Source organism: Caloenas nicobarica, chromosome 8, assembly GCF_036013445.1.
Source record: "Caloenas nicobarica isolate bCalNic1 chromosome 8, bCalNic1.hap1, whole genome shotgun sequence".
NCBI lineage: Eukaryota > Metazoa > Chordata > Aves > Columbiformes > Columbidae > Caloenas > Caloenas nicobarica.
Window position 1 is genome coordinate 2,392,194 of NC_088252.1, and position 68,281 is coordinate 2,460,474.

The window sequence follows — 68,281 nt, forward strand, 5'->3', positions numbered from 1 at the left end:
ATCAGCTGCCACCCCAACAGTAACAGGATAAATGAGCAACAGACCCAAGAAGAGCTTGACCAAAGGGCTTGTCCAGGTGCTGCCATACAGCAAACTGGGTGAAATTATCCATTGCTGAAAAGTTCAGAGCTGAAAAGTGGAAAGAATATGCTTCTTACGTGAACTAAGGTATAATAATCCCGCAAAATCCACGTCTCCTGAAGACCGACAGCTCAGGTCTGTCACAGAGTGCCCGGAAGAGGAATTGGGGTGCCCGTAGCTGCCGCAGGTTCTCCTGGGGGCAAACACACAAGTCCGGCTCCTGTTTGGCTTTGCCCATACATGAAGGATGTCTCCTCCTGACCACGGCCACCCGCTTGTGCCGCGGGACGGGGAGCAGCCGCGCGGGCAGCGCCGGACGGCAGCCGTGCCGGGGAGCGGCCACCGCTGCCCACGAGCTCCGCGCGGGGGAAACTGGGTGAACCGGTGAGGCCGTTGCCATCCAACACGCGGTGAGCGTCCATCAGGTGTTTGGAGGAGGCAGCACCAGGTGCCCAGGTGGCAGCATTTCCATGACTTTGGGCCAGAGGGGTTTCTGCCTCTACTCAGTCACCTGTTTTCCTGACGCTTATGGGAATTTGATGTTTTGGAGCTGTATCTCCCCAGCCAACAAAAAAAGGTCTTTAAAAGTAGGCACCATTCAGAAGTTGCAGGGCAGGGAGCTGACAGACGGAGCATGGTGGTTGGAGCTTTGTTTCCTTTGGAAACCAGACTAAAAATACCCCATTCCTGGCTGACAGCTCTGTCACAGCCAGCGGCGTGCAGGGGGAATGCAGGGCAGCTCCTCCACAGCCTGGCTCTTGGCTGATCCGTGCAGCCGTGCACACCGGATTTCAGCTGAAGAATCACGGGTCTTTCAAAGACCCTTACCCACTGCTTGCTCAAGCAGGAGCCAAAGCTCTGATACTCAGCTCCTGATTTTTGCACTAAGAAACTCCAGGTGATGCTGGTTTTGGTGGTGATGCCATTGTGGCAGCTTTGGAGCTGCTGGAAGATCCGTCAGATGCCCACAGAGCTGCAATTCTCAGCTCCCTTCCAACTCCTCTGTTGCTTGTCCCATCCTGCTTTTCACCATATAATGCCTCAGGCTGCACCTGCATGCTTCAAATTACAATCACCTTGCTGATCCTGTCCATTTTTGTCTCTTTCATGATGAAGGTATGAGTTCATCTTGAAATGCTCAGATACGTGGGCATGCTTTAAGCCAGCGAGCCTTTGCTGCCTGCAGGTGTGCAGCCTAGGACACGTTTCAACAGTGCTGCAAACTGTCAGCAGTTTTAAAGAAAACTGAAATTGTTAGGCCAGATCTTGTCAGATCCTCTCACCTGGTGGAGGAAGTCTGCTTACTTTATTGGGGAACTAAGAGCAGTCATGGAAAGCAGGTCTAGTTTCACATGTGCTCTTAGTCTCGCACTAGACACAAGACAAGCTTCTAAAGGACACGTACCTGACTCCTGCCTCTGGTATAGATTTAAGAAGAAAAGCTCATGCATGCTGGGGAGGAGAAGTCCAAAACCTCAAGGTAAGGAACTAAACTCCAAATTGCAGTTAAGCGATCTAATATAGTGGGCTGGCTTTTCTCAAGCAGCGAGAATATACTGTTCCCATTGACTTTGCAAGACTTAGGACATGAGACATCACCTTAGGGGAAAAAGAAAGTCAGGCTGTACATAGGACATAGGAGGCCCTCACAGGTTCAAAAGTTTGGCTGTGATTTTTGTAATGTCTCCCAAAAGCTGATGTGGATGCAGGGTCAGACGTGATGATGTTACTGCTGCTTCTTCCTTCCCTAGTGATGGGTGGAAGAGGCAACGCTGAGTTTGGCTGAATGGTTTGCTGAATAAAAGAACAAAAGCTCTATTTTGCAGGAGTGCTGGACACGGTGGTAGCTCCCCAAACAAGCTGCTAGGCTGGTACAAAGCATGGCATCACCAAAATGTTACCGCACCTACAAGCATTGAGGACTGTTGCGTTCATCAGCCCAAGAGCTTCGAGTCTGGTGGCTCCCAGAGGCTTCCCCAGCACACACAGCAGGACTCGTGGATCTCCTTCGCAAGACCCCCACGATGAACACCCTCCGTGCTTCAAGGACGAAGACACGCAAGAGCTCCTGGTTGTGCACACAGTTCAAGGAACGGAATCAGAGCCAGCTGACAGACCTGCGGGGCTTTCACCCAAAAATGGAGCGGAAAGGGCTGGTCATCTGAAGAGGAGGGAATAATGCAGGAGCTGCTCTGGACGGGGGCCGGGTGACACCTGGGACAGGTCAAAGCCCAAAAGGAGCAGCAAGCTGTTCTCTTGTGTCGGTACATTTAGAGGAGCAACCAGGCTGTATCTGGCAGAGTGACAAAGCTCCTTCTTTAATGACTCATTTTGGAAGAACAGCTTCAGTAAGCAACAATTTTGCACTTTGCTGTGATTTCAGAGGGTGTGAACTAACAAAAAAAAAAATCAAAAAAAAAAAAAATCAAAGGAATGAATTGAGCCCAACTGAGAACCGAAGTCACTTGGCTATGGGCTTAGCCTTATGCTGTGAGCCAGGAGAAGACCCAAACCGGGAGAGTGCTGCCAGTCTGGCTGGGCCAAAAGACGGGGTCACGGCGGCACCGGGAGAGGCTGACCCAGAAAAGGTGATGCTGTGAGTGAAAACGGGCAGTACGAGTTTCACAGGAGTTCAGTAGTGAACCTCAGACCAGGCTGGGAGGGAGCCCACGTTTGGGGTACCAAGGTGGAGAAGTAGAAATGTCCCTTGTTTCCAATCTTCCGTTTAGGGACAGCAAGCTCAGCAAGGGAAAGGCAGTCGCCGTGCCTGTGAAGTGCTGGTAATCAGGTTTCATTATCTGAGTGAAGCCACAAGAGCTCCGGAGCAGGTCCTCGTGGGCTTTTAGCACTTCTGCAAGAGCGTGAAGTGTACGCACTGCATGTGATTGCCCGTGCTTACCTTCCACCTCTGTTGGGAACATCCCCAGCATCGCCACCTTATTTTCTGGTGCTGTAAAAAGCATCCATTCAGCGATCACCGACATCAAAAGGAGGAAAGCCAGCCGTGGAAAGCTGTGGCATTCCCATTTGCTTTCAAAGAAACACCACTTTCTTTCCACTTCCACCTTGAAAGCAGACGAGTTTGAAGCCCAGGAGGGTACCACCGGCCTACCCACCGGCTTTTTGCTTTTTGTTTGCTCCCTCCATACAGGGCTTTTCTTTCTCAGCTTTCTCTGAGCAGCTTAGGAGTTGAAGACGAGCTTCAGGAGGAGTAGCTGAGGCTGCAGCCTGGGCTGTTGCTGCCCTCTCCTGGGTCTGACACAGCCAAGAAGCCAGGAGCTGATTTTTTTGTTCGTTTTTAAAGAGATTACTGCAAGCCTGGGTGCAGGTCACCCTCGGCAGGTCCCCCTGGCAGGGGAAGGCATGGGGGCAGCAGCTGGGGACCAGTTCTCGGCGGGTGCCAGGCCCAGGGATGCTGCCCGGGTTGGTTTGCCTGGCTGTGCCATCCGAGGATCTTCTTTCACCGGATCCCCTCGCGACTCCTGGCACAGTCCACGGCAGGAAGATGGATGCCCGGCTTGGCTAGCCCTGGCACGATTAATGGCTACACTAGCCCAATACTGTGGGAGCTCATGGTTTCCGGCTACCCGTTCTCTCCAGGATGCTTTTATTTATATTAAACTAAAAAGCCTTCAAAATCAGGTGCTACGGCTGTATGCCAGACAAGCCCGCGTCTGGCAGAGTGACCCTTCTGTGGTCACTTGCCCTGGCTTCATCGCCAGCCGAAACGAAACCTCCCGCTCACACCCTGGCTTGCCCCACGGTGGGTCTACCTCACTGAGGACATGGCCGGAGGGCTGGGCACCCACGGCTGCAAGAGGAACCTCAGCCCAGCTGCAACGAGGAGGGGACACCCCCGGTCCCACCCCAAGCCTTGGGGAAGCTTCTTGTCGGTGCTTCTCCAAAAGAGGGGCTGAGGAATGATGGAGCCTCCCCCGTGGCACGGAGAGCGTTTAATGCAGCAGTTGGCTGGTGGTTTCAGAAGGTACTTAGTGGCTTTATTACAGTATTATTGCCTTGTGAGTGGCTGGAAACTCAGCGCTGGAGGACTCAGACACTCCAAGGTACCTGTGTAGCTCCTGCTTTCTTTTCGAGAGGAGAAGGTGGTTTCATAGAATCACAGATGGTTTGGGGTGAAGGGACGTCCCCAGTGCCCCCCCTGCCATGAGCAGGGACATCTGCACCAGCTCAGGTTGCTCAGAGCCCCGTCCAGCCTGGCCTGGGGTGTCTCCAGGGATGGTTCATCCACCACCTCTCTGGCCAACCTGGGCCAGGCTCTCACCACCCTCAGGGCCAACAATTCCTTCCCCATGTCCAGCTTGAATCTCCCTCCTTTAATTTAAAACCATCACCCCTTGTCCTATCACAACAGGCCCTGCTCAAAAGTCCGTCCCCATCTTTCTTATGGGCCCCTTTTAAGTTGGAAAGGCCACAAGAAGGTCTCCCCGGAGCTGCTCTTCTCCATCTGAACACCCACCTCTCCCAGCCTGTCCTCCCCGCAGAGCTGTTCCAGCCTCGGGTCATTCCTGTGTCCCGTGCTGAGGGCTCCAGGGCTGGACGCTGCCCGGCAGAGGGGTCTCACCAGAGCGGGGCAGAGGGGCAGAATCCCCTCCCTTCAGTGTCTCCCTCTACCCGCAGCCTGCCCTGGAATGGGACACTTGGAGTCAATGATCTGGACAAACATCTCCCATGAAAGTCAGCCCACCTGCAGCCTGAACCAGAATAAAGCCCCAGGACCAAGGCTGGAGCTGATGTCCTCCCTGCCACGCAAGCGCTCCGGCCGGCGCGCGCAAACGCCATCACACCGTGGGTACCAAAGACCTTTCCTGCTGTGCCACCACATGGTGCTCCAGGGCCACACAAGGCCATGGTGGCCGGGAGCAGGAGATGGACACCCACGCGGTGGTGCCAGACTGGTGGGAAGGGACCTGGGTGACAGCACGGTGCCCGGTGCGTGGATGAGCCTCGCTTTTAATTACTCACCAGACCAGGTTGGTTTTTTTGTTTATTTGATTTTTTTTTTTTTTTTTCTGGAGCTCACCCATATTGAAGTCAGCTTTGCACAAGCAGCCACTCAGGTATTTAAAAGCCAGATTAACCCACTTGAGAAAAAAAACCAAGGGTTTGAAGAGCTGGGGAAGAGAGGATCTGCTGCGCTGTGAGCGGCCCCCCCGGCCAGGCCAGCCCGCAGCAGCGGCAAAGCCCAGGCGTGAGGCCACCATGGGGACAAGGGGACATCTGTCCTGCCGGCTGCCGTAAGAACAAGCTGAGGGGGCAGTAATTCTTCCCACAAATGCTCTTCCAGTCAGGGATGGAGAACTTCACCATGGGCTATTATATATGAAGCCCCTGAGCTACAAATCTTGCCCCAGACGGAAGTGTTAAACTATTTATATACTCCTGTATAAGAGCTGCTGCAGACCTTTGGCTGTCGCTATTGCTTTTTGAACGTTTTCCAGTCCAGCTATATCCTTCGGAGATAGGGAGAGCAGAAACGCATTCAGTGAATTATGGATGTGTAGAGAGCCATAATGATGCTCTCCCTTTTACAGGGTCCTCTTTTTCCAAATGCTTTTTAACATGAGTCTCTCCTTTGAACAGCTTTTGGACTGTCAGGTAAAACCATGCTTTTATTCCAAGGAGGTAATAGCTTGGTGCACATTATAAGACTGTAAAGAGAAGAAAACATGAAAAACGCATTTATCCCCATTCAGTACTAGCTGCCGTTTTATTATCTGCTCCCACAGGGTCTCAGATTATTGTTCACCCTCAATCACCAATAGTCTTGCTGCCCCATGACCTGAGCAGGAGGCGGAAGCTGCGATCTGGAGGGTTGTAACGCCAGGGTTTCGCCCAGGCTGGATGGCTGAATCCTCCCCCAAAAGCTGCTTTGTCCTTCCCATTGCCTCTGTTCACTCTTCGCCCCCTCTGCAGCAGCCAGAGCAGAGGAGGGGACCGAGGTGGCTGGTCCTGGGGAGGGAGCAGTGGTGGCCCTGGCCTTTCCTGGTCCTGGAGGCAGCAGCGGTGGCCGTGGCGATGCTCCCCGGCCCGTGTCCCCATCCTGCTGCACATGCGAGTGTGGCTGATGCGGCTTGTCGGCGTGCCCTGGAGCAGCGGTTGATGGGGCATGAGGTGTGCACGGAGCGGGGAAGCTTTTCCACCCGCGTGCCCTCCGCCTCCCCTCCTCCTGGCAAATGCCAGCCCAGTCTCCGGGCTGCCTGGGAGCGCTTGTCCCCATCCCCAGGGGCTGCAGGCAGGACATTGAGCAGCAGTGGCTTGTCCCTCACCCTCGGGATGGGGGCCAGTGGGACCGCACACCCACAGCAGCTCCATTCCCTCTGAATGAGCAGAAGCCTCCTGCGTGCAGCACAGGGAGGTGCGATGCGCAGCCGGATCGAACGAGGAGCAAATTCTTGATGCCCTGAGTATTTAAAAGCTGGTGCGGTATCAAACCCTCTGGGATGTGATCCCTTTTGTCCTGCACCGATGGGGTGGAACAGAACAGTGTCTCTTTTCCCCTCCTCACCCCTCGGCAAGAGCAGTGCGTGCGATGCTCTTGGGCCCCCCCAGCCCTGCCTGCAGCGGGATTTGCAGGGCCGGTTGTGTTGCGGTGTGACAAACTGCCTGACGAAGGCTTTGAGAAGCTTTGCCTTATCTGCTCATCCTCGCCGTCCACAACCGGTCCCGCGCTCTCGCCACGCCGCCGGACCGAGGTCCCGCCGCGCCGGGCCATCTGCTGCCGGCAGCGCTGCCGGTGGCCCCGTGTTCCCCCTGCTTTGTCCCGAAAACCAGGACTCAGTCTGCTGTGATCCCCAGTGGTGCGGGATTACTGGGCACTGGCATCTGTAGCTGGGATTGCCAGCAGGAATTTGTGCCTCCCCTCTTGTTTAACTTGATTTTCGTGCTCTTAGGCAGAAGACAAAGCTTCGTAGAAAATAAGCCATGAGCCAGCACTGGGCCCTTGTGGCCAGGAAGGCCAATGGGACCTGGGGGGGATTAGAAGGGGGGTGGTCAGTAGGTCAGAGAGGTTCTCCTGCCCCTCTGCTCTGCCCTGATGAGACCTCATCTGGAATATTGTGTCCAGTTCTGGGCCCCTCAGTTCCAGAAGGACAGGGAACTGCTGGAGAGAGTCCAGCGCAGCCACGAAGATGCTGAAGGGAGTGGAGCATCTCCCGTGTGAGGAAAGGCTGAGGAGCTGGGGCTCTGGAGCTGGAGAAGAGGAGACTGAGGGGTGACTCGTTCATGGGGATCAATATGGAAAGGGGGAGTGTCAGGAGGATGGAGCCAGGCTCTTCTCGGTGACAACCAACAGTAAGACAAGGGGTAATGGGTCCAAGCTGGAACACAAGAGGTTCCACTTAAATTTGAGAAGAAACTTCTTCTCAGTGAGGGTGACGGAACACTGGAACAGGCTGCCCGGGGGGTTGTGGATTCTCCTTCTCTGGAGACATTCAAAACCCGCCTGGACGCCTTCCTGTGTAATCTCACCTAGGTGTTCCTGCTCTGGCAGGGGGATTGGACTAGATGATCTTTCGAGGTCCCTTCCAATCCCTAACATTCTGTGATTCTGTGAAATAAAAATGGAGTAGGGTTGGGAGGCTGGCATGAGCTAGAGGTGTGTGCCCAAGCTGGGGGGGTTTCATCATACCAAAAGTCCATTGTGGGTGCAGGGTGCAGACCCCAGCACAGCCCTGTGGCTCCTTCCCACCTGAATATCTACCTGAGCATCACCAAGAGGCTTGCTTGCCAAACCACAGAGACTTGGTGCCACGGAGAACAGATGCCTTCAGGGGCTGAGCAGCTGATTTAAGCCCTGGAAGGCTTCGGGCAGGGTGAATTGGTTTTGCTTGGCGTTTGGGGGACTGCTTTGCCCTGCCTGGGCTGTGAGACAGCCACACTTCTCTGCTCAGCCTTGTGCTTGAGGTATGATGGGGAAGAGCAGCTCAAGGAGCTGATAGCAGCATGGCTGGTGGCCAGGCCTGGATTGAGGTGAGGTGTATAAAGAACGCTAAGGACCATACATCTCTCCACAGCCACATCTAGGGATGGAGTTTGGCTGGGTTGGGAGCACAGCCTGCAAGAGAAGAGCCATCGCTCCATTGCTGTCTCCAGCGTGGGGACAGGGAAGGGCACCCCAGCTTGCCCCACTTTGGCCAACTAAAATAGAGGCTAACCTGAGCAGACTGTTTGAGGGTGTCAGAGCTTTTCTCCAGCCCATCGGGGGAAACACAGACCCTTCGACTGAGTCACATTCTCACAGAGCAGCACTTGCCCTCCACCTCCCTCCTGCAGCCTTTTGCTCCATAGGGATTTTTCCCAGCCTAGAAATGGGTGCAGTAATTGCTGGAGGACCATTGCCAGGAGTTCCTAGAAGGGCTTTCGGCACCCTGCACCACTTCTGCCCCCACAAGCACATCCAGAGGCTCCCCCACAGCACCCACGGGGCAGGCAGAAGAGCCCTGGGCAGGCAGGGAGGAACAGAAAGCAAGATCCTTTATTGTACACAGTACAGAACGTAATGCAGCTTTGCAGGAGATACATAGCCCTGCTGGAGTAGATTATTTCAAATCAGTCCTCAGATTAACTCCTTCTGCACTGTAGACCTGCCACACTGAGCAACTATTGAAAATTCCAGCCCCAAGGTGGGTTCCCGCAACCAAACACTCCCCGTGGGTACAGGCCACTGCAGACCCCACACGGAGAACAACCCAGTCTACCCAGAGTTAATCTTCATACTTCCCCCCCCCCCCCAAAAAAAAGAATGAATCAGTCAAAAAAAAAAAAAAAATTCCAACCAAAGCTAACTAAGGAAGAGAAAAAAAATTTCCTATACAGCATTTACAACAAAATCATGTAGCCAGTGGGGGGGGATAGGCAGGTGCGGATATATGTGCGGTAGAGGAGTGTTAGGAGGCGCAGCGGGGACGGGGGAGCTGGAGGGAAGCAGGGTACCCAGAAAGGGGGGTGAGGGACCCTAGCGTCCCTGCCCGCCGTTGCCCCCCAGCCCAGCTCCACAGCTGTGCCGAGCAGGGGCAGTGCAGCCCTGGCTCCCCGGGGAAACGAGGGCTTGAGCGGTGAAATGGAGTGGACCAGATACTTCTGCAGCCATCCTGGTAAGCCAGGGTACCGAGGGCTCCCTGCTGCAAACGTGCCATCAGGAAAGCCAGGAGGGTGGCCCCAGGGGCTCCGGGAAGAGCAGCCAGACTGCTAAAAAGTTTTGCCTTAAAATACAAAAAAAAAAAAATCTACAAAAATCAGTTTAAAAACTTTTTTTCCCCCCCGCTAAAACATAAAAAAAAAAAAAAAATAGGGTGTTAGTGTTGGTGTCAGGGTCTTCTCCCCTGAAATGCAACCCATGGCACATAGCCGGAGCTAGGGAGGAGAGGGGCACAGGGACGACCTGGTAGGGCTGGGAAACCATTGCATCAGGTTATATCATGAGGGTGAGGAGGGTCAGTTGGGGAAGGCGGCAGAAGGCTCCAGGGGGTTGGGGTAGGATGCCGCATCCATCAGCTCCGGGGTGCTGGCCCCCCCGCATCCCTCCTCTGTGCAAATCAAAGCCCTTTCCACCACACAAGGCAGCTACGCAGATCACGCTCGATGCAAAGCAGATTGTCGTGACAAGTGGCCCAGTCCCGGGGCGCTGCCGGAGCCCTTGCGGTGCTGGCGAGGAACGGGGCCCGGGGCAGAGACTGCGGCTTCAGCTCCCATCACCCCAACCCAGCGCGCCGGTGCTTGGCAGGAGGTGCCAGCCACGGGCAGTCCTATGCACTAGCCCTTGGACAGTAAAGGATGGGAATTCAGCGGTGACACACACAGGGCAGTTGAGATTCCTCCAATTTGTGTGTGCGTGCATGCCGGGTTTCTGTTGTTGGTGGTTTGTTTTTTTTTTTTTTTTTTCCTCCTTACGAACAGCACAAAATATTCTTTAGAAAACGGGATTTGCCCCAAGTGGATGTGCTAGTGCCGGTGGCCCTGCCAGCCGGGTCAGTAGGCAAAGGCCTCGGCGTAGGGCAGGCTGCCGCAGGGCTCCATCTCCAGCAGGAACGCCGGGCTGTCCTCGAAGTGCGTCAGCGGCACCGTCTCCTCCTCGGGCACCGGGCAGTCGGGCTCCGTCTTCAGGAACGGGCGCTGGTTGTCGGGGTAGGCCATGGAGAAGAGGGCGTCGGGGTCGCAGACAAACTTATAGACGTACCGCTCGCCAGCCACCTGCAAGGAGGAAGAAGCATGAGAGGTGCCCTGCGCCATCCCCCCGGGGAATAACCACCCCAGTACAGCCGACACCGGACCCAGCCCCACTCCTGCTGTGCCCTGGGTTGCTGGCGTGATGGTCCCAGCCTCCAGCCACCCCCTCGGCAGGGTGGTCACTCACCTTCTGCATGATGCCCTTCTCGTAGTAGTAGCGCAGGGAGCGGCTGAGCTTGTCGTAGTTCATGGCTGGCCGGTTCTTCTGGATGCCCCAGCGCCGCGCTACCTGCGGGGAGAAAGGCAGCGGCTGCGAAAGGTCCAGCCACGGCTTGGACACGGGTCCTCAAAGAAAAAAAAAAAAAAAAATAAAATCGCCACCAAAATACAGGGCAGCAGCTTGCTTCTGGGGGCTCGGGCAGCACCGCAGTCGCAGAGAAGTTCCCCGCCTGCTCCGAGCACCGGCTGCCACAACGCTGCCGCTGCCAAACCGGGGGCCGAATCAAAAGACGTTTGATTAGGGGAACCTGCCAAAAAAGCGGCTTCAAAAAAACCACAATTTCCACGCACGGCGTAAGAGATATTATGGGTAATTACCCACAACGCGCAGCTCGGAGCTACAGCTGCTTTCAATTACTGCCCAAACAGCTTCTTCCTCTGTGTCACCCTCCTGCGGAGCCGCACGGCTCCGGCACAGCCCCATGCCAGCACGGAGCCGCCGCGGCGGCGCGGGGAGAGGCGGCGGAGGGGTCCGGGAGGGCGCCGTGGCTGAGCACCCCGGCGACAGCACAGCGGCGGTGCCACCGCAGACGGTGACCGCCAGGAGCGGAGCACACGCCGTGAGGCAGCAGAGGAGGTTAAGGGCAAATCTGCACCGCTCTTAGCGCAGACGGGCGGCCGGCGTTTCCCTCTCGCCCTCAAAAGCTGCCCGGGGAGTAAGTCTTACACCCAGTGCGAGCGTCACCTGCTGTGTTGCATGGGAAGGATCCGGCCTCCCCCGCTCCCCCGGGCTCTCCCCACGGCCCAGCCCTGGCTCTGCCACGCCGGGCACTGCGGTGGGACACCCCCCGTACCTCCTCGGGCTCGATCAGCTTGAACTCCATGCCCCGGCCGGTCCAGGCGATGAAGTGGGCATTGGCGGGGTCGTCCAGGAGGGTGACCAGGAACTGCCAGAGCTGCAGGGACCCGCGGCGCTGGTAGGGAGGGCCCTCGCGGTACAGGGTGGGCTCCTGCTTCACTTTACCTGCCCGCACCGAGACACGGCTGGTTAAACACCCCGGTTCTGCCCCTTATCCCAGGCTGTGCCAGCCGGGAGGGGACAAGGACGGTGACACCAGGTGACCCTGCGCAGGAGCAGGCCACAGGGTCAGAGAGGGGAGAGGCACGGGGGAACGGGGACAGGGCACAGCGGTGGTGCCAAGCAGCCGCGCGGGACGATGCTCAGCAGCTCTCAGGACCATCGTCTCAGCAGAGCGCGGCCTGTAAAGCTGGCAAGCGCGGTCCCTGGCCGTGAAACTCCCTCCCGCCAGCCCTGGTCACCTCCCAGCCCTCTTCTTACCCTCCAGCCTCTCCGGTACCACGCACGTGTCATCGAAATACAATCGTGTGTCCTTTTCATAAGAAAATCCTAGGGGAAAAGACCCTCAGTGAGCACAGGGCTCCTCCATCAGCCTGGCCAGACCCCCAAAAATCCCGTGGCTTGGCCCAGTCCGGCACCAAGCCCCCATCCCCGCGCTGGCAGCAGCCCCATCCCCAGCTTTTTGGGTGGCATCGCACCGGTTTGCGGGCTGAGCACCGCACAGCTCTGTCCCTCCCCTCCTTCCCCCCGGGGGGCTGGGGGAACCAAAACCCTCTCAGCAGCTCTGCGTCGTGCGTCATCCCAGATCATGCAGCGGTGCCGGTGCTGCTCGCACGTGGGCTCTCGTGGGCTGCCCACAGGGGCATTTTTGGGGTGCCCCAGCGGCTCTGCCAGCTGCGAGGGGGGGGTCTGCCTGCCCCGAGGGACGGACGAGATGGGACACCTGTGAGCAGGAGGGGGCTGGGGGCTCACTCACCGTCATGGCTGCTGGGGAACGGCCCCCGCAGGTAGGAGGACTGGCAGTTAGGCACTTCTGCAAGGGAGACGAAGGTGGGATTAAGGACACGCGTCCCGTGGGTCCCGCCCAGGGCTCAGCAGCATCTTTCCCCCTCCCTGAGGGCATGCCGTGGCCAAGCCAGGGCAACTCGCCCCCCAGGCCCACCCTGGGTCACTGCACCCACCCCCAACGTTTGGGGGAAAACCAGTATGATTTGGGCACTGGGAGCAAGGTCTAGATGAGCTCAGGTTTTCCCCATGTTACTGGGGCCCTGCGGGAACGGAGGCATTGTCGTGCTTCCCCTGCCATCTGCTCAGCCGTGCCACCCTCCATCCCGAGGTCAGGGTATTTTTAGGTCCTAAGGCGATTAAGAGGATTTTTTCCGTGATGCTGGTGGGGTCCAGCAGCCAGAAATCACAGCTGGCCCCAGGCCAGGGCTGCGGTGGGACCCAACGGGTGCTGTGGGGCACCCCAGCCTGTGGCCATGGCACAGACCACGCCACGTGGCATCTGCTCTATCCCCCGTGCTTTGGAAAGAAAAGAAAAGTCGGGGGGGGGGGGGAAAAAAAAAGGAAGAGATCGTCTACTGCTGCAGGTGGAGGGTGGTGTCACCCCGGGGAGAAACAGCCCGGGGCTCAGCCCTGTGGCCACCCTGCTGCCCATGGCAGAGATGGCTCCGCTCCCCCGGCTGCCGCTGGTGTAACCAGTGCCCCCCGAGCACCCTGCTGCCCCCCAACCCGCACCCACCTGAGTCGATGCAGTAGTCCCGGGGCTCCTGCTTGATGCCCATGGGGGGCTGGAAGCTGTGGCCGGGGGGGCCGGGCAGGCCGTGGCCGCTGTGCTCGTAGAGCGGGTCGTGGTACTCCTGCTTGAATCCCTGAGGGGGGCGAGGGCCGGGGGGGCCCAGCGGCTCCGACAGCTGCCGCTGGTAGACGGGGCGGCTGTCCCCCGCGACCCCCGGCTGCGGCGGGAAGGGGTGGCAGGGCTCCGACAGCTGCCTCTGAAACCTGGAGGCAGAGGGACGCGGCGTTACCGAGGGGTGGGCGTCAGCCCCAGGGTGGGACCCCGTGCCAGCTCGGTGCCCTCGGCCCGGGGCGCTCCCAGGGTGGTTTGGGTGGCCTTGTGTCCCACCTGCAGCGGGCTGGGACGGTTCCTCGGGAGCACAGCCACCATGAGGGCTCGTCCCGTGTGCCTATTATGTTTACAGGGTAATTGTTTCCCACATGGGGATCCGGGGGGGGGTGCTGGGGAGCCCTGGCCCCCTCTCTCCCCCCTGCTGAGGGAGCAAGACAGAGCGTGGGCTGTTGCTGGAAAGCACCGTGCACCGCGGTGATGGAGCAGGGATATCTGGATAAGAGTGGGAAAAGGAAGCAAAAAGGCACCCCACAACAGGAACACCTCTGTAAGGCGGTAACCCACCTGGAGTGGGGGGCAGAGCTGCGGGGCCTGGGGGATGCTGCGCTCAGGCCGGCGCTTACGCAAAACCAAATCCACCCCACAGCTCCAGCCCGCTGCTAATCCGCCTGCACGGCTGGGATTAAACCTTGAACTCCAGGGCAGGGTGCACTATTTTTGGCTCCGGAGCGCTGCCACCACCAGCTCGAGCCCCAGCGTGGTCTCTCCTGACCGCGGCGTGTAAGGGACCATCTCAAGGGGGTGCTGCCGCATCCCCTCGCCCTCCAGCACCTTGAAAGGCGATCTCTGATCCGGGCGCCCGGCTCCTCTCTGCCGGCCGTGCGCCATTTGGCTTTGTAACCGGAGCCCTGCCAGCTGCCGGGCTGGGATTACTCCATTTCCGAGCTGTGTCCCTCTGCCCTTCCTGCATGAAACCCAAGCCCCGCGCTGGCACGGCGCTTCCCGCGGGGTCCAGGCCAGCCCCCCGCATAGCTTGGAGGTCGCCCAGAGCCAAGCCCCGCTTTGCTGGGCAGAGATGCTCGCCCGCTGCGGGCACGGCCCAAGGGTTCCGTGGCCCCACTGCGTGGCATTTGCTGGGCTGCCACATGCAGCCGTGTCCACGGGGGACATGCTGCCACGGGTGACACGGCAGCCATCAAAGCCAAGGGCATCCAGGAGGCCACAAGCAAAGCCGGAGGTTGACTGTGACCTGCGCCATGTCACCGACGGCACGAGCAAAGGCAAGGGAGGGGACTGGCAAAGCCTCCGGGGACGCAGGGGTGACGTGGCATGAAGCCACAGCTTGAACACGAAGCGGGGAGCAGAGTCTTTCCCTCCGCAGCCCCAACATCCCAGGGATGCCACGCGATGCGCGGGGGAGCTGAGGACCAGCCCCCAGCCCCGTGGGGCTCAGCTCGGCCGGCAGAGCCACAGCGCGGGGAGGGAGGAGAGCGGGAGCGCTGACTCAGCACCAGCACCCGCTGCCGCAGGGATGGATGCAGGCGGCAGCCCCTGCCTCCCTCACCGTTCCCCAGGGGGACGTGAAGGGGCTGCCTGGTGTCCCCAGGGCCGGGAGCAGCAGGTCCCTGTTCACGGGGAGAACGAACCAGGAGATCTCAGGGGAAAGCGGCAAGTTGTGCCGTGCTGCTTTCCACAGGCCCCTATGCAGCAACACCTAGCCCACAGTCGGTGACCACGGCAAGGGGACGGGCATCCCCCTTCCCTTCCCTTGGAGGCCACTGATCTACCTCGAGGGGACCAAAAGTCCCCAGACGCACCCGTGCGATGGCAGCGCTCGCTTGGGCGGGGGCGGCCTTACCTGTGCTCTGCGGGATACTGGTTCTCGGACATCATCTTTGGCATGTGCATGGGCGGGTGCGGCGGCCGCGGCACGGCGAAGGTCTGCGGCCTCTGCTCCTGCAGCGGGGCCGGGGCCGCCCCGTGGGCAGCTGCCTGCACGGCCGGGGCTGGCGGTAGCAGGGCCGAGCCCTGGTGCGCGGGGGACACCGGCGTGGCGGGCGGCGTTAATGGCTTGAACCCGGCGGGGGGCTTCCTGTCATAGGCACTGCAGAGGGAACAGGGGCAGGGGCTGACGGCCACGCCAACCAGGACACCTCCGCAGGGCACACAGTGACAAGCGAGTCCCCGCGCTGTCACCCCAGGAGGCTGCAGGCAGCGGCTGCCCCCGCGATACCTACCAGCAGTTGTAGAGGCACTTGTCCCCATAGCCAGCACAGAGAGCCTGCTCGTGGCTGCAGGATGACAGCTCCGAGGAAGGGCTGTGCAGCTCCCGCTTGATCTTGGCCAGAGGTGGGGCGTGCAGGACCACTGCAGCGAGAGATGAGGATACGGGCTCACCCGTGCGGGACAAGGTGACGGGGGATGTCACCCCGGGCAGCACCTGCTGGGGTGCTCTTTGGGAATCGGGTGCCAAATCAACCCCGCAGGAGCAACAGGCAACCAAACCACAGAATCATAGAATAATTTTGGTTGGAAGAGACCCACGAGATCATTGAGTCCAACCATAACCCAGCCCTGGCACTGCCCCATGTCCCTGAGAACCTCATGTCCGTCTGTCCAACCCCTCCAGGGATGGTGACTCCAGCACTGCCCTGGGCAGCCTGTTCCAATGCCCCACAGCCCTTTGGGGAAGAAATTGTTCCCCAGATCCAACCTCAACCTCCCCTGGCGCAACTTGAGGCCGCTTCCTCTGGTCCTATCGCTTGCTATGGCAGGACAGTGCCCCAGCAGACCCTGACGTGCCGGTGGAGTGAGCCAGGGTGGCAAGGCTGACTTCTGCGGGGGAAAACCAGAGCTCCCAGGGCTGGGACAGTCCCCTCCAGCCCAGGACATCGCTCTCAGAGGGGGAAACGTTCCCCCACGGGATCTGGGGGGGGGTACAGCACACAGCGAGAGGCGCAAAGCAAAGGCTGCCAGAGGGGAACGGGCAAGCTCAGGAGTCAGGACGCAGCTCAGTGGGATTCACCTTCCCCCAGCCAAGGGGACCCAGTCCCGAGGTCCCACAACTGTATGAGTTCAAGTGGCAAACGTCCCATTAAACCCAAATCCTTCCCGGGTCCCCCAAGCCCGCTCGCTATATATAATTTTAAACCGAGTAACATACGCTTAAGCTAATTAATTTCTAAAAGCAGGCACTCCAGGAAAGGGAAAGCGCCTCAGAGATCTTTACCTAAATAGTGCCTGCAGAGGAGAGCCAAGACTAATCGGAAGTGGAGTATTAGCTTCATGCAATGTCTAAACACAGCCCAGCTACAGTGGAGAGGAGCAAATAGCTCCAGAACAACTGGTCACAGCTTGCCAGGTAATTAGCTGCTCCCCTAATTTGTCAAAACCTTTAAAGAGCTGCTGACTCCCCCCGCAACGGCCCAGCACAGCTGGTACCAAGGGCATAAAACCCCCCGCAACCAAGGAGGATTTGAAACATGAAGCCCAGCGCTGAGCCAGCACAGCCCCCCGCACGCCTTCCACCCGCTCCCCAGCCGGATTTACCCCCCTCCTCCGTACCCCCCCCCCCCCAAGCAAGCTTTTGCCGCTCTCAGCATTTCCAGCCTTAACGGGGGGCCGGCACGGCGGCGGCAGAGCCCGGGCTCCCCGTGAGCCCCGGGAAAGCCAAGGGGAACGGGTTTTGGAAGGGCTCCAGCTGCCTATCGCAGGCATGTTTCTCCCTAACAAGCTCCGTGTTGTCGGAGCTGGTTGTTTTTCCGTCAGCCGTACAATGGGGTCTGGTTATTCATTGAAAAAAAAAAAAAAAAGTCTCTGAGCAGGCACCACCCTCCATTCACAAACAATTTGGAGCGCTCCATTCATGCGGCCAGGGGAAAAAAAAAAAAAAAAAAAAGAAAAAGAAAAATAAAAGAAAAATTTCCCCAGAGCTTTCCTTTTAGCATTGCCGTTCAAGAAAGCCTTAAGATCCTAACAGAGACCAGCTGGCCGAGCCTGGACTTTGTGCAACATTTGAATTCCTTACACAAACACGGCGGGGCCGGCCGGCGCTGCTCGGCAAGACGCCCTTGCCGCCAAGCTCACGGCTGGTCGGGGCAGCGAGGCCGGAGTGCCTGGCAGTGGGAGGCTCGGGGGGCACGCAGGCTGGTGGCGTGGCTTTTCTGGGGGGAAAGGAGCTGGTTTTGGGTCCCCAGCAGCCACGCAGGAGGCAGGGAAGGCAGCAGGAGGGTTTCCCAGGGAAGGGGCTGCCCTGCCCAAACAGCGCGGTGGGTGCACGAGCGCTTTGAACCTTTCTGGTCCTGCGCTCGGCGCTATAATTAAAAGCTAAAAAAAATTATAAAAATAGGTAGAGGGAGCAGCTTAACTACAGACGGGGCCAGAGATCAAACGTCGGCACACCCGCACCGGGCCTGAGCCACAGGAGTGGCGAGAGCACCCATGGGTGCCTGGCAGCCCCTCGCTGGGGGCAGGAGGAGGCTGGGCAAGGGGACCGGCCACACGCGCCACTGCTGTGCCCAGCCGGCAAGGTGGCACTGGCGTCCCCCACAAGCCACGCTGGAGATGCCCCAAACATCAACCTCCGGCCAAGAGGTCTCCCGTGGGAAAGGTGCCACCCCAAAGCTGTTTGGGGCTGTGAATTGCCACTGAACCCCTCGGTGGGGGACAGGGCATGTTGTTCCCAACCATCAGCGCAATTGGACGTCTAAGAGACCAGGCGCCAGGACCAAAAGCTCGCTGGTTTTTTGCTGCTCGCACCCACTGCCCGAGCCATGGGGAAGGCGGCCAAACCACCGTTTCCAGCCCAGCCACCGGCTGGGGACCTTGGCACCTGCTCAAGCCGTCACCTGGGAGCCGAGCTCCCCGCCTGCCCCTCCATCCCCAGCGTTACAGGACGCACCCAAGGTCACGCCAGGAGAGGAGCCAGAAATAGAAGCCAGGCTCCTGCTTTCCTTTGTTTAAACAACCCTTCCTCAAAAACAAACCTCCTGCTTTCATTCTGGTGTGTAAGAAACCCTGCTCCGTGCCCTGCCCGTGGCTTCAGCCACGTGCCACCCGCGCAGGGCGCCCAAGGTCCCTGGGGGAGCAAACCCCTGCAAATGGCAAAGCCTCTCACAGTGCTCGATCCCCCAGCACGACCTCATCGCTCCTCAATTATTTAACAATCGGATCGAGATAACACATCGTACATATACCCTGCTCGCCAGGATCGTGCTGCCAGAAAACCCGCCCAGACCCTTGGCCAAGGCTGCGGCACGGTGAGCTCTGCAGAGTCACCCCGGAAGGATCTGCCACTTCTCTGGTTTGCTAAAAAGCACCAAACCCGGCCCCTGGCTGCTCGGGTGCCAAGAACAACACATCCCTCTTGCAGAGGAGCCCTGCTTTCCCCAGCCCCACGGCGGGATTTCCTCCAGCTGCTGTGGGGTGAGGGTTTTTTTAGCAAGGCAAGAACGATGCTGCGGTCCAGAGTGTGTCCGAGACTCAACGTGGCCCACGTGGCAGCATTCCCCACAGCAACAGCGTCAAAACTAAGCCTGGTTTGTCCCTTTTTGCTGCTCCGCCGAGGAAGCTTGGCCCCAGGGATGCCACGGCCACGGAGCAGGAGATGGAGCTGCTTTGCTCAAGGTAAAAGAGAGCAGCAGCTTCCTCAGGGAAAACGCACAGAGCAACACAACTGCAGAAACAGAGTCCAATGCATATCCGCAAACATCTGTACGGGCTGGGGAAATCTCTCCCTTCCCCTGGAAACTATGGGGCGCTGAGCCCCACTGTGACCCCAGCCTGGGAAAGGAGCACATCCCTGCTGGATGCAGGGGGAGGCTGCACCAGATTCACCCCTCTTTTTCTTTCTACACCACACACAGTTCAAAACCAGAGCAAAACGAGAGGATGGGCCCGCAAAGCTGTAAGTTAGAGACTTTTCCCTCTTTAAATGCTCTCCAGTGCTGGTGTGGAAGAGCTGGGCTCCCCATCGCCTCCACCCCGGTCCGAGTCCCATCCCGGCTGGCACAGCCCCTTGTGCAGCAGCGAGGGACACCTTTGCTTTGCCTCCCCGGGAAAGTTAAGGAAGGTTATCACAGCAGCAATATCTCCTTTCAAGTGACAAAGTCATTTTAACGTTGGGTCTACAGAGGCCGAGCAGGCCAGGAGAACATTTTAAGTCTCAACAAAATGCCTTTTTCCCCCCCCCCCCGCCTCCCACCTTCCTTTCACTGCATCACCCAGAAAAGTTTGTCTCTTCTCTCTGAATTCTTCAGGTTACAAGGAAACAAGAGACTGCCAAAAGGCACTGGAAACAGCTTCAGCTCTAAGAGCCACCCTCCCACGCACGCTGCAGTTTCTACCGCTCCGAGCAAGAGCTGCCGGGCTGCGCTAGGATGTCAACAGCCAGTTGCATTTCTGACTCTGGGCTCGCCTTTTATCTCAAGGGAGACAAGGAAAAAAAGAGCATCTGAAACTCGGGCTGTCTGGAAGAGTTTAATGGCAAGCTTCCCACTCAGAAGTAATCAAAGAGCAATAATTAACATGCGTTTACTGTAGGAGAAGATACCCTGCTGCATGCTGTGACAAAGCTGGAATGAAAAAATCTGTTCGACTGCAGGCTAAATTTGATTTCCTTTAAGTTCTGGAGCTGGCTGGCTCAGCAGCAAAACTCAGCCACCAACACCAAGCTACCACTTCTGTTTGCCAGGTAACGACCCAAAACATCCTGATCCCCCCCGCCTTCCCCTCCAACCCAGCCTCAGCGCCCGAGCACCACCCGCCGTTCCACAGCCCCTGCCCTCGCCGCCAACCCGTTCCAGCAACAAACCGCGGCTCCGAACCAACTCTCGCTCTTATGCAATTCAAGAGGGACGGCATTTTCACTGGCCTCCTTTGAAACACGCTCGCTTGCCAGTGATTAACGCTGCTTAAAGCGGCTCAAGTTTCACCGCTCCGGTCCGCTCTTGCCAGCAGCGCTGGGCCAGGGCTGTAAAAAGCTCCAGAAACTGCAGAGATTGTGGCTAAGCAAGGAGCCCAGCACGGGCTCTCGCATCCACTTGAAAAGTAAAAGGAGCGTTTATAAGCAAATCAACACTACTATGAACAAGCAGCAAGTCTCAGAGGAGCCCAGAGATCAGTTAGAGACGTTTCCGTGCGTTTGGCTATCATTTTCCATATTTACAAAAGACAGGACATTGCAAGTTTCATCTCAATGAACCCAAACCACAAGTGCTTTCTCCCAAAAGTCCGTGATTTCATGATTTCAGCCCCAGCAACAACAGCCTTCCCAAGGAAACAGCTCCAAACCCAGCACGAGGTTTTGCACAGGCACCCAAACATTTCCCCCTCTAGAGAACGAAAAGCCAGAACAATCACTTACAGTTGTCAGACTGGAAATCTGGGACAAATTGTTCATCATCGGGGACCTGAGCTAAAAAAAAAAAAAAAAGAAAAGAAAAAAAAAGAAAAAAAAAAGGTGTTTTATGCTGTTTTCAGTTCTCAAAAAAATGCTCAAGGAGAGATTTTACATAGCAAAAGGTGGAGGTGAAGACTTGCCTTCAGCTAGCCAGGCCTCTTGGAGCTGGCTGAGATCCTGGAAGAGCTCTGGAACAGAGTGAAAAACTTATGCACCCCACAGAAGAACCAATACAACTGCCATTATTCGCAGGCTTATTTCTAACCCGCCCAACGCCAGGAGAGCCGTCTCCCAGGGCTGCAGCGAGCGCACGGCCACCCGGGCCAGCCCTGCCTACCTTCCGAGTCGTGGGCCAGGTCAGTCTCCAAAAATTTCCTTTTCCTATCGGACCCCGGCCGGCCTCGGCCCTCCTCTGTGCAGGACTTCTGCAGCGAGCAGGGAGAGCAGCCCGTGAGGGTGGCAGCCCCCGGGGGCGAGGGGTGCACCCAAGGGCGCGGGGTGCCCAAGCAGAGCTAGGGCACAGGGAAAACTTACCCCGGGGCCCATGAAGGGAACCTGCTGGTCATAGAAGCCGTCCATGGTGCGGGGGAGGCGGGCAGTGCCCCCGGCCCGCTCAGCATCGACGCCGGCCCGGGAAGTGGGGGTGGGGGGGGCCGCCCGGGCTCCGGCAGGTGCGCGGCTGGGGAGGGGGGGGGGGTGGAAGAGAGGACGGCGGGGGAGACTCAGGCCCTGGCTGGTGCCGCCCCCGGGGCTGCTTCGATCGGGGTGCGCTTCCCCGGGGAGCCGGTCCCCGTTCCTGCCGTGGCGGGTCGCAGCCCCCCGGCTCGTGATGTCACTCGATTTCTATAGAAACGGCCGTGACATCACGCACCGGGAGCCCGGGAGGAGGGAGCCCCGGAGGAGGGAGCCCCGGCCGCTTCGCTTCGCCTCGCCTCGCCTCGCCTCGCCCAGCCCTGCGGCCGCCTCCCGCCGCCTCCCGCCGCCCCGGCCGGTGCTCGGCGCTGCAGGGCCGCGCCGCAGCCAAACCCGTTCCCACGCCGCCCCGCGCAGCCCCATTCATAAACTCCGCCCCCCCCCCCGCTCCTCCCCTCCCCTCCTCCTCCTCCTCCTCCCCCGCGCGCGCGCGCTCGCGCGCGCCCCCCGCCATTCACACCGCGCGGCCCGCGCCATTCATAAACACCGCCCCCGCCCCTGACCGCTCCGCTCCGCTCCGTCAGGCCCCGCGTACCCGGCCGGGGCGCCGCGAACTCGGACCTGGACTGGGGCTCGGCCGCAGCGGGGCCGGGGAAGGCGGCGGCCCCGCCGCTGCTGCTGCTGCTGCTGCTGCTGCTCGCCCGGGGACCGCGCTCCTCTCTGCGCCGGCCCCGCCGCCCCGAACCAGCGGCCTCCGCTGCGCCCCGCCCCGCCCCGCGCCGCTTGTTTACCCTCCGCGCCGGCCAATGGGACGCCTCCGCTCGGCCGCCCGCGCCTTCTGATTGGCTGCAGCGCCGCTAGGCGCCCGCCCGCGCGCCGCTCCGCCGAGCACCATTGAGGCCGTTGGGTGGGAGGGGGCGGTGACAGCCAATGGGCGCAGCGGGATTTGCATGGCTCTGCGGAGAACGTTTTTCATTCATAAAAAAATAGAAGGGGGAAGAGGCTGGCGGGTGGGGCTGGGGCAGCTCAGGGTTTAAAGGCGCCGCGGCATTATCCGGGGTGGGAGGGGGGGTCTGTGCGGGGGTAACGGGCGATTTTGGGGGGTTGGTGGGACATCCCAGGCGGCCGGATCCCGGGGGATGGAGCCCAAAAACCTACCACCCAGCAAGCTCGGCAGATGGAATGGACCTTGGGCCTCACATGCTATGGAGTTCCCTCCGCACACACCATGGGGTCCCTTCTGCTTTCTCCAGCAATGGCTTCGCACGAGCAGGACGGTGTCACACGGGTCCCGCTGCAGACCTGGGGCTAATCCCGGCCAGAGTGCTGGTTTTGGCAGCCTGTCCCCCGCAGGGACCCTGCAGGCAGGTTTCTCTTTTGGAAGGGCTCTTTGGAGGAGGCGATAGAGAAAACGGTTCCCATTTTCAGGGGCTTTGTGGCTGTCCTGGCCACGGATCCCCCTGAGCGGGTTTGTGGACACAAGCCCTTGCAGGGCTGCAAATGGCTCAGAGGATTGGGAATGGGTTTAGGACAGAGCCATGCTGCCGGGGGCCTGCCGGGGGCCCCACCGCCGCACTGCTCTGCCAAGTGCCTCAGTTTCCCCATCTGTAATGGACGGTGGTGAGACCCTCCATGGAGACCTGCCAGTGGCTGCTCATGGAGGATGAAGCAGTTTGCACAGGATAAATGGACTGTGTAGAGGCCTTGCTGGGAAAATCTTGCTGGAGAGGGGAAAAAGGAGGGGTAGTGCTCAGTTAAATGCTGCTCTGCTCAGCTTGGGAAGGAGAGGAGTCCTCTGCTTGGATACTGGGAAGATGCCCAGGGGTTAGGAAAACTGGGTTGTCCTCAGCATTTTGAAATACTCTGCCTCTGGTCATGGGCTTGCCAGTGTCCTGGGAGAGCTGCCCAGCGTGTCTCTGGGCTTCTAGTGGGAATTTCTCTGCTGATGTTGGGGTATTAATGAGCTTCCAGAGTCCCCCAGAGCCACGACTGTCCCCCAAGGCCACCACCATCCGCCAGGGATGATGCTGGTAATAGCAGGTAGCTCATCTCCCATTGTGTCCTGGGTGAAATAGGGGGGAGGCTGCCACGATACACCGCCCACTGGGCGGGGGGAGCATGCAGAGGGTACAGGGTGTCCTTGCCTCCCGGAGAACACTCCTGGGGGGCTCTGCAGGCACTGGCATCTCACTTCCCCTCTGCATGCAGGCAACCGGGATTAAATCACTGCTGGTAAAATTAGCAGATGACACACGGGCAGGCAGGTGGCAAAACCTGGGCTGGGGAGCAAGGCGGGCTGCTGGGGACGAGCCGGGCCATCACAGAGCTGGGCATAACTGGTGACCCAAGGTGGCCGTGGCCCCAGCACTGGCCAGGGGCTGCTCAGCGCCCCTGGGGCCTTATGCTACCAGCCGGCACAGCGACAGGCAATGAGGGCCAAGCGCAGCCGTGGGGTGGGCAGGTGGTGGCTGCAGGGGGACCCTGGAGAGCCAGGGCTGGAGGGGGGATGGTGACCAGCACCTGCTAAATTTAGAGCCTGCTCAGGAAAAAAAAAAAAAAGAAAAGAATAATGGTAGGCTCCAAATTTAGCTGGTTGCAGGTCCTGTTGAGTGCTGCTCCATTGTGCTGCACTGACAACATCCCTTCAGCCCCGGCGCCCTGAATCGTGCACCTCCCGTCGGAGTCCCCAAAGGTGGGGATTGCCTGAGAATTGGGGATCCCTGGTGCACTCCAGGACCAGCCAAGTATTTCATCACCATCTTTATTTGAGGCAAGCCCACAGCAGCCCGGGTGTACACGGCAACACGCGCTATGCTACGGACATTGCCATATCCATGCAGGCAACCACGGCGACACACACGGCGGGGAGTGGGGCTGGAGCTGGCACTGGGCTGGGGATCCCTTGGGGATGGGATTCCCCAGCTTTTGGGGGTCCCCCAGCACAGTGCTGGCTCAGCAGGATGCTTGGGCACCCACACTGGTGCCGCAGCAGGAGAGGGTGTTTGGGGGCTCCCGCTCCATCCCGCAGCCCTTGGTGGACAAATGAGCTGAAGCAGGAGACAGCAAGGGGGACGAGGGGTGTCAGAGCCTTGAGTGCCCCTTGGCTGCACGGTGTATTCCTCCTGGGAGCTGGGGACAGCCGGGCCGGTGTCCCAGCCCCTGCGGGTCCCCTCCTGGGCTGGAGACCTTTGCACCATTGGACTGAGGAGGTCATTATCTGCCAGGCCCGTTGAACCGTGGCTTGGGCACTGCAGGAGCAGATGGAAGCTGTGCCCCCCGGGGGAGGTGGCAGGGACCGTCTCACTGATCATCAGAAGGGCATGTCTCTGTTGGAGCCCATCAACCTTGGAGCCCCGTGCTGGTCTGTCATGGTCCGCTGGCCCAGGCTGGTGGCTCTGCAGGACGTGTCTGTGTGCTCCCCACTGGCTTGGAGCTCCAACAAGTGCTCCTCAACCCCGGCATGCTGCCGGACCCATCGCTGTGGGTACAGGCACAGTGCCCAATTGCTTCCCCCGGCTCCGCCACCACCGATGGCAAAGCACAGCAGAGCCCCATGTGCTGCTCTTTGCTTGGAGCCCAGCAAACCGTGACCAGGTCTGTGGGGAAAACTGCTGCTGACTCCACACAGGTGCTTCCTAATCAGAGCCTCAGGATAAAACTCCAGGTGGAGGCTGAGCAGGCAGGGAAATGGAGCCAAACCTGCTGCTGACCTTGCACGTTGTCATCCCACAGTCCAAACCCAGCACCTGCCTGCCAGCAAAGCTCGGGAGATGGTTGAAGTTTTTCTTTCACCCTCCCCAAGTGCAGGAGCTGTGAGGCACAACACCCGTCTGTGGCACCCAGCGGTTATTATGCTTCGCTCCCCTACGCTTTCACCTGGCTACTCATTAACAGCCGCCCGCGGTGATGAGGAGGAGGAGGGTGGAGTTACATACGGTGGGTGCCCGTGTGCGCAGGTCGCGGCTCTGGTGAGCTGCGGTGACCTGTGCGCCCTCTGGTCGGGCGCCTGAGGGGGTCTGGTGGGCTGGGCTCCCCTGGGGCACCGCTGCCTCCTCCCGTGTTGCAGGGCCCTACAGCCCTTGCCAGAGCCGGCCCAGACCTACAGCTTGGCTGGGTGCACAACAGCACTGTCCCTGCCTGGGGAGGGTGACAAACAGCTCACTGTTCACTCTGAAACATAATGACAGCAGCACTCTCTGCACCGCCAGGGTGATGCTCTTGAATGGGGCCCTATAGCATGAGGAGGGACCGGGTACTGCGTCACCGGGGAGGACAGGGTGGCTTGTCCCAGATGGGGGTCCCTGCTCTGTGGCAGGGGCAAAGCGGGGACAAGCAGTGGTTTTCCTGCCTGCAGCAACATCCGTGGAGCACACGCTGCTCCCAGCTCGCTCCCAGCGACACAGGGGAGGTGCCTGGGAGCGGGGGCTCATTCGGGAGCTGGATGTGCCCCCACGCAGGGCCACGGCAGGAGGCAGCAGGCGCCTGCAGAAGCAACCAGCGGCCCTTTCCGTGCGCCGCTCCTGCCAAGTCCCAGCCCTGGGGAGCGCCATGGAGCAGGGAACACATCCAGCCCCCCGCCTCCTCCAGGCAGTCGGCCGTTTTCTGGTCCCCATCTCATCCCAAGGTGAAGCTGCGTCCCACGGTCTGTCCCCTTACGCCTCGTTGGGGACACATGGGTGAGGCCGTCCAAACCTGCCCCTGCATCCCAGCCAGGCTCCGGCGGTCAGCTGGGCGAGGAGAAAAGGAGCAGCCAGGCGGCAGCGCTGGCAGCAGCGTCTGCAAAGCTCCTGGGCTTTGGGGTGGGCTGGAGGGAGACGTGGCCGTCAGCTCCCCCCGCTCCCCGCAGCCATCCGGGGGCATCAGAGGCAGCGTCAGTCATCGCAGGGAGAGCATCGGGCTGGTGAAGCACAGCAGGAGACGTGTAAAAAGGTGAGGGGGACACTTCCAAGTGAAAAGAGCTTCTGGACATCTGTCCCCAGGGTCCCCAGCCCCTGGCACAGTCTGGCAGGCTTTAGGAAAGTCCACGTGGATGGAGGTGCCGTGGTCAGGCGGGGGGACAGCCAGCAGAGAAGGGAGGTGGCGTTCGTGTCCAACCCGGGCTCAAAAAAAGAAGGTGACCCCCAAAGTCCCCCCGAAGTTTGCTAAATAAATACATAAATATGAATAAGAAGCCCGGAGCTGTGGCACAGGGGTTTCCCAGGGTCGGCAGCTCCCTGCTAAAATCTCTTTTTTATCTGTTTCCACATCAAAACACAGTCTCCTCCTGTCCACCCCACGCGTGTCCTCGCGGCCGAGGCACCACATGTCCCCAGCCCGTCCCACACCTCGTGGCTCCCCGGGCCGGCAATGTCTTTGCATCTGCTTCAAACCCAGCCAGCAGCGCTGGCCGCAGGCACGGCAGAGAGCATCTCCTCTGTGCTACGAAAATAAATAACTTCTCCAAGGTGCAAGGGATTGGTGGACAAAAAGCCAGTGCAACAAAACATCGAGTGTCCTTCAAGAGGTTTAAAAATAAATAAGTGAAGCTTGGCGTTTTCTCAGGAGCACGTTTGTTTGCAGCATTGCCGAGGCGGGTGGGGGGGAATTATTTAAATAAAGGGAAAAAAACCCCAACAGTTCTAGCTCTGCTCCAGCGAATGGTTCCCCACGTGTCAGCCTGCCTTTGCCCAACGCTTCCATCCCGGCTGGAGAAGATGCTTGCGGTGGTTGGGAAGGAGCCTCTAAGACCTTCCCAGGACAAATCATCCTCGCCGGGCTTGGGGGGTGTTTTTTTCTCCCCACTGAGGGATTTGGGGACCCCCTGCAGAAGGACGGGACGCCGGGTGCCTCTGGGCTCCTTGCACGCTGCTTAATCTCGAGTTCGGTTTCTCCTCTTCAGGAAAAAGAAGCTGCTCTTCTGCGGGGGGCCCAGCAGCATTGGCACTTGGCTTTTATGTGTAATTCTGACCTAAAAAGAAGTGAAAACCCCAGCTCAGCAAGGAGCTGCTGGGCTCTGAGCCCTCCCGGGCATTCCCCAGCCTGGAAGCAACCCGAGCAAGCTGGGGGCAGCCCAGCCCTGGGCAAGGAGCTGCCTCCCTGCAGACCAGGGTGTTAAATGCTGTGCTGCATGGGAGGAACAGCTCCGCAAGCCCATCCGAGCAGAGCTCTGGGCAAGCTGCCTGCCAGCTGGTGGGGGACCCCACTGCAGCCCCCCCAGAAAGGATGCTGCTGCACCCACCCGCCCGACAAAATATGAGCGTGTCCCTGTCCCCACGGCCCCTGCCCGCCCCGCTGCAGAGCTGTCCCCTCCCTGGGGACTCACGGTGCAGGCCGGCTGCATCCAGGGCTCCCCGTCCACCTGCATGGGCAGCAGCTTGGAAGTCCTGCAAGGCACAAAGAGAGGGGGCGCAGGGTGACACAGACACCGGCTTCGGCCATCGGTCAGGCACTCAGCCAGGACGGGGACAATACCTGATGGTGACAGATGAACACTGTGCCAGTCTCTTCCCAGCGCTCTTCAGCCCTGTGTAGATCTGCCCCATCTCCATTGCACCCTCCAGTCCCACCACCTCCAGGAGCTGGTCACTGAGGTCTGCAAGAGAATCATAGAATTATAATTTTGGTTGGAAAAGCCCCTCAAGCTCATCGAGTCCAACCATAACCCAGCCCTGGCACTGCCCCATGTCCCTGAGAACCTCATGTCCATCTGTCCAACCCCTCCAGGGATGGTGACTCCAGCACTGCCCTGGGCAGCCTGTTCCAATGCCCCACAGCCCTTTGGGGAAGAAATTGTTCCCCAGATCCAACCTCAACCTCCCCTGGCGCAACTTGAGGACATTTCCTCTCGTCCTGTCGCCCGTTACTTGGGAGAACAGACCAACACCCTCCATGCTACAGCCTCCTTTCAAGTAGTTGTAGAGAGTGAGGTCTCTCCTCAGACTCCTTTTCTCCAGGCAAGAGAGAGGGATCCGAATTGGTCTCCCCATCCCTGGGGATCCTCTGCCTTCCACCAGCATCCAAAACATCAGGGCCAGCACACTGGGGCTGCTGGGTGTCCCGCAGGGCAGCGAGGCTGCTGGCGCCATGGGGACATGTCCTGTTGTCCCCAGTGCTCGGACACTGCCCAACACCACTGTTCAAATTCCCTGAAGCAAAAATACTCCTGGTCCAAAACTGCCCGGTGCTACGTGCCTGCAGAGCGGCAGCTCAGATCCTCACCAGCCCTTTGGCCACTTGTTTGCAGTGTTGCATGAAACAGTGGCAGAACCTCTCCCTGTGGCACCTGGGAGCTGGGATGCATGGGGGAAACCCTCCCCGGGAAGGATCTCCTCAAATCCCAGGACATGACCCCTTTTGCCAGCTCCTCCTGCTCTTCTGGGCCACCTGCAAAGGCTCCGAGCGCCAGCACACCTCGCTCCATCTGTCACTCTTTTTGGGGTCCTCTCTCACCCTGGTGGAAACCGCCACCAGAGAAGCCCCCTCACCCACGCACAAGTGGAGATGTGCCCAGGGGACAGACCCCACGACCTCCTGCCACCTTTGGAACTGGCTTTTCTTCTGCCCCGCTCCCTGCTGCCTGTCCCCATGGTCTCACCTGGGGAGGGACAGCTGGTGACAGCCTGGGATGGCCGGTGGCACGGCGGCTGTTTCCCACTCCAGCCCCAGGCTGCGGGAGGTGGAAAACCCAGGCACTTTGGCCTATTTTACTACCCGTTTTCCAATGCCTTGCTCTCTGCTGGGGAGCCCCACCAGCACTTTAGGCTGCCGGCACCCTGCCCATGCCCAAGCCACGAAGATGCTGAAGGGAGTGGAGCATCTCCCGTGTGAGGAAAGGCTGAGGAGCTGGGGCTCTGGAGCTGGAGAAGAGGAGACTGAGGGGTGACCTCATTCATGGGGATCAATATGGAAAGGGGCAGTGTCAGGAGGATGGAGCCAGGCTCGTCTGGGTGACAACCAGTGATAGGACAAGGGGCAATGGGTGCAAACTGGAACACAGGAGGTTCCACTTAAAGATGAGAAGAAACTTGTTCCCGGTGAGGGTGCCAGAGCCTGGCCCAGGCTGCCCAGGGAGGCTGTGGAGTCTCCTTCTCTGCAGACATTCCAACCCGCCTGGACACCTTCCTGTGTAACCTCATCTGGGTGTTCCTGCTCCGGCGGGGGGATTGCACTGGATGAGCTTGCGAGGTCCCTTCCAGCCCCTGACATTCTGTGATTCTGTGGGGACAGTGCTGGTGGCCACAGCATTGGGTGCGAGGTGATGGCTGGAGCACAGCACGGGTGTCCTGCTGTTCCCGACCCCCCCGCCAGGCTGGCAGCCCTGTGGGGAGTGGGGGAGGAAGCTCCCAAATGCCATCGGTGCCAGCTCTGCAGCTTTGCTTCCAGCTCCTCCTCTGCGGCAGCAGCACCCAGCGCTGCCAGCCCCGCGGGCACCATCCAGGCACCCCCCGAGCTGTCACCTCCCCATGCAAATCCCACTGCCCCCCGCCAAACCCTGCTCACCCTGCACGCAGAACTTGAGCTCCTTGGCGTCGGTGACCACCGTGGCGGGCAGCTTCTCCGGCGCTTTCTTGCCCAGGCGGTTGTAACCACGCTGCTTCTTTGTCTCGCCCCAGAGGTTGGAGCCGCCGTACATGCTGGGGATGTTGAGGACGGCGATGCCCTCCAGGGACGCGTTGCTCAGGTCGAGCAGGGTCCCGTCGCACTGCCGGGCACACGGGCAGTGTCAGGCAGTGGGCAGGGGCAGCTGCTGCCCAGTGCTGGGGTGCCCACCACCGTGTTCCCAGCACTGTGTGCCTGTCACTGTGTGCCCATCATTGTGTGCCCAGCACCGTGTGCCCAGCACTGTGTGCCCATCCTCCTCTGCCGGCCGAAGGAGCCCCCCGCGTGGCGTGGCCGGTCCCCTGAGCAAACCTGCCCCGGGGTGGCACAGGCACCCTAAGGCTGGCAGTGCAAATAAATACCCACCCCTCCTGACTTTGCTTTTCTAGGGCTGCCAACCAGCACCTCCCCTTTCTCTTCCGACCAAGATGATTCTATGATTCTGCTCCTTGTGCTGCTTTCCCCACTGTCGCAATATGGATTTTGCTACACGTCTGAGATGGCAGTTTTGAAAAACAAATTTCCTGTGAGAGCGCATAAAACCTCACCGGGCTCAGTGCTGTGACCCTGAAGAGGATGCAATCCCGCCTCGGCCCCAGAGCGACCTCCAGCCACGTACCTCCAGCACGTGCTTCCCCACCTCCCCTTGTTCAAATTGACTCCAAAAAACTCCAAAACCTGCCCACAACCTAACTCGAAATAGTTTGTCTTCAACTACAATTTGGAAATGAGGCTGGAAGGAAATGACAGGAAAGTTGTCAGAGGAAAAAATGTCAGTTTTGGGAGAGAAAACCACAAGCCAGCACACAGAACTTGTATCCTGGGCTTTGCTGCTGTAGAGCGGGATGGTTCCTGCCGAAAATTCCCTGTAAAAGGTAAAATATCTCTTGCCTGTGGCTTTCCCACAGGACTGGAAGCAGCAGCCATGGAAATGCATTTCTTAACTTGAGGTCTTCTCCCTCTCACGCTACCCAGACAAGGCTGGATTCTCTTTCTAGATACCGCTTCAACCCATTCAAACCCAAAACCCATTGGAATGGGTTTTCTCTAGAGCATTCGGACGTTCCTTTCCGCATCTGCTCTCTATCTGCCACGCTATGTTTCGGCAAATACCAGCACATCTTTTTCCTTGCCTTTCAGGGGTGCGATGGCATTTCTGCCCTCTCTTGCTTTGCCAAGAGGAACGCAAATGTGCCGATGAACCCCTGGTGCTGCTTTGATTTCAGTTGTTCTCCTCTAGCAAAGAGGGAAGGTCTTGAGCTTATTTTATTGCCCTGAGCATACCAGCCACACGTATGAGCAAATGTCTCTTATGTTCAGATCTGCTCTGCCTCCCCTGATGCTCCAAGATTGTATTTTCAGCCTTGTGTTGAAAGCAAAAGGCAGGAATCTTCTCATTTGGGAGTGAAGAGCTGCCTCTCCAAGGCTTGTGAAGGATGTAAATCCCTTATTTCTCAATACATTTTAAATATATTATGATTTGCAGGAGGAGGAAAGACCCTAACAGTCTGAGCAGCGGGTACCAAGTGAGAGGGCTCTGATTCTTTTGTGGGATGGACCACACATCCCATGCCCGGCCAAGCTGAGCATCGGCCCCGACCGCAGGCATCGTTCCTGCCTGCTGCATCTCCCCTGCCTCTTGCATCTCCCCCGCCAGACTGCAAGGCAGCGGGTGCTGACCCAGTCACGGTGGGACGGGAGCGCGGTGGCTGCCTGGGCTGCGGGATTTCAGGAGATGCTGCAGGAGCTGGTTCCCATGGGGGCACACGGGGCAGGCAGGACCACGGTTGCCCACGCACACTGGTGCAGGGACTGATTTCTCCCCCTCCTCCCTGAGCGAGCCAGCGAGCTACAATGGGCTCTTTGAGCAGGGGCAGCTGACGGCGTGCTGGCAGCGCTGCTGGAAGTTAGAAATTTGCAGCTGGGGGAAAAAAAGCAAATTCATTTCCAGGAGCTGGAGGGGAATGAGTGCCAATTTCCAAAACAAACCTGCCATTTCTCTGCAAGGCTGACAGTTGCCTGGGAGCCGGAGGGAGGACAGGCTGGCGCTTTCAACTTCAAATACTGCGGGATTAACGCTTTCCTGCCGGCGTGGCGACTCGCACCCATCTCTGGCAGCATCTGACCCTGCAGACACGGACTTTGTCCGTGCTCTCTGCCTGCCACCCTGTGCCCACCTCCTGATCCAACGCACGCTGGCCCTTTGCAGCAAGCACTGTTTTTTTCCCTTCACCCTCCAGCCTCAGTTATCAAAGGCTCCTTTATCAAGCGATAAGGAGAGGTGGAAGTTTACAGCAAAGTCCCAAACCCCCCAGCACCAGCAGAGAAATGACAGTGCTCTTAGCAACCATGGGCCTTCCTCCCCACTCTAATTAAAGGCTGTTTCCATGTCATCCAACAAGGGCTGGGAGCAGCCGTGGAGTTTACAGAGAGAATATTCCAGGCACGCTCTTGAATACAGCTGGAAAGGGGGAAAAATACAGGGCTATTCTTCTGCCTGCAGCTGGCCGGCTTTGCAGCAAGAGCAGGTTCTGCCAGCCACCGCTTCCTGCGCCCGCCGCGAGGGGTCAATGCTGCCCTGGCACCCTCTGCCCGAACAGCCAAAAGCCCTGTCTGAATGACCCATGGGTGACATGTCCCAAAAAGCCTTTGTGCCAAGCCTGGAGCCAGGGACCATCCCAGGAAACCCACCTCCACCTCCACGTAGTCATGGAGCTTCTTGCAGGTGGCCGCAAAGGTCTCCGATGTCCCAAATTCGAAGTACCACAGTTTGTTCTTCATCCTGGGGCACAGAGCTGCGTTAGCATCCCGCTTGGGATTACACAGAACCACAGAATGTCAGGGACTGGAAGGGACCTCATCAGCTCATCCAGTGCAATCCCCCGCCGGAGCAGGAACACCCAGGTGAGGTTACACAGGAAGGTGTCCAGGCGGGCTGGAATGTCTGCAGAGAAGGAGACTCCACAGCCTCCCTGGGCAGCCTGGGCCAGGCTCTGGCACCCTCACCGGGAAGAAGTTTCTTCTCATCTTTAAGCAGAACCTCCTGTGTTCCAGTTTGCACCCACTGCCCCTTGTCCTATCACTGGTTGTCACCCAGAAGAGCCTGGCTCCATCCTCCTGACACTCCCCCTTTCCATATTGATCACCATGAATGAGGTCACCTCTCAGTCTCCTCTTCTCCAGCTCCAGAGCCCCAGCTCCTCAGCCTTTCCTCACACGGGAGATGCTCCGCTCCCTTCGGCATCTTCGTGGCTGCGCTGGACTCTCTCCAGCAGTTCCCTGTCCTTCTGGAACTGGGGGGCCCCGAACTGGACACAATATTCCAGATTGCGATGGCGACACGAGCCGTCGGTGGAGACACGAGCCATCATGTGGGGTGCCCGCCAGTGTCACAGCCCTGGGACAGGGGTGGCTCGGGTGGCTCTGACACTCCACGAGGGGAAGGATGCGGCACGGGAGGTCCCTCAGCACAGAATGAGGTGCAGAGCTCAGCATGGGCTATCACCTCTCGATGGGGCTGCCAGGAACGGGGGACCCCAGGGAGGGGATGTCAGCTCAGCACCCTGCCTCGCACCCTCCCAGTAGCCAGGCCCGTGACTGCTGCTCATCCCCTGCACCCGCCGCTGTGCTGCCCTTCCAGGGGGAGCTGCGAGCCGAGGGGAGCTGAGTTTCCAGAGCAGTGCTGGACACTTGGGTCCATCTGGGGTTTTTCTAGGGGGTTTTGCTGAACATGGGGACGAGGGGTCGCAAGCCACGGCTCCTGCTGCTGTCACGCCATTTCCACACGCCCTGAGCACAGCAGGAGCGAGCTGCGACCTGCTGCCTGCCCTGCCCTCGCTGCCCTGCCTGCTCCTGCCCGTCCCGGCATTCTGCGCTGATTATAGAATGTAATTGGGTGCGTGGCCAAGTACGAGCAGCCTGCCATGCTGCCTGCGGCCTGAAGGAGCACCCAGAGCGCCGCTCTGCCTGGCCCCTGCCCCCGGCCATGCCCTGCGTGTCCCCTGCCTGTCCCCTAAGGCTGGCTGAACACCAGGCCACCTCCTCGGGGCTGTCCCAGGGGCAGAGGAGCAGGGTCCAGCACGTCCCCTTGGCGCGGTGCATGGTGGCAGCAGGACGTCCCCCCCTGCACCCAGCTTTTGGGGTGACCACAAGCAGCCCTCACCTGCTGTTGAATTTCTCGGGGTGCTTTTCTCGCATGACGTGGAAGCGGTGGGCGATGGAGGCGTCCTGCAAGGAGAGGGAGAGTGGAGATGTCAGTGACACAGCGGGGACATAGAAACCTCCCCTCTGTGCCCCAAGGACATGTGCCAGGATATGGGGGCTCAGGTCTTGGCCCCCGCTGCCAGCCCCTGGAGGACAGGGGCACAGCACAGGGACCACGCCGAGGTGATGGAGCCACCCTCAGCCAGGCTGCTTACAAAGCATTGAATGGGCTCATTAAGTGAGACGTAATTAGTGCACTTGGCCTCCTTCCCTCATCGCAGGGGCTCTGTGGAGGTGATGCTGGGGGAAGGAGGAAGGGCCACAGTGGGGATCTGGGGACACCCTGCACCCCGACAGCTCCCTGGCAGGGGGGCAGCTCTCCTGAACCTCATCACAACCTCTCCCATGTGGGGTGGGAGGTTGGTTGAGCCTGACTGGGAAGCTGTCACCAAATGCCACCCGCGGTGACATCCCCTGGCGTTAGCAGGAGCTGATGTGAAACTAGAAGCATGCCGTGGTGGGACTGCAGGCCCCAGCCGTGGGTGGGCAATCCCAAACACAAACCCAGGCTGGGCAGAGGATGGGTTGAGAGCGGCCCCAAGGAGAAGGACTTGGGAGTGTTGGTTGATGAGAAGCTCAACGAGAGCTGGCAACATGCGCTCACAGGCCAGAAACCACCTGTGTCCTGGGCTGTGTCACCAGCAGCGTGGCCAGCAGGCCAGGGCAGGGGGATTCTGGTGAGACCCCACCTGCAGTGCTGCCTGCAGCTCTGGAGCCCTCAAAGTAAGGGAGACATGGACCTGTTGGAGCAAGTCCAGAGGAGGCCATGAAAATGATCTGAGGGCTGATGCACCTTTGCTATGAGGACAGGCAGAGAGAGTTGGGGAGTTCAGCCTGGAGAACAGAAGGCTCTGAGGAGACCTTATTGCGGCCCTTCTGTACTTAAAAGGGGCCAATTAAAAAGATGGGGACAGACTTTTTAGTGGGGCATGGAGTGACAGGACAAGGGGTGATGGTTTTAAACTGAAAGAGGGGAGATTCAGGCCAGACATGAAGAAGAAACTTTTGCCCCTGAGGGTGGTGAGAGCCTGGCCCAGGTTGGCCAGAGAAGTGGTGGATGAACCATCCCTGGAGACATCCCAGGCCAGGCTGGACGGGGCTCTGAGCAACCTGAGCTGGTGCAGATGTCCCTGCTCATGGCAGGGGGTGGGACTAGATGATCTTTAAGGTCCCTTCCAACCCAAACTATTTTATGGTTCTGTTGTATGACTCTATGCTGCAAGCCCCCAGGTAGAGAAGTGCTTTCCACTTTGCCATTCTCCCAAAGACCTGCTGCTGCCAGGATCGACCCTTGGTGCTGGGGAAAGCCCCTATGGCACGGGGCTGCCATCCTCCCAGGCTCCCTAACTTCCCTGCGTTAGGAAAACCTGGGGGAAGGCAGGTCCAAGTACCAAAGAGGGGCTTTGCCAATGGGTGCCATCTCGGCAAAGGCTTTAGACAGTGTGTCCAGCAGATCTCAATGCGTCCCTGGGACCCCAGACTTCCCTGATCCCTGTTTAAGGTCCTCACAAAGTTGTTGTTGCAATATTCCCAGCTGGGAAGAGACAGATTCCATGCCTGTTTATGCATTTAAGTGCTGCCATTACAAATTACAATAAACCCAGAAAAACGATGCCAAGAGATGGAGGGAGGTTGGGAATATGAGCAAGTAAGAGCAGGGAGCGAGAGTCCCTGGCTTGGGAGACTCAAGCTCAAATGTCGATTTTCACTAAACATTTAGAAGGCTTTTATCATCTCTGAGAAACGTCACAAGGAACCAGCCCCTGCTCCTGGGAATTAACTCAGGGCTGGCTCAGCAGAGGGCTAAAGCTGACTCTAGGAGGAGATGGGGGGGAACCAGGAGGGGCTGGCACCCCTGGAGTGCACCCGCCAGGCTGGATCGCTCCAGCAGCTTCACAGCAGCCAAGGCATTTCCCAGCGGCTGAGTGGGAAACGTCCGCAGGAATCCCCTGCCGCGGGTGGGCTGGAGCTGCGGCGGCGCTGCAGACTCAGGCCACAGCTCCTGCGCTCCGCTGGCTTCCCAGCTCTTCCCTCTGTGGCCCCGGTGGGCACGGCACGCTCTGGGTACCGGTTACTCAACGGCATCAAGTTGCGCCAAGGAAGGTTTAAATTGGGTATTGGGAACAATTTCTTCCCCAAAGGGCTATGGGGCATTGGAACAGGCTGCCCAGGGCAGTGCTGGAGTCACCATCCCTGGAGGGGTTGGACAGACGGAGATGAGGTTCTCAGGGACATGGGGCAGTGCCAGGAGTGGGTTATGGTTGGGCTTGATGAGCGTGACGGGTTTTTCCAACCAAAATGATTCTGTGATTCTATGACTCTACTAGCCCTGCGCTGTGTGTGCCGCGCTCTAGGCTGTTCCCAGGACCTGTCCCTGTCCTGCAGTACTCACCACCCCAATGGAGAAGTAGTTGTTGATGATTGTGGATGGGACAGGGTCTCCATTGGCCTCTCTGTCACTGGGAACAACGTCTATCTGCCAGCGGTCCAGCATCACCTCTGTGCTGTGCTCAATGTCTTTCAGGACCTTCATCAGGTTGCCTCCTTCATAGCCTGTAAGGAGAAGTAGGTGAGCGTCTGAGAAGGATGAAGGAGGAAGAGGAGCGCAGTCATGTCACGTGGCAATGGAGGCAGTTGGGTGCTGAGCAGCTGGCACAGCCCAGGGTCGCCAGCGAGATGCCAGGCTTGTCCTTGCAGCAGTGGCAGGGATGTCAGCTAATGGCACAGCTCTCCCAGGTGTAACAGGTTGTGGGCAGGACCTGGCTGATGGGGGTTTAGAAAGCAGTGGCTGCTTTTTTGGAATCATAGAATAGTTTGGGCTGAAGAGACATTCCCAGCTCCCCCAGTGCCACACCTGCCATGGGCAGGGACATCTGCACCAGCTCAGGTTGCTCAGAGCCCCGTCCAGCCTGGCCTGGGATGTCTCCAGGGATGGTTCATCCACCATCTCTCTGGCCAACCTGGGCCAGGCTCTCACCACCCTCAGGGCCAACAATTCCTTCCTCATGTCCAGCCTGAATTTCCCCTCCTTTAATTTAAAACCATCATCCCTTGTCCTATCACAACAGGCCCTGCTCAAAAGTCTGTCCCCATCTTTCTTATGGGCCCCTTTTAAGTACAGAAAGGCCACAACAAGGTCTCCCCGGAGCTTCTCATCTCCAGCTGAACACCCAGCTCTCTCAGGCTGTCCTCCCAGCAGAGCTGTTCCAGCCTTGGATCACTCCTGTGGCTCCTCTGGCCCCTCTCCAGCAGGTCCATGTGTGTCCTGTGCTGAGGACCCCAGAGCTGGAAGGGGTTAGAGGCCCCATCAGGAGGCACCAGGGCTGAGATGTAGCCCTGTCCCTCGTCCTGGGAACCCTCCCTCCCCCAGAACAGCACCCATCCAGCTGCATCTGCTGGTCCCCACGGGCTGGCTGCCCCGGGCGATGCTCGCCTGGCCTCACCTCCTCCCCAGCGCAGGCACCGGGCCAGGTCGTTGCCCGTTCCCAGGGGCAGGACAGCCACCGGCGGGTGCTTCACCAAGTTGGCTTTGTCTGTAATGCAACAGTAAAGAAAGGTTTGGGGCTGCAAGGGCTCATTGCCTGCTTCTCTCCATGTCCCTCCTCAGCTGGCACTCCAGGCGGGAGGACCCTGAGGGTGATGTTATTGACCCTGCTCTCCCTGGGGAATATCGGGACCCCACAGCAGATTGCCAAGGACGCGGGTGCATGATGCTCTGCGGAAGCGTGACCACTCCTCCCTCACCTATGCAGTCCAGGATCCAGCCCACCGTGCCGTCCCCTCCGCAGGCCAGGATGCGGAAATCCGGGGTGTCCCGAAAGAAGCTCAGCCTGGAGAAAGCCAGGAGAGACAAGGGGTGACGTGGGGGAGAGCAGGGGCCGGTGGGAGGGGGCAGAGGATCAGCCACAGCATCTCCATACCCCGGCGCGGGCCCGCCGCGGTCCAGGTTGTACACTTGGCGTGGGTTGAGCAGGTAGTGAAATTTCCGAAGCACTCTGGGGAGCGAGAGGAGTGAGGGATGCTGCGGGGGTGAGTCCCTCCCAGGAGAGGTGCCGGGGCAGCCCCGACCTCGGGGGGACGATGCTCTCCCCGGGCAGGACCCCACCTACCGCTCCCCTTGCCGTCCTCCGCTCTTGGGGTTCACAAGCACCAGGAGGGGATGCGTCCCAGGCCGGGGGCTGATCTGGAGGGCAGAAAGCATGGCTGCAAATGCCTGGCCGCTGCGGGGCTGGGCACGGCAGCCCGGCACGGGACCCTACCTGCAGACCTTGCCCATCCACCGTGGTGGAGTTGAACTTGAAGGCCTGGTTGTCCTCGGGGCTGGTGCTGGCGGGGGAGTCGCTCTCTGATCTCCGGCAGTGGGACTGCCTGTCCTTTGGGGAACAGAGGTGTGGATGCACCCGCTGCCCCGGGCAGGTGGCAGCGGCAGCGGGGGGAGGCAGGTTGGCCGTGGTGATGCCCCATCTGGCCCTCGCTGCCCGGCAGGAAGAACAGGACACTTACCAGGACGATGGGACAGATGTAGGAAGGCAGCAAGATGTGGTCCCGCAGCGGGCCCCCGTCGCACTCCGGCTTCACGTGGGAGGCACATTTGTTGTGGAGCTGGAGTGGGCAGGAGGACGAGATGTCGGGCAGGGGACACCAGGCCATTTGTCAGCCCTGCTCCCCCGGGGCTGGCCGTGCGGGGCGCACCCCGGCCCCGCCATGCCCGGGTACTCACGGTGACTTGGCACCAGACGCAGTGCAGGCCAGTGATGCCCTGGTAGCACTTGATGCTCTTGTGGCACCTGTCACATTTGACGGGGGAATTGCCCTCGATCCAGGTGTGCTGCATCACCTGCAAGGCATGGGGGGGCACTGTGGGCACAGCACCCGCTGACCCGCAGGCATCTCCTCTCCCCTAAGGGCTGCTGCCGTGATTTGTGATTTCGGAGGGTGGCCTGTCATGCAGGGATGCTGACTGATCCAAACCAGCCCCTCCCACAGCCACCTGCCCTCCCTGCAGCACACCAGGGACACCCTTGTCCCCCTCACCCGGAGCTGCGGCAAACCTCAGGGCTGGGGCTCCTGTGGGTCCCCGGGGGCTGGGGACAGGTGCCGTCCTGCCAGGATCTGGATGCTGGGAATGCCCGCGAGCTGCTGCTCAGGACCCAAGGGGCAAATCCCAGGGGAAAAAACCATGGGGGAGCAGTGCACGAGATGGAAGGGGCAGCTGCTGCCAGCAGCGCTGCCTCTGGGGTGGCTCCATGGGAAACATGCCGCCTGCCTACTCACACTCATGTTTCTCTTGGATTTCACATAGGTGCTGATGCAGGAGGCGATATCTTTGGACACACACCTCTCATGGACGGTGTACTTGCAGACTGGTGGGAGAGAAGCAGGTGGTGAGCATCACCCCCTTGGCACAGGTGCTGCCCCCTCCCCACTCACCCCAGGCACCGATGGTGACCAGTCCCCCCTCCCCGGGATGCTGGGAAGGGCTGGGAGCTGCGGGGCAGGGGGTGTGAGAGTCTGGCGAAGGTCTGTGACTCACAGGAGCAGCAGAGGCCCTGCTTGCGCACCCCGAGCAGCATGGTGCGGCAGAAGTTGCAGTAGGCAGGTTTCTTGAAGTGCTTCAGCCTCCAGGCGTGCTGCCCGTCATCCTTCACATTCTGCGGGGTAGGAGAGGGGAGGGCTGGGGGGTCGCTTCTCCACCAGGGCTCCCAGCCTGCTCAGCTTGCCACTTTTTTCAGCTTTTCAGCCCGTAAAAGCCCCCAGCGTGGCTGTAGGAGCTGGCTCCCAGCAGGACCACAGGCTCCTCCTGCTCCCCAGTGTCCCTCAAGCACCTCTGCCACCACGGCCCCCGGTCCCCAGGCATGTCCAGCTCCTGGCACCCAGCTCTGGCTCCCCACAGCCCCTCGGCACAGCCCGGACATGGGGACGCTCTGCCGGTGTTTGACAGGAAGGAGGTGACTCCACAGATGGGGCCGGGCCACCGTCACCACAGAGTGACCCAAGCAAGCCTCTTGCATCTGGGTCCAGGCATTAGTGCTTTGCTGAGGCCACTGAAAACTCCCTGTTTTCTTCAATCTTCCTGCCAGAACGCCAGCCCCCCCGCACCCTGCTCTGAGGACCAAACACCAGGATGGGCACCGGGGAGCAAAAACCCGGATTTTTCCCTGCAGACTATCAGCCAATGGCCAGGGATGCACCTCGATGAAATAAAGCCCAAAAGGATGAAAAAAAAGCAACACAGGCAAACAAGGTGGGATCCCAACCCTCCCCACTTCTGCTCTTTGAAGCTCTTCCCAGGAGAGGAGGTGGCATTTTAGATGCTCATCTTATTTTTGGATTAAATATTCATAGAACCAGAGTGTGCTACAATCCCAAGGAGTGAGCCCAGTCTGTCTGGGCACGGTCACAGGCAATGACCACAGTTCAAACGGGGCTTGTGGAGATGTGTGGGGGCAAGGCTGGTCAGCAGAGGTGGAGGGGGGATGTCTGCAGGGGCCAGGGAGCTCAGGGCTGGTGTCGGACGGGTGTGCAGCCCTTTGCTGGGGGTAGGGTGCCCTCCCATGGTCCCTGCACACCCTCCATCCCCATCTTCCATCACCATCCTACATTGCTGCCCTCCCCTCCCGCCAGCCCCAGGCGCTCTCCCGGGGGCAGGCAGCGCAGCTGGATGAGACCAAACCAGGTCTCCACGCGGGTGCTCACCGTCTCCATCCCCAGCAGGACCAGCAAGGGGATGGTGGTCATGCCGCCCCGGATCCACTCCTCCAGCGTCACGGTCCCATCGTGGTCATAGTCGATCTCCTCCATCATCGCCTTCAAGATCTGGAGGAGGGAGGAGCCGTGATGACACGGTGATGCCGCCCAGGAATCTTTCTCCATCCAAGAGCCCCTGTGCCCCCCTGGCTGCCCCAGCCCCGGCACTCACGGGTTTCAGCTCGGTGGAGTCCCATTCCAGGTACTCAGCCACATGCACCATCTGGTTGATGATCCGATCCAGCTCCTGAGCGCAGAAAAGACAACGGCACCAGGTGCTCAGGGACAGCTTTGGGTGCCAGCGGCGTGTCCAGCCTCACACACCCCAACCAGGGATGTCTCAGCTCTGTGTCCCCATACACCCAAGGCTGCCCCAGACCCACCCCCACACGGGGGGACAGCAACACCCCGCTTGTCGGTGGGTGCTGCGTGCTGCTTTCTCCTCTGAAAATCTGCCAGAAAATCAGCATTGCGTTTTCCCTAGGAAAAAAACACTCTGATAAAACAAGTTTTGGTTTGCAACAGGTTGCAAGGGAGATATACCCAAAGGACAAAGAGAAAACACCCCAGGGCAGGCGGGGGGGGGTGCTGTGCACGATTTTTCCTTTTCTGAAACACCGTGATCTGATGTGGAGCTACAACGACTGGTGGGTGGACTTTCTGGAGCTGCTGCTGGATGCTGCAGGGCTTGCTGATCCTGCAGCTCCACAGTCCCAGCAAATGCTGCTGCCTTCCTCCTCCCTCCCCACCGCCCCATTTAGCCCGCAGCACCTCCCTGAGGGCGCGGGCATCCTGACAGGACCCTGCGTCTCTCTGCCCGACCTCTCCACTTTCTCTCCCGAGCAAAGGCTTACCGAGCTGTCCAGGAGGCCATTTCCATCGGTATCGTAGAGGCGAAACATAACTGGAGGGAGAAGAGAAGGCGGCTGCGGGTCAGAGACCAGCGCTGGGGCTGCCGGGGCTGGGGGGCAGGAGCAGTGTTGTGCCAGCTCAGCCCTGCAAGACGTGACCTGAGCAAAGCCCCAGCCCCCCTGGGACATGGGTTCTGGCAGGCAGGAGCAGAGGGGCAATGCTGAGCACTTTTCCCAAGTGGTTTTAACCTTTCAGCATTAAAAAGTGAGCAGGAGTGTCCAGCCCCGCACCCCTCCCCGGATAAACCCCCAGGCAATACCTGAGGCCGCTAGTCCCCCCCTCCACGCGACGTGACCGGCAGCCAATGGCCCAAGGGTGCCACTTACACTCCAGCTTGTCCTCTGCCCGTCCCCTCTCCAGCAGGGACAGGTAGCAGACGATGTCCTTCAGATGGACCACCTGGGCCAGCGGGGTGGGGGGCGGTGGCGGGGCAGCTTTCAGCGAGCTGTGGCTCTTCCGCAGGCTGAAGGGCAACCTCTTCTCCACTGTCCTTGTGCCTGCGGGCGGGGAGGGGGGTGGCAGCCATGCACGGAGGGGCAAGAGCTGTCCCCAGCCAGGACACAGGGCTGGCAGCGTGTGAGCCTGGGGACAGGGACCCATTCAGGGCAGGCAAGGTACAGAGCATGTGAGGCTGGGGGGATACAGCAGGAGCAGGGCTGGGCACAGGAAGGGGACACAGGGCTGGGGGACACTGCAGGAGCAGGGCTGGGCACAGAAAGGGGACACAGGGCTGGGGGATACAGCAGGAGCGGGGCTGGGCACAGGAAGGGGACACAGGGCTGGGGGACACTGCAGGAGCAGGGCTGGGCACAGAAAGGGGACACAGGGCTGGGGGATACTGCAGGAGCGGGGCTGGGCATGGGAAGGGGACACACGGCTGGGGGACACTGCAGGAGCGGGGCTGGGCATGGGAAGGGGACACATGGCTGGGGGACACTGCAGGAGTGGGGCTGGGCACGGGAAGGGGACACAGGGCTGGGGGACACTGCAGGAGCAGGGCTGGGCACAGAAAGGGGGCACAGGGCTGGGGGACACTGCAGGAGCAGGGCTGGGCACGGGAAGGGGACACAGGGCTGGGGGACACTGCAGGAGCGGGGCTGGGCATGGGAAGGGGACACACGGCTGGGGGACACTGCAGGAGTGGGGCTGGGCACGGGAAGGGGACACAGGGCTGGGGGACACTGCAGGAGCAGGGCTGGGCACAGAAAGGGGACACAGGGCTGGGGGACACTGCAGGAGCAGGGCTGGGCACAGAAAGGGGGCACAGGGCTGGGGGACACCGCAGGAGCAGGGCTGGGCACAGAAAGGGGACACAGGGCTGGGGGACACCACAGGAGCAGGGCTGGGCACTGCCAGCCAGTCCCCAGGACGCAGACGGCAGCACCTGCAGCACTGCGGATGCGGGTGGGATGAGCAGTGGGAACCAACGGGGACGTGCCCTCCCAGGGATGTGACCTCCTGGGGACAAGCACCCAGCCAGAAGGAGCGAGAAGCTCGGCCGGCAGCGGGACGGCTCGCCAGTGTGCCAGGACACCCACGCTGGTGGCTGCCCGTGCCGGCAGCAGATGGCCGCTCCTGGCAGGAGCGGGACTGGAGGCAGCCGTGAGTCCCTGCTCCAGCCCCGCGCCGCTTGGAGCTGCTGCCAGGTAATTAAGATGTTGACTGGTAGGGGCTCTGTGGGACAGCATCAGTGGCTTCGGTTTGCAAAGCGAAGGTGTCAAGACACCAGAAACCCGCTGAGTTTGGAAGGTCACCACCACCGTACCAGGGACCTGAGCAGTTGCACTGCCAGGGCAAGGGATGGCCCCACAGCGTCGGAAACCCTAGAGAGCTTGTCACTCCTGTGTCCCCTGGGGAGCCCCAGCCAAGCTCACCTGGTGACTGAGGGCTGAGCAGGGATCCGGAGGAGATCTTGGAAGAGCCCGAGGAGTTGTGAGCAGAAGGGGTGCCGGTGGTGGACTTCTGGGAGGACGACCTGGACCAGCTTGGGGAGGCATTGGGGATGGATGCCGGGGTGAGGGACGCCGGCTGCGGCTCAGCTGCTCTGCTGGGGCAGCTCTTGGGCTCAGGAGTGTGTCGTCCCAGGGCACTCAGGAGTGTTTTCCCATTGATCCCTGCAAAGCAGACACACGCCCATGGGCAATGTGACACCAGGGCTCCTGTGCCCAGCAAGCCCCTTCTTCCAGGAACCCTGCCTGGGTGTCGCCTGCATGCCCTGGGATCACAGAATCACAGAAGGGTTTGGGTTGAAAGGACTTTCAAAGCTCATCTAGTCCAACCCCTGCCATGCGCAGGGACATCTTCACCAGCTCAGGTTGCTCAGACCCCCATCCAGCCTGGCCTGGGATGTCTCCAGGAAGCCCCCGGGGGTGGCTGGGAAAGCAGAGGGTGGGTGCGCGGCACACGTCCCCTGCTCCGGCTTGTACCACGCGCTCAGTGGCCGCCCACACCTGTGACAGGTAGGCACAGGGCACCTCAGTCAGGATGGAGACGCCGGCATGGAGTGACTTTGGCTCTGAACGCGTGGAGGAAAGGGAGGAATCAGTGCAATGGCACCTCACGGGTCCCCTGCCTCAGGGAAAGCCCTCTCCTCTCCAGAGCTGCACAGGGTCCCTGGCAGCCCATCCATCAGACGGGACAGACCTGGGCTGTGTGCTGACCCTGATGCCACCCACTGTGGGTGCCACCCCACAACCTTGGTCCCCGTGGGGTGGTGTGGGAGTGAGCCCAAGGCGCTGCGGTGCCAGACGGTGCCTGGCTGGGTGGCAGGGACAGGGCTGGCTCACCGCGGGCGTGGAGCTGCGGGACGCCGGGGCTCTGGCGCTGGGTCTCGGGGGAGGCTTGGCATATCTTCCGCTTGAAGGAGGTGAAGAGGTGTTGGCAAAGCTCTTCGGGCACGTCCGCCTCCAGGTAGGTCTTCATGAAGAGGCGAAAGCCCTCGTAGTCGATGGGCTGGGAAGGGGACAGAGGGTGATGGAGGTGCCCAGGGAGGGGGTTCTGCGCCTCCCCCTTATCAGCTGCAGAGTTGTCCCCCGCCAAAACCACCAGCTTCCCAAATCCCAGTGGTGGGATATCACCTAAACGGACCCAGAGGCCAGAAACCCCCCGCGCCAGGGTGTCGGGAGAGGGATGGAGCAGCGGTAGCCGGGGCAGGAGCCAGGGCAGCAGCAGGGACATGGTGGCATGGCACTGGCGGGGACAGGAGGCTCTGATGGAGCTGGGTGCTCAGCTCCTGGCAGATGATAGAGGAACTAAATACAGAGCTTCTGGCACAGCCAAAGGAGGCTGAAGGCACTGGAGGCAGAGGGGTGGAACGGGCTGTGCTCTGGATGCCTCCTGCTCCCCTGCGGCAGGGCATGGAGCAGCAGGACCCTCCAGCCCACCCCCAGCCCCCGGGGACTATTGTCCTCCGTGGTCTCCTCGCCTCCTCCTTCTCCGCTGGGCATCCCCATCACGTTGGGACATTGCTTTCCCGATGGCTTTTGCGACCCCAGCTAGACCAAGGGTCCTGTGGTGCCCTTGAATAGTGGGGTAGATTTGCTGCCCCTCCTCACCGCCTTTAGCCCACTGATTTTTTCGCATTTCACCTCATTTGTAGTGATTACAGCCCCTGTGAAAGGCTCTGTCCTGCTGGCACACTAATAGGTCTCTCTGAAAGCACTGCTTGGAAAAAACAACCCTATCCTCCCCTGGCAAGAGCGAGAAGGCACAGAGCTGTCCCCTGTCCCCGCACTGGCAACAGCAAAATCATTTGCTTTGGTAAGAGGGAGAAAATCCCTCCCAGCTTCTGCCTGGCAAGGAGATGCCCCAAAACACTCTCAGCAAGGCAGCCTGCAGCTGGGATGGGGTGGGATCATGCACGGCAAGGCTGGCGCCCGGAACGGCACGGGGGACTCGGCTCCCCAGCTGTGGGGACATCTTTCCCAGTCCCGGGAGCACAGCTATGGGACAGACAGACAGACCTGCCTTCTCCCACCTGCTTCTAATTGTGGGAGCCGGGTTGGGGGAGTCCTGGGGGAGGCAGAAGCTGCCAGCAGTATGGGGGGAGGCTGGAGGGGACAGGGCCATACCTGTTCGGGGTTGTACCTCGAGAGGACGCCGTCCCCGTGGAACTCCTCCAGGACATCCTTCAGCTTCTTGGTGGAGTCTGGGGAGACAAAGGTATCGCACTGAGCAGGGCACTGCTGAGCCCCCTCCGCCATTAGCCCACCAGCAGGACGGTGGAGATGAGTTTATCTGCTGGATATACAACGACTGGTCCCCTCCATTTCTGGGAAGAGGCCACCCATGCCCTGCTTTCCCCCTCCTGTTTAGAGGGGCATGGTGCGCTGGGCAGGGCATAGATGTAAAGCCGGCAGGCAGGGATGGTTCCTCCTCCTCCTCCTCCTCCCTATAGGAAAATAAATGCAGAGCCAGAGCAAAGCTGCGGTGCTGGGCAAGGAAAGCCTGAGAGAGTCGGGGTGTTCAGCTGGAGAAGAGAAGCTCGGGGGAGACCTTATTGCAGCCTTTCTGGACTTAAAAAGGGCCCATAAGAAAGCTGGGGACAGACTTTTGAGCAGGGCCTGTTGTACTGGGACAAGGGGCAATGGTTTTAAACTAAAGGAGGGAGACTGGCTGGACGTGAGGAAGGAATTGTTGGCCCTGAGGGTGGTGAGAGCCTGGCCCAGGTTGGCCAGAGAGGTGGTGGATGAACCATCCCTGGAGACATCCCAGGCCAGGCTGGACGGGGCTCTGAGCAACCTGAGCTGGTGCAGATGTCCCTGCTCATGGCAGGGGGGGCACTGGGGGGGCTGGGAAGGTCCCTTCAACCCAAACCATCTGTGATTCTCTGGAACAGTCCCAGTGCCGGCTGCTCTGAGGGCAATGTAGACTTCAGCAAAGCCTTTGACACCGTATCCCACAGCATTCTCCAGGAGAAGCTGCAGCTCATGGTCTGGATGGCGTATCTGCAATGGATAAAGAACTGGCTGGAGAGCCGGGCCCAAAGAGTTGTGGTGAACGGAGTCAAATCCACCCCCATCACGAGTGGTGTCCCCAGGGCTCAGTATTGGGGCCAGTTCTGTTTAGTCTCTTCATCAATGATCTGGACGAGGAGATCGAGTGCACCCTTAGTAAGTTTGCAGACGACACCGAATTGGATGGGAGTGTTGATCTGCTGGAGGGTGGGAAGGCCGTACAGAGGGATCTGCACCGGCTGGATCGGTGGGCTGAGGCCAATTGTCTGAGGTTCAACAAGGCCAAGTGCCGGGTCCTGCACTTGGGTCACAACAACCCCATGAACGCTCCAGGCTCAGGGAAAAGCGGCTGGAAAGTGCCTGGAGAAAAAGGACCTGGGGGTGTTGGTGCCAGCGGCTGAACATGAGCCAGCGTGTGCCCAGGTGGCCAAGAGGCCACCAGCGTCCTGGCTGGTACCAGCACTGGTGTGGCCAGCAGGCCCAGGGCAGTGACCGTCCTGTGCTGGGCACTGGGGAGGCCAAACCGCGAACCCTGGGGGCAGTTCTGGGCCCCTCACGCCAAGAAAGGCCTTGAGGTGCTGGAGCGAGTTGAGAGAAGGGAACGGAGCTGGTGAGGGGCTGGAGCACAAGTGTGATGGGAGCGGCTGAGGGAGCTGGGGGTTCAGCTGGAGAACAGGAGCTGAGGGGAGACCTTCTGATCTCTGACCTGCCCGAAAGGAGCTTGGAGCCAGGGGGGTCGGGCTCTGCTCCCCAGGAACAAGCGCCAGGACCAGAGGAAACGGCCTCAAGTTGCGCCAGGGGAGGTTGAGGTTGGATGTGGGGAACAATTTCTTCCCCAAAGGGCTGTGGGGCATTGGAACAGGCTGCCCAGGGCAGTGCTGGAGTCACCATCCCTGGAGGGGTTGGACAGACGGACATGAGGTTCTCAGGGACATGGTTGAGTGCTAAACTTAGGTTATGGTTGGACTTGATGATCCTGAGGGTCTCTTCCAACCGGAATGATTCTATGATGTGAGGACAAAGCTGTCCCTGTCTGGCCTACCCCACGGGCTCTGGGTGGCTGTCCCTGCCCTTGGGCACCCCCGCAGCAGCCCCAGCCGTCCCTGGAGCCCGGGCTGCCCATCGGCATCTCCAGGAGGTGCCAGGAGGGAGAATGAGGAGGGTATTGCTCTGCGCAAACTTCCACACAAATAGTATATGGCCTGTAAGTTTCCATGGCGGTGTGTCCTCAGGGGTGGAGTGTCTGGAGGGACACTGGTCCTTCCGGAATTGAGAAGTAAGGGAAAAACAGAGAAAAAGATCAGAGGAGGGCATGTTCAGCCCTAACCTTCAGACACATATCTCTGGGCACGTCCATTTAAAAGGCTCTCGGACACACCAGCCCTGTAAAAAATGGCCAAATTCTTCTCTCTAAGCTGGGGGTTGTGCTGGCTCCTGCTCCCCACAGCTGTCTGTGGGGGGAGGCTCGGGATGGGGCTCAGCGCTGGACCACGGCTGTCCGGGACAGCTGGGACAGGTTTAGGGGTCACAGAGCACAATGTGGGGCCAGCATGCACTCGAGGAGGGGCTTCCTGGCCCCAGGCTGGGGAGGAGTTACAGGAGGACCCCCCAGGCCTGACTCCCAGGCAGGGGCTGCCCACCCTCCGGGGAGGAGGCAGCTGCTTGCGCTGCAGCCTCGCTCACCCCACTCTAATGAAACGAAGGCGCTGTCTGCGTTCTGAGCTCGGCATTACAGATGGTGTTTTATGGTTTGCGGCTCAAGAAAGCAGAGCGTTCTCCAGAGAGGCAGGACGAGGCGCAGACAGCGCCGCTGCGCGCAGCCCTCTGCCCGCAGCCCTGCTGGCGGGAGGCAGGCAGCGGTGGGCATCGGGACCCCGCCGCGCTGACAGCCCTCACCCGCTTCACCTCATCCCTACAAAGCGCAGCGGCCCCGGGGGGCTCACGGGGTCCCCTTTGCCCCCCGGTCCTGTTGCAGCCGCAGGAGCATGCCCGCCCTGGGGCCACACCACCCAGCAGAGCAATGACTTTAAGACGCTTATCCCCTTGTCCCACAGGCCCGGCTGGGCTGTCCTGCCCTGCTCTCAGCACCCGCCTGGGCTGCACCACTTCTCCATCACCTGGCACGACCAGCACGCCGGCTCTCCAGCAGGCCGGACATCGAGGACCTGGTTTTGGGCCCCTGGGCTCCCTCTCCAGCTGCTCGCAGCCCCAGGACCCCGCAGCACCCGCCACCATCCTCCTCTCCTCGCCAGGAGCTGCAGGAGAGAATCGCTCTGCAAAAGCACTAAGTAAAATTACCGCGGAGGGTTGTTGGCAACCCGAGGCGAGCGGTGGAGCAGCTCGGCGTGTTTAGGAAAAGCCAGTCTGCTTTGCTCACTGGCATTTCACTTTGCTAATGAACGTGGGAGCCGGCCGCCCTCAGAGGGACCGAGCCGTGCTCACGTGTGCGTCCCCCAAAGCAGCAAAATCCTCCTGGGGATGTGGGCACAGGGACCCCTCTGCCATCCCCCACCAGCCAGTGCTGGGGGTCAGGGACCTTCCCAGCCTCTCCATCCAAAACCTAAGAAATCATCTCGTTCTCTAGGAGGACACCAAGGACATGTAGGACACCAGTCCAGCACAGGTCAACAGGACTTTTAAAATCCCCTCCCTGTCCCGGGGCGGTGCACAGGGTACTCACAGTCTGTGTACTGCTGGAGCTGGGCGAACTCGGCGGGGCTGAGCGAGATCCACCCGCCATCGCTCATCTTCGGGTGGCAAGGGCCCGCGTCGGGGGGCCACGAGCCGCTGAGCTCCCCGTGCCGGGCTGGGCACCACAGATCCCGCTCGGCTGTTGGTCACATCGGCACGGCAAGGGGCACGGGGGGCTCTGGGCAGGCTGGCATCCTCCTGCTGAGCCCCTGGGCAGCCAACCCCGCAGCAGCCGCTCAGCACCTTCCTCCCTAGAGCGGGGATAGAAAGAAGGGAGGGGGTCAGCAGCGCCCTGCCCGCAGCAGGTTCCTGCCCGCACAGGCTGCCCAGCCACGGCTGCGGCACTGGTGGTCACCGGGGCTGGCGCAGGGGGTGCACCAGCTGAGAAATGGGGTGCACAAGCGCTTTCCCAGCCGGGGAGAGCCCCTGCCGCAGATGTGGGGGGCCAGGGGGCTGGCAGAAAGAGAGGTGAGAGCAAGGAGGAACAGAGAGCCCCTCGCTGTGTGACCATCCCTGGGGCAGCCCCTGTGCCGGCCGCAACGGCCGCGGCTCTCGGCAGCCAGAGGATGAGGCTCCACGGAGGCAAGAGAAACGCCGCAGGGAGGGAAAGGAGCTTGTCATCCTATTTACCCCCATTGTTTTCCAGGGGAACCCAGCAGACAGGAGCAGAAGGAAGGACACAATTAATTAGAGAAGAAGCCGTGCCTGGAGGCAGGGGATCCGAATGAGTGGAAACTCCCAGCTCACGCCTCCATCTCCAGAGCTGGTGGTGACCTTTAGCTGGCTCCACCGCCGAGAATCGTCATAAATGAAAATCTACATTCAAAATTGGGCGAGAGGGGAAAACCTGCGCCACAGGGGAAGTGTCGGAGGGCCTCCAAGCGAGCGGCCCTCTCCAGCCCATCCATTTGCTGGCTTCAAAATTCATTAGCTTTTTCACTTAACCATCATGAGGGGAAAGGGCAGCATCCCAAGGAGGTTGTTCTGCAAGGAGCAGGTGAGAGCAATTTGGTTTTGATTTTAAGGCCGTCTCTCTGCTAACTGTTGGCTCCCTGTTTCCAGCAGCCTGAGCTGGAGGGCTGGGGGAAGTGGAGCACGGGCGAGCTGGGAAGGGCTACGTGATTTGGGGAGATGCCTGGGGAGCACCCTCACCCCTGCGGCTGGCTGGCTGTGCTGCCCACAGCACCTTGTCATTCGTGGGAAAAGGCAATTTGATTAAGTCATTTCGGCGAGCTGCTGAGCCCCATGTGCCACACCGACCCCAGACGGTGTCCCTAGGGACAGTCACACACGGGGTGCAGCAGGGGCAGGCACGTCACCCCCATCTTCAGGATTTCCCCCCAGCCCGTCTCTGGATAGACCTTCTCCAGCCCAGCTGCACAGGGGCAGCTCCTCTGCAGTGCTGGTCCAGCTCTGGGTCCTCAGCACAGGACACACATGGACCTGCTGGAGAGGGGCCAGAGGAGCCCCAGAAATGATCCGAGGCTGGAACAGCTCTGCTGGGAGGACAGGCTGAGAGAGTTGGGGGGTTCAGCTGGAGAAGAGAAGCTCCGGGGAGACCTTATTGCAGCCTTTCCAACTTAAAAGGGGCCCATAAGGAAGATGGGGACAGACCTTTGAGCAGGGCCTGTTGTGATAAGACAAGGGACAATGGTTTTAAACTAGAGGGGAGATTCAGGCTGGACGTGAGGAAGGAATTGTTGGCCCTGAGGGTGGTGAGAGCCTGGCCCAGGCTGGCCAGAGAGGTGGTGGCTGAACCATCCCTGGAGACACCCCAGGCCAGGCTGGACGGGGCTCTGAGCAACCTGAGCTGGTGCAGATGTCCCTGCTCACGGCAGGGGAGGCACTGGGGGAGCTGGGCAGGTCCCTTCAATCCAAACCCTTCTGTAATTCTATAAAGCCGTGCCCTGCCGGGGATGCCGCTGCCCGAGGATGCTGCCTGAGAGCTGCCCAGAGAAGCTCCTGTCCCTCTCGCCATCGGCTCTCCTGCCCCTCTGCCAGCAGGGACAGCCCTGGGGACACAGCCCGTCCCACGGCCTGGGGCTGCTCGGCTGCAGCACAACGCACCTGTGAGGCTGCCGGTGCCTTGGGGACCCCCTCAAGATGACCCTGCCCGGGGTGGCGGAGGACAGCTGCTCCAGGGCTGGGGGTGGCAATGCCACCTGCCCGCACTGCTCTGTCCTTGGGGCACTTGTGCGGGGAGAGCAGACAACCCTGAGGGAAATATCACCTCCACACCCTCGCCAAGGTCCTGCCAGCCCCCTGGCAACTCGCCTCCATCCCTCAGCGATCCCAGGAGCTCTTTGTCCCCATGTCATCAACTGGGGACAGGCTGGACACAGCAGTTTTGGGGCTGGAAAACAACCCTACCCTATGTCTTCCTACACTGGCATCGGTTTTCTGGGGATCTTCATCTTAGGGAAAGGACAAGCGAGAATACAGTGTTTGCACCTTTCCGGGATGAAGGGTTTGTCCCGAGGTATCTCCGGGCTGTTCCAGAACTCGGTCTGTAAGAAACCCTCCAGAACTGCACACAGGGTTTCTCTTTCCTGGCAAAGGAGCTGCTTCGTTTGACCTTTGACCAGAACCTATTTTTTATCCTACTTTTATACATTTATAGAAGGAAAGGCTGAGAGAGCAGAGCTAGCTTGGCCTGCAGAAGAAAAGGTGAGGGGGGACCTGGCTTGCTCCAGCTGCCTGAAGGAGCTGGGGTGCACTGAGCCCTCCTGCAATGGACGGCAGCAAAAATATCCCCCAGCAGGTTATGGGACTGCATGAAGCAATAGCAGGAAAGCAAAGCAGAGCTTATTTGGCCATCCCAAGGGGCTTTCCCCCAGCAATTGCAATAACAAATGCCACTTCTGGCACGTTAGCCTTGGATTTCAGGAAGGGCAGGAAAAAGCCTCCTTAGGAATCCAGCTGCTGCTCGTTTGGCCAGCATCTGAATTGTCAGCGGCAAATTATGTTCTATTAAATCAAATTTGCCTCCCTCTATAAATAGCTCCCCTACTAGTGTTACAAATAACACCGGATTACCCTGCCTGAAAGCGCTTACTGGGATGCGGCCCCTCTCCCCCTCCTCGCCCCGTGCCCGCCAGCCGCGCGCGTGGGCTTTGCCATTCTGCCTGTGACTCAGGGCGCTGGAGTGGCTGGGGAAGGATGGAGAGGGGGAGCCAGGAGGGCTCTGAGCGCCTCCCAAAGCCTCCCAGGGAATTAGCTGGTGCCAGAGCCCTGGGGAAGCCCCCACATGGAGCATCCCGCCAGCTCCTGGGCCGGGTGAGGGCTGATGCAGGAGGCACCGTGGGGAGCATCGCCGGGCAAAGGCGCAGCTCGGGGGGAGCCATGTAGGGCCTGAAACACGTCGACAAGGGAGATGCCAGGCTGAAGCTGGCGATGGGCCAGTCCCCGCGGGCGAGCAGGGCGCGGGGAGGCCGCGGCAGCGGGGCCAAGCCGTGGGCAGCGGGCATGCCCGGGACCCAGGAGAAAGGGCTGCTCACGGACACCCCCAGTGCCCGGGGCTGGGCGGCTCCTGGGAGCAGCCCTGGAAGGGCAGAGGAGTTGTTTTTCCAACCACCACTCCTGCCCACCGGCCTCCCAGCCATCCCTCAGCTACCCGGCACAGCCGAGGACCGAGGCCCCACGGGGCTCACCGTGGCTTTGGGGGGTGGCTCCTCCAGCACCCATCTGCCCTCCCTGGGACCAGAGCTGGTGATGGAGACCTCGTTCTGCCCAAGCTGCGGCAGAACAACCACGGGCGGTGGGAGCGCATCCTCCCAGCCTTCGCCCGGCTCCGCAGGGGCTGCAAGCACACGCACCATCCGCAGGAGATTTCTGCTTCAGATGCCCTTTGGGAAGGAAAAACGTTGGTTCCTCGGGCTTCAGGGGATGGTGTGAGGAGGGAAAGCTCCTGCTGTGGGTTTGCACGCTTGGACATGCGGGGGCAATGGGGTACGGCACCGGGCTGTTCCCCGCAGCCCTGGCTGGGCTTGCTAAAAGCCACAGGCGCTCGCAACATCTTCTCCCAGGCTAGAAACACGGTGGGTCCCTACAGGAATAGCATTTTCCAGCCCGCCTGCCCCATCTTTTGGAAAGATCAGCCTATTTTTGTGTTGGGCTGGGGAGAGGCCCCTGAGGCGGTGGGTGGAGTGTAAATCCCTCCTGTCCCACTGCAGCAAACAAACCCCAACCAAGTCACGCTCAAACTATTTTCTGCAATGACAGGAGAACGCGCTTTTCTGCATTTTGCCAGCCTGAGAGGACACTCGGGATCTGCTTTTTCCATTCTCCTTGCCTGTTGCTCTCTACACAGTCCCCCAGCCCTTTGCCCACCCACCCACCCAGAGCCAGGCAGGCTGCCTGGGTACCTTGTGCCAACTCTACTTTGGGTGCTGAGCACCCTGAGGCACCGAAGCAATGAAACATGCTGCAGGGGGGACCGGAGCACCCGGGCAGGCAGCTGCCCGTGACCCTGTGCCCACTGGCCACCTCTCATGGGAGGACAAGTTGTTCCTCCCCACCTGGAGCAGCTGCTTTTCGGCGCGTTGTGCTGCCTGCCCGCTCCCCTGCCTTCGGCCGCGCTCGAGCAAACACAGCGGCCGTCGTTGGTGTGCAACCCCAAACAAACCCTGCACACACACATCTGCCGGGAGCACCTTGGCGGGCCTCCGCACCCAGCTCGTAAGCAAGCGAGCAGCGTTTTGCTAAGAGCTGCTTCCCTCTCTCCAACCAGCAAAGCTGGGGACAAGAGCCATCTGCCACCACCACGACCAGCTCCCGCGCGGCGGGTGCTTTCTCCTGTGCAGCTGGGCAGCGACACGGGAAGAGGACGGTGGCCACGGACGGCCCTCGGCCCCCAGGTCAGGCTGCGGACGTACCGACTCCCAGCCGGGAGAGCTCGGGGACAGCAGGGACCCAGCACAGCCCCCCCGCAAGCTCAGCACCCCCGTCAGCCTGCCAGGGCCAGCACAGCTCAGCTCACACCCTGGGGACACCGACAACTTCCCAACTTACTACTTTTGCCTTTTTAGAGAATAATTTTTCTGGCTGAGTACGGAGCAGACTGGATCTGAGCTGGGATTTGAGGGAGACCCGTCCCCTCGCCACCTCCCCTGCAGGTCCCAGCCAGACCAGAGCTTGTCTCAGAGAAAAGCCCCTTCCCACGCTGTGCGGGAGGCAGCAGCTGGCCCCGGAGCCCGGGGGCTGCATCCTCCTGGGGATCCTCCCCGGGCTGCCAGCTCCATCACCTCACACCTACGAACCCAGGGCTTCCCGCTGCCGGCGCAGGGAAGCCCCAGCTCTCTCCCCGCGGGAATCTTGTGGCAAAGAATCCCCCGGGTTAACTGCACCTTGTGTGGATAACACTGCTTTCCAGGTGCTCCGAAATATGTTCTTCTCCCCTTTCATCCCCTGAAACAACCCGAAGAACAAGTTGCAGACAGCCTCCTTCCGCAGGCCAGGCATGCCGAACGCCTCCTCGGTCCTCCTGCCCCCCGAGAAAACTGCCCCAGCGATTTTTACTTAAGAAGAAAGACACTGACGAGCTTTTCCGGCCTGACAACGCTGGGGAGCGGCTGACTGGGGCTGGTTCCCTGCCCATCCAAAGGGCATGTGGTTTTATAGCACAGCTGAGAACTGACGCACGCTGAGACACCAGCGAAGATCACGGGAGCCCGTCGGGCTGGGCTCAAGGCTCGCTGGCAACCATCTTCTCCCCGCCGGGGGGCCATGGGGGTGCTGCCCTGTCCCTCCCCACCCTGAGGGCAGCATTTCCCAGGGGCCGAGCCCCCCACCCGGCCACCCGGGGCCCCCCGCACCGCACTGTCCCGCTCCTTGCTCGCACATCCCCGCTCCCCAAACGCTGCCCGAAGCGGGGACAGGGGTGGGGACCGGCCCGGGGGGCACCGTGTGGGGCACGGGACGGGGGTGGCGCGGCTCGCCCGGCCGGTGCTGGCCGGGGCAGGAGGTGGCGGTCCCGGTGGCTCGGGGGATTCTCCCCACGGCGGGTCCCCGGTCCCCAACCCCTTGTCGCAGCCCCGTGTCCACCCCCCGCCGCTGTCCCCTTACTTGGAGGCGGCGGCGCGGTGCCATCGGCGGCGGGACCGGCCGGGCGGCTCCGCTGGCGGCTCCGCTGGCGGCTCCGGGGCTGCCAGTTGCCGGTGTCGCTGGGCAGGTCCCCGCTCCCCGGCGAGGCGGAGCCGGGGGGATGCGAACGGGCCCAGCCCCACCGCTCCGCTCCGCCCGCCTCCGCCGGCACCGGCGGCCGGCAGGGAGGAGGAGGAGGAGGAGGAGGAAGAAGAGGAGGAGGAGGAGTTGAAGGGAAGAGCCCGGCGGCCCCGACCGCGCCCCCGCCCCTCCCCGGGCCCGGGGCAACGCCGGGAAGCGCCGTGGCGGGGAGCAGCCGAGCTGGGGGAGGACCCGGGAGCCGCGTTTCCATTATAGAAGTCATTTATTATGAATTATTATTAATTCCTACCCCCATCCATCGCGGCAGGAGTTTCCCCATCTCGCACCGGCCTCGCAGCGTGTCCCGCAGCCCCGCCGCTCCCCAGCCCCATCCCCGTCCCCATCTCCATCCCCGTCCGCATCCCTCTCCCCATCCCCGTCCCCATCCCCGTCCTCATCCCCGTCCCCATCCCCGTCCGCATCCCTCTCCCCGTCCCCATCCCCATCCCCGTCCTCATCCCTCTCCCCGTCCCCATCCCCATCCCCGTCCCCATCCCCGTCCGCATCCCTCTCCCCATCCCCGTCCCCATTCCCGTCCCCATCCCCGTCCCCATCCCTCTCCCCATCCCTCTCTCTTCCCTGGGTTTTTTTACCCTCCCGCACCTCGGTCTCTCCTGCTTTTGAGCAGTTTCACCCATGGCAAAGGTTGCTCTTTCCTAAGGAACGGAACAAAGCACCGAAAACAAACAAATAAAAAAATGCCAAAACAGATAAAAAGCATTTTTATTTTCTTTCCATGACGCGTGTGCCTGCTTTCTCGGGGGTGACACTATTTCAGGCATGTCTGTTATTTATGTTTTGCTATATTTATATTAATTAGAGGCGCCATCCGTGTACGTAGTTCTCCAACTTCAAAAAACGCAGGAGAAGGGGACTGACAGCTGAGACTGAACTTTCTTTAGAGAAACAGGCAGAGAGGAGCAGAATCCACAGCTATAGATGTGCTCTGCGTGCTGGTCCCGTATGATGTTCCTGCTCCGTGCCTGGGATCTCTCCAGTCCCAGCCCCACTGGGACCCCACAGAGACGGGTGGGGGCTCTGGGCTGGGATGCTGAGGATGCCACGGTCCCCAGAGTCACACCAGTTCTAGTGGAGATGGTGGCATTCGTGCCATCTGTGCCCGGATAAGAGGAGCATCCCTTCAGACCCACCTCAGTGAAGGGCTGTAGTGAAGCACAGAGTCATTTCGCCTTGCGGAGCGGTGGAAAGAGGGTCCTGAGCTCCCCCGCTCCTGCCCGTGCTGACAGGAGCTGTAACCTGTGCCAACACCCAGCCAGAGCGGGTCACCTCTCCTCTCCCCTCAGACAAGTGTCCCAGCCCTGTCCTCATCCTGTCCCATGGCTCCAGATCACTTCTCCTCCATCTCAAGGAGTTATTTCCGCAGGGAGGTGGTGTTTTGCCAAATATCTGGGTGAGAGAAAGAGGAGGAGGAGGAGAGTGGGGAAGGCTCCTGGCTGGACACCTACCATTGCTTTTGCCCAGGGTACCAGGGCACATTGGCTGACACCTGACCAGAGCGGGTGGAATCCTTCCTGCAAGGAGCTGGCAGACACAGAGTCCTTTTCCCAGAAAGAAACCTTGCAGCAAATGAAGCCCTGCCCAGCTCCGGGCTGACCCCGGCCCTTGCGGGAGCGATGCGCTCGGGATGTGCCAGCACCTCCAGCACTGCCTGCTGGCCAGCAGCAGCCCCTCGGGGCTTTCCGGATGGCTGGGAGCTGCCACAGCTCTTGCCAGTTGTTGGAAATGGCCATTCGTGAGTGGTGCAGGAATATTTTTTTTCTGGTCGGGAGTCCAGCTTGACCATGAGAAGCCGATGGCCCAGCCAGGACGCTGTACTCCCTCTGCGCTGGGTTTGCTAAAGCCCTGCCCAGGCTATTGGTGAAACACTCCCAGCACGCCCAGATTGAGACAGTTTCATTCTTTCCTTGCATCCAAGTAGATACTCCTTCCAGGGATTAATTAGTAAATTAAAATGGTAGAAAGATAAAATTATGATGATTAGGCACAAGCCCTGGTGATGACGTCTCTCTCTTGCAGATCTGTGTGCTGTGTCCCAGCACATCCTCACATCCCTCGAAGGGCTGCGGGCAGTGGATTCACCCCCCAGATTGTTTCCCTTAGTGGGAAAGACGCTGGGGTTGGGCTGTGGGTGGACGAGAGCTACCTATGGATGCCTTAAACACCCCTCCCCAGGCCCAAAAACCTTGACCAGTGCTCTGCACCCACGAGAGAAGGAAGGTCCCTTTGCTGGGGCACCAGCAGCCGTGGGCTGGGGCTGCGAAGCCCCCAAGTGCTGCATCCACCTGCGTTGGAGGTGAAAAATTCAGGTCCGGATAAATGGGAAGAAAAACATGCCAGCGTGGGGACACTGCCCTGTTTCATAATCTCTCCCCCCTGGGAATTCATAACTTCGCCCTGGTCCCCATCCGTTCACCAGCACCCTACCCGCAGACACCCACGCTGGCTGATCACAGCGCTCCTGCCAAGCCCTGCGGCTCCGGGCCGGGGCTGGCCGAGCTTTGCTCTCTAGATTAATTCAAGCGATGTGCTGAAAGCTGGATCGATTAGAGCTGCAGCCCGGTTTACTCGCCCCATCCAAAAAAGCTATCATATTTTGCCTGGCAAAAATTGTCTTTCCTAAACCTGAGTCACTTCTGATCCCTTGTTCTGATGCTCAGTAATTTCTTCTTTTTCTCTGGTTCCCCCTGGCAGGACTCGGCAAGGTGGGCAGGTTGGGCAGCAAACACAGGAACCTGCGGCTTTGGGGGCTGAATCCCCACCCGGGGTGCAGGCAGAGTCACAGGAGGACAAACCTCATTGTGGGGCAACCCAAAGGGAAGAGGATGCTTCTATCAGTGCCACAAGCAAAGGACAGGTTAGAAGCGTCTTTTCATCATCTTGGCAGATTTGGGGCATTTTAATCAGCTTCTTTTCTTGCTTTAACTCTGGTTAATTTGCTCTTGAAATATTGACCCAAGGCAACGGTGAGGTTTGCTGCTAACTGAGTTGTGGTGCCTCCTCCCCTGCCCGGGCTCTGTTACGTAGGGGAGAAGGAATCCCTAGCAATCATAACTTGATTATTTTACTGAATGCGTGATTACAAGTGGGAACCGCAGAGCCCGTTAGGGCTGTGAATAATGAGTACCGCAGTCAAGACACAACTAAAATGAGCCCAGGCTCCCCTGGCCCCAGCCCTTGCTCCAAAGACAAGGAAAAGCCGTTCGCCCGCCCTTCACCCCCTTGTTATTTCTCAGTGACCAGAGAAAAGGTGACAAATTTCAAAGGGAGGAAAAAACCCAACCAAAACCAAAACCAAACAATAGCAACAAAACCACAAAACAAACTAAAACCAAACCAAAACAAACAAACAAAAAAAAACCCCATGCAAACCTCTTGAGAAATTCCAGGCTAAATTTTTTTTTTTACAGTTTTTGTTCTGCTTCGTGGCGCTGATGGGCGGACAGGGAGGATGAAGGACAAAGCTCTTCTGCTCCTGCCTGCGAGTGGTCAGCAGCATGATATTGAGTTGAGGTGAACCTGGAGAGTGGCAGATTAGACTGGAATTAGAAAACCCAGCAGGGATGGGATGTCCCCCCAAGGGACTCATCGGCAGAGCCGGGAGAGGCCGGTGTGGCCGGACCGGCCCCGTCCCAGTTGCCGGTCACGGTGCTGCGGGCTGTCCCAGGGCACCGTGCTGGGCAGGATAGTCACTCGGCCACTTTCCTGCCCTGTGTTTTCCTAAAGAACTCGGCGCAGCTTTTTCCAGCCTTTTGCCTGGGGGTGTTGAGTATCTTGAGGGGAGGAACAACAGCATCTCTGCTGCTGGCCAACTCCATCCCTGTGCCTGGAGGCAGAACTGCCCGGCTCTCCTCCAGAGCATGGCTTGTAGGCGGGATGACATTCTGGAGAGTGAAATATTCCTGAAATATTCCTGACAGCCAGCGTGCTGTTGGGGAAAGATGCTGTGAGTCAGGGATTTGGGTGAAGCAGCAATCTCCCCGAGGCTGGAGGAGGACCCCATGCCGAGACAGTGACCAGTGGCACCGAGTCTGCAAGTCACCAGCTCCCTCTGAGCTCAGCAGGGGCTGGGGAAACCTGGGTGGGAGGGAGCTGGCGATGGAGAGTGGCTGGTGAGGCCAGACCTCGAATCCTGGGGACAGTTCTGGGCCCCTCACGCCAAGAAAGGCCTTGAGGTGCTGGAGCGAGTTGAGAGAAGGGAACGGAGCTGGTGAGGGGCTGGAGCACAAGTGTGATGGGAGCGGCTGAGGGAGCTGGGGGTTCAGCTGGAGAACAGGAGCTGAGGGGAGACCTTCTGATCTCTGACCTGCCTGAAAGGAGCTTGGAGCCAGGGGGGGTCGGGCTCTGCTCCCCAGGAACAAGCGCCAGGACCAGAGGAAATGGCCTCGAGTTGCGCCAGGGGAGGTTGAGGTTGGATCTGGGGAACAATTTCTTCCCCAAAGGGCTGTGGGGCATTGGAACAGGCTGCCCAGGGCAGTGCTGGAGTCACCATCCCTGGAGGGGTTGGACAGATGGAGATGAGGTTCTCAGGGACATGGGGCAGGGCCAGGGCTGGGTTATGGGTGGACTTGATGATCTTGAGGGGCTCTTCCAACCAAAATGATCCTGTGATTCTAAGGACCAAGCCAGAGCACCCATGGGTGCTCTGCTAGCCATCAGCCCTTCCCTGTTTCCCTTTGAGCGACCCTGGTCTGTGGAAGGCGATGACCTCAGTGACAATGTGATGGCTCAGAAAGGGCTGGCATCACAGCATCACGGCAGCAGAGAGCACCAGGGACGGCCGCACACCCAAAATGCAGAGTGCAACGTTGCACCTTCCCATCCATGTCCCAACCACAGTGCTCCCCAAAACTACATTTTGGCGGTGTAAATGTAGAGTGAAGACACGACGGATGCTTCAGCAGAGCCGTGCGGGAGGTGCTCTGCCTATGTCTGCCAGGGCCGTCGCGTTCTGCTGTTATCAAAACGTGTAGAAAAGCGTGCAGCAGGATGTCATGCCTCTGCTCCCAGGGGTTGTTTTAACTAGCGTAAATAAGAGAGTGGAAAAATCCCACATTCAACCAAATATATGGAAAAATGCTCATGTGTAGAGATACTAATATATCATCTGCAACCTGGAGCGACCAGCGCTGTGGATGAACGGTCCATCGCACACACCTGGGTGCAGCTGGGGGCCTCCAGCAGGACCATGGAGCTGGGAGGAGGAGGGCAGGGAGGAGCACGGAGCAAATTTGGGGTGCAGGAGCTGGTGTCCATGCAGAGCCCCAGCCCTGTGCCCTGGGGGCCCGGGTGGGAGCAGCTGCTGCTTCTCCTGGGCTCGCGGCTTGGGCTGCTGCCTCGCTGGGAGCGTGCGGAGCCGAGCGGGGAAGGGAGTCAGAGCTGTCAGGTGTTGTTAGCTCTGTGACATCTCTTAATAAGGCCCATCTGGTGGGAAGGCAGCGGATCCGGCAGGATTTCTGCAGACCTGCTGGTGAATGCTTTTGCCAAGGTTTTACAATCAGCATTAATAAACATGCCGGGGTAGCGTTTGGCACCGTGAGCTCAGACTTCCCAGGCTCAGACGAAGGAAAAAAACCAGAATTACTGCAAAAATCCTCGCTGCGCAGCAAAGCTCCTGGGCAACTCATTCCACCTTCTGGGATGTGCGGATCCTGCGCAGGCTGCAAGCAGCCACCCGGCTGGGGGTCACTTCTCGGGGGGAAGCTGGTCCCACGGATGCCCCGTCTCGCTGGGAGAGCATCCACAAATCCCACATCCTTAACCTGGGCTGCTCAGCTTTTCATCCACAAAGAGCCACCAAACCTTTACCCAAATCTCCATCCTTCTCGTCCTGCATTGCTGCAGCACAAGGGACACGAGTGGCTGCGTGGGGTGACAACCACAACCCTCCGGGTTTGGGGGAACGCTGCGGGGACCAAACTCACTGGGACAAACCTGTGTCTCGCCTAGCGGCAGCACGTGTCCCGCGGGCAGCGGGGACTTGTAAAGCAGGACGGCGCTGTATGGAAAGTGCCTGGGAGGGAACAGCTGGACCCGTAGGTGTGTAATAGCGGCAGAAAAAGCCCACACGATTCAGGGAAATGCCACATTCAGGGACGATGAAAGGGTAGAGCTGAACCGAGTGGCTGTCGATGAATCACAGAGCTTTAGGGAACACGCTAGCGGGTGTTTAAACTACTCTGCAAAGCTTGGCTCGGTGCTGGCAGGCGTTCGGGTGTTGCGGGAATGGGCTCTACCGCCTGTTCCCGGCTTCTCCCACCAGAGCCGAGGAAACAGCGCGGGGCAGAGGTGGGAACCAACGCTGCGGTGCCCAAACCAAACCGCCCGGAAGATGCCGATCCCCCACATCCCTGCAGATGCCCTTGGAGTTATTCCCGCACCATGTCCCCCCTGCGGCTCCTCTTCCCCAGCGTTGTGGTGCTGGGTTGTAGGTCTGTCCCCAAAGCCTGTCCCACTGTCCCTGAGCACTTCTTGCTGTGAGCCATAAGAAGAACCGCTTAAAGTATATACTTCCTTAAATCCCTTGAACTCCTGAATTAAAATAAGGATGTGGGATTAAATTTGGAAGGTTTCGAAGCAGATATTTTTGTTATACATCATCATGCATGTCAAGAGCCTAAAATATTTGGAAGGGCTGTATAAATAGCCGTTTGATCACCTTTTCTCAGCTGGCTCCTGCTTCCCTCTATCTCACAGCTGCCACGGAGCGGGGACATGCACGTGGCGCTCGGGAACCTGCCGTCTGACTCCGGTTACTTTCTGTATTTCCATGAGAGATGCTGTCACAAGCCTTGTTTCATCCACAATGGAGGAAAAGAGAGAAGAGAGGAGCGGGGAGGAGAGGACCAGGGTGCTTGAGGATGCTGCTTCCCCGAGCATCACTCAGACACCCGCAGACTGTCAGGACAAAATTGTTGGCACCAAAACACCATCACGTTACTGGGAACTGCACTGTGCACTGGGCGACTGTTGTGTCAACCCCAGAACTGCCAGCATGTGAAATGGGAATTTTCATGACATTTGCAGTGGAGAGAGGGGCAAAACGAGCTAGAAGTTGTTTCCCACCTTGACAGCTGAAGGAGCCGGGGAGGCCTGGGGGGCATGGTTTGGGGTGCTCCACATCGTCCTCCCCATTGCCCCACTCCCAAGGGGGATGCCCCGGGGTCTGCACCCCAAAAAAACGCTTGCCAGGTGCTGGGGGCCGGGGCAGGGGACAGCTCTGACGCTCCTGGGGTTTATTTTGTAAAGCTGCGTCAAGAAGATGTTTCCATTAAAAGATCTCCTGGGTTTGAGATGTGAATCCACAGCCAGCTTGTCTCGGTTTCAGCTTAAACCCCTCTGCTGCTGGGCTGCCGGGGCCAGCGCCGCAGCCACCGGGAGATGAGAAACATTTGCCATATGCTGAGGGATTACTGTCTAAAACGGAGATGCTTGGCCGCACGCCAGGGTACAGGGTTTCCAAATAGAGTCTGAAACCTGGACAGAAAAGTTCCAACTAAATATAGCCATGACAGCCTCAGAGTTGAACTTCTTTTTCTGGGGGGGGTTGAGTTCACTTAAAATCGCTCGGGTTTTTTTTTGTTTGTTTGTTTGTTTGATTTTGTGCCCTGCCGAGGGGGCAGGTAGAGACATGTTTTACAAACCCAAAGAGATGGTGGGAGGGGGAACCTCTTCTTTCCTTCCGCTCCCAAGGGATGGAGGGGATGCGGGTGAAGTGCCCCCGGACTGACTCCAGCTGTTGAGGAGGAGGAGAACGAGAACCAGGGGAGGCAGCTCTGGCCTCCTCTTCCTCGCACCCTGCCAGGAAAGGGCTATCTGCCTAAAAACCATTGCAGGGAACCAAAAAAGCTTGGGGGGGGTGGGCACGATGACATGGGGACAAGGCAAGCGGGTGGCCTCAGACGAAGGCTGGTGTCCGGGTTTGCTCACATGGAGCTCAGCAAGAAGAGGCTCTGCTGGGTGGTTTCGTGCTGCCGGGAGCCAGGAGCGATGGGAGGCTGAGAAAAACTCAGCGAGGAGATGGTGTTTTCGGTTGGAAAAGGAGATTTGGGTTTTCTGAGCTGCCAGCTCTGCTCACACCTTTCTGAGCCGTGGGCGGGGATTACTCAGCCATAGCCCCACCGGCAAATGCAGAAACGCAACCAAAGCCCAGCACCGTGACCGAGCGAGGGGCAGGGAGTTCATCGACACTGCCCTCAGCTTTGGGATGGAGCAGCTCTGGGTGCAACAAGGGGAATGTTTTTGTAGAAGCCCACAGAAAAAGCAACAAAGCCTAAAGATCTGGGCTGGGAAAACAGGAGTCCGGTGTGCTTCTCATGCCGAGCACAGCGTGCCAGGAGGGAGCGTTGGAGAGAACGTGGGGTGAACTCACCCTCGGCAACACCGGCAGCGTCGCTCCTGCTCACGAGCCGGGCGCCTGCGCTCGAGGCAGCAGGATGCTGAAGCATCTTCAAAGGGCTGGGAGAGAAAACTCCCAGAAAGCTATAAGTCATTGGATATATAATGTCATATATATATATATACACTATAAAATATTGCTAATAACCTTGACGAGAAAAGGGAGGCAAGACAAGCACCTACATGCAGGTTGGCTCGCACAATGTCTGTAAGAGCTTCCCGACACCTTTGCATTGCAGGCAGTATTTTATTTGCGGGTTCACCCTCCTAGGACAGCTGATAGGGGTAAAAATTAAGCAGATGCCTGAGACAGGCCTTAAATGAGGGCAGCCCTAGAAAACACAGGATGTCTGAGATGGGCAAGTATCAAATAATCAGAATTTGTCCGAAAGAAAAAAACCCGGGTTTGTAAATTCATATAAAAAGGCAGGGAAGTGGCCTGAGGTGTGATCCACCGCAGCAGAGGAGCTGTTGGGAGGAGAGGTCTGGCTCCACAAAATTCATGTTCCTAAACAACGGCGTTGGGGAGGTCAGTGACACGGGGGAGGTAGGGCTAATAATAACAAATACCGCCGGAGTTATACCTTACATAGATAAAACCACTGCTGGAAACAACTTTCTGAGAGCCCAGTGAAAAGCTTTTGTTTAATTTATGGGGGCTCAGGCTATATTTAGCCGGCAGATCCTTGGGGTTTTATCTGGGATCACTGCTCCGAGCCAGCAGCTGGAACATTTTAATTGTTTGCTCTGGGTTTGTAGTTTTTTGGTTTTGTTTTGTGTTGTTTTGTTTTGTTTTAATTTGTTTGTTTGTTTACATTTTTATTATTATTGTTGTTGTTTGTTTGTTTGCTTGCTTGCTTGCTTGCTTTTTTCCCAAATGGACAAAAAGGAAAGCAGGTGCTGGAGTCTGACCCCATCGGCCTCCCGACACCCTCGATGGCACGTCCTGGGGTGGGGGGAGAGTTTTTTGGGGTGGTGCTGGGGGGTTTGCAGGACAAACCCCCGCCAGGACCCCATGTTCATCCCCAGCCCCTGCTCAGAGGGCAGCAATCAGCAGGCAACAGCGCGGGGTTGGTATCTGCTCATCCTCGGGTTGCTCAAAAAATAGCCTGGGCGGTCCAGCGAGGCAAGAGCATCCTCTTCTTCTAGGAAAGTGAGAAGTGCTACTCCAGGCCTAGGAACGTGCCTGTGTTCGGGGGGGTGTGTTTGCCGGGAAAGCCCTTCGGTGTCTGCCTGGAGCGGGGACGTGAGAGGAGCCATCTGCTCGGGGACAGGCGGCGGTTGTGCCTCCGCGCCAGCCCGGGCACAGACGGGCTCTGCCGCCGCCTCGTCCCCGGCTCCCGCGGTGCCACCGGTGCCTCCGGTGATGGACACGGCGACTCTGTTTAGGAAACACCCACTCGGCAATGCCGGGAGCTCCCACAGAGGCTCAGAAATCTCACTCTGGCCGGTGGCTGGTGGGGGAGTGGCAGTGGGGACAGCTCTGTGCCAGGGGACAGGGGACAGTCATGTGTTGGGGGACAGAGGACAGCCATGTGCCAGGGGACAGTCGTGTGTTGGGGGACAGAGGATAGCCGTGTGTTGAGGGACAGGGGACAGCTCTGTGCCAGGGGACAGTCGTGTGTTGGGTGACAGGGGACCACCGTGTGCCAGGGGACAGTCATGTGTTGAGGGACAGGGGACAGCCATGTGCCAGGGGACAGTCATGTGTTGGGGGACAGCCGTGTGTTGGGGGACAGTGGACAGTCACATGCCAAGGAACAGGGGACAGTTTTGTGCTGGGGTATGGGGAACAGTCGTGTGTCGGGGGACAGGAGATAACCACATGTTGGGGTACACGGGACAGTCATGTGCCAGGGGACAGAGGACAGTTGTGTGCCAGGGGACAGGGGACAACCATGTGTTGGGGTACACGGGACAACCATGTGTTGGGGTACACGGGACAGTCATGCGCCAGGGGACGGGGGACAGTGGTGTGTTGGGGGACAAGGGACAGGGGACAGCCATGTGCCAGGGGACAGTGGTGTGTTGGGGGACAAGGGACAGGGGACAGCCATGTGCCAGCGGACAGCCGTGTGCTGGAGGAGCAGCCCCGGTTTGGGGTCCGCTGCAGCACAGAGGGTGTTTTGGGGATCCCTGCTCCAGCACCGATGCTTGGGGCTGCGGGCACCCCAGGCTCAAGTGAAGGTGTTGGCGAGTTGAGGAGATGAAAAGGAGGCAATTAACAGCAAAACGAACCCCCTGGTCGTGCCCACGCTGCCAGGAGAGGCTGCGGGGGCTCAGCCCAGCACCCGGGTGCTCCAGGCTCCCCCTCTGCCCACGCTGCCCAGAGGGGACGTGGAGTTGGGACTAAAGGGAAAACTTTGAGGAAGGACAAGAAAAAGTGACTGTTTTCAACCTTTTTTTTCTTTCCCTCCTCTCTTTTTTTTTTTTTTCCTTTTTCTCCCTGCAGAGTAAATCTTTTTCATTTAGACCCCACTGACACAAACAAACCCAGGTTTTGCACCGAAACACTGGCAATCACCCCTTTCCATCCCCGGCTGGCGTGGTGAGCTAATTTTATCCTCCCCGGCCCTCCCACCCCCCTCATCTCCTGGAGATTGTCCTGTTGCAGCCAGGGAGTGCTAGAAAATAGCACATCGCCCACTCATCCAGCCTTCTTCAAGGGAAATATTTATATTATGCCAAAGAGAGGGTTTCCATGGCAGTGATGACTATAGCAGCGTCGCCTTGGAAACCACTTGAGGCCATCTTGAAGGGTTTGAAAATACCCTTCAGAGACAAATAAGGAGAGGGAGTGGAAAGGCCGGCGGGATTAGCGCGGCGTTTCGGTCTCCGCAGCACCTCGCCCGCTCTCACGGCACAGGCACTCGCTCTGGGGATGCTCCGTACCCCAAGGGTTGCTCCATGAATGAACCCAGGACAAACAAACGAGGTGCTTTGCAGAGAGAAATGGTTTGGTAAAGGCTTCCTTGGGCGTCCCAAGCTGTCTGCAGCGGCTCTGGTGTCAGGACATTGCTCAGCACGGGTGAAAGAGCCGCCTGCAGCTCGAGGAGGCTCCCCAGGGCCCGCCACTGCCCGGCCTCAAGCATCAGCTCCTTTTGGACGAACAAACACTCAGGTCCCGTGTCTTTTTGGCAGCCCCCAAGTCCCTGCGACATGCAAAGAGCCTCATGTTTCTCCGGAGAAGCTGCCAAAATCTGCACCACCTGCAAGAGGCAGCTGCTGGCGTCAGAGCGTTCGTCCGCGCGGCAAAATCACGAGAGGCCCGTTCGCTCCTCTGCGTGACGCATCTCCCGCGGCTCGGCCCCCACATCCCGCGGTTCAGCCAGCCCAATGCCAGCAGCCGTTCGCTGTCCCAGCCTGCAGGAGCTCTGTCACCAGCAGCCAGCCCATCTGACTCTCAAGGACACCAGGAACACGAAGGGGAGAGCGAGGCTTTCAGAGCAGATGAAGCTGGCGGAGGCAGGGGCAGCTGGCGATGCTGCCGGCTCAAGCTGCGGGATCACTTTCTTCAGGTTTCATTCTCGGTTTTGCTGAAAAATATTAGTTGTCTTCTTAATTTAGTGTAGGACAATCCAAAATACTGCGTCTAGCTCTGGGGTCCTCAGCACAGGACACACATGGACCTGCTGGAGAGGGGCCAGAGGAGCCCCAGAAATGATGCGAGGCTGGAACAGCTCTGCTGGGAGGACAGGCTGAGAGAGTTGGGGGGTTCAGCTGGAGAAGAGAAGCTCCAGGGAGACCTTATTGCAGCCTTTCTGGACTTAAAAGAAGGATGGGACAGACTTTTGAGCAGGGCCTCTTCTAATAGGACAAGGAGCAATAGTTTTAAACTGAAAGAAGGAAGATTTAAATTAGATATAAGGAAGAAATTGTTGCCCCTGAGAGTGGTGAGAGCCTGGCCCAGGTTGGCCAGAGAGGTGGTGGCTGAACCATCCCTGGAGACATCCCAGGCCAGGCTGGACGGGGCTCTGAGCAACCTGAGCTGGTGCAGATGTCCCTGCTCATGGCAGGGGGGGCACTGGGGGAGCTGGGAACGTCCCTTCAACCCAAACCATCTGTGATTCTACGATTCCTCCTCCCCGAGGTGCCTCCACACCAGCAGTCAGTTATTTGCCAAGCCAGAGTTATGCCCTTGGCCCCCAGGCTCAGCTCTGCAGAGCATCTCCTGCCTCCCACCCAGGGGCTCCTCATGCTGCCCCGCGGCCAAAACCAGCCAGCCACAAACAACTTGGCCAGCTTTCCTGCAGAGAAACAGCTGCACGGTG

At 59.3% G+C, this 68,281-nt stretch overlaps 2 protein-coding genes across 2 annotated transcripts; both read right to left on the bottom strand.

Annotated features, from left to right (window-relative positions):
• Nucleotides 1-8,556: 8,556 nt before the first annotated feature.
• Nucleotides 8,557-21,428, bottom strand: ETV5 (ETS variant transcription factor 5). The gene is made up of 12 exons (XM_065640247.1): nucleotides 21,130-21,428; nucleotides 20,933-21,020; nucleotides 20,736-20,783; nucleotides 20,560-20,610; nucleotides 15,434-15,563; nucleotides 15,055-15,300; nucleotides 13,089-13,348; nucleotides 12,321-12,377; nucleotides 11,825-11,893; nucleotides 11,340-11,509; nucleotides 10,454-10,555; nucleotides 8,557-10,290 (listed from the first exon to the last, which is right to left on the bottom strand). The coding sequence occupies exons 1-12, from the start codon at nucleotides 21,172-21,174 to the stop codon at nucleotides 10,069-10,071; spliced, it is 1,488 nt and encodes a 495-aa protein (XP_065496319.1). The 5' UTR covers nucleotides 21,175-21,428; the 3' UTR covers nucleotides 8,557-10,068.
• A 4,244-nt stretch (nucleotides 21,429-25,672) lies between these two features.
• On the bottom strand, nucleotides 25,673-55,509 carry LOC135991267 (diacylglycerol kinase gamma-like). Its single transcript, XM_065639702.1, has 25 exons — nucleotides 55,437-55,509; nucleotides 49,363-49,624; nucleotides 45,798-45,874; nucleotides 44,514-44,679; nucleotides 43,602-43,841; nucleotides 42,054-42,224; nucleotides 41,670-41,719; nucleotides 40,988-41,062; nucleotides 40,765-40,884; nucleotides 39,602-39,719; nucleotides 39,343-39,431; nucleotides 38,789-38,905; nucleotides 38,572-38,670; nucleotides 38,328-38,441; nucleotides 38,178-38,251; nucleotides 37,989-38,063; nucleotides 37,813-37,898; nucleotides 37,512-37,601; nucleotides 36,461-36,621; nucleotides 33,968-34,032; nucleotides 32,497-32,587; nucleotides 29,707-29,908; nucleotides 27,679-27,799; nucleotides 27,530-27,590; nucleotides 25,673-27,175 (listed from the first exon to the last, which is right to left on the bottom strand). The coding sequence occupies exons 2-25, from the start codon at nucleotides 49,427-49,429 to the stop codon at nucleotides 27,077-27,079; spliced, it is 2,628 nt and encodes an 875-aa protein (XP_065495774.1). The 5' UTR covers nucleotides 49,430-49,624; nucleotides 55,437-55,509; the 3' UTR covers nucleotides 25,673-27,076.
• Between the last annotated feature and the right edge of the window lie 12,772 nt (nucleotides 55,510-68,281).

Excerpts from the sequence above, each read along its gene's own strand:
- LOC135991267 (XM_065639702.1), bottom strand. The coding sequence starts at position 49,429 with ATGAGCGATGGCGGGTGGATCTCGCTCAGCCCCGCCGAGTTCGCCCAG. Across the intron at positions 44,680-45,797 it reads CGAGGTACAACCCCGAACAG|CCCATCGACTACGAGGGCTT; the intron begins GTATGGCCCTGT and ends TCCCCTTCCCAG. Across the intron at positions 42,225-43,601 it reads GCTCAGCCCTCAGTCACCAG|GCACAAGGACAGTGGAGAAG; the intron begins GTGAGCTTGGCT and ends CCCCGCCCGCAG.
- ETV5 (XM_065640247.1), bottom strand. The coding sequence starts at position 21,174 with ATGGACGGCTTCTATGACCAGCAGGTTCCCTTCATGGGCCCCGGG. Across the intron at positions 20,784-20,932 it reads CCTGGCCCACGACTCGGAAG|AGCTCTTCCAGGATCTCAGC; the intron begins GTAGGCAGGGCT and ends ACTCTGTTCCAG. Across the intron at positions 11,894-12,320 it reads GTTCCCCAGCAGCCATGACG|GATTTTCTTATGAAAAGGAC; the intron begins GTGAGTGAGCCC and ends CTTTTCCCCTAG.